At 38.6% G+C, this 72089-nt stretch overlaps 2 protein-coding genes and 1 long non-coding RNA gene across 4 annotated transcripts; all 3 read left to right on the top strand.

The window, feature by feature from the left end:
• Nucleotides 1–55105: 55105 nt before the first annotated feature.
• LOC309703913 (uncharacterized protein) lies at nucleotides 55106–56370 on the top strand. The gene is made up of 4 exons (XM_082528826.1): nucleotides 55106–55170; nucleotides 55276–55411; nucleotides 55540–55593; nucleotides 55764–56370. The coding sequence occupies exons 2-4, from the start codon at nucleotides 55283–55285 to the stop codon at nucleotides 56037–56039; spliced, it is 459 nt and encodes a 152-aa protein (XP_082384952.1). The 5' UTR covers nucleotides 55106–55170; nucleotides 55276–55282; the 3' UTR covers nucleotides 56040–56370.
• A 1219-nt stretch (nucleotides 56371–57589) lies between these two features.
• Nucleotides 57590–58641, top strand: LOC309704060. The gene is made up of 3 exons (XR_014276136.1): nucleotides 57590–57649; nucleotides 57787–57935; nucleotides 58041–58641. It is a non-coding gene; the product is annotated as an uncharacterized lncRNA (long non-coding RNA).
• A 2904-nt stretch (nucleotides 58642–61545) lies between these two features.
• Nucleotides 61546–64463, top strand: LOC309703905 (uncharacterized protein). Of its 2 annotated transcripts, none has more exons than XM_082528815.1 (6): nucleotides 61546–61584; nucleotides 61848–61995; nucleotides 63269–63319; nucleotides 63493–63570; nucleotides 63719–63772; nucleotides 63957–64463. In XM_082528815.1, the coding sequence occupies exons 1-6, from the start codon at nucleotides 61550–61552 to the stop codon at nucleotides 64140–64142; spliced, it is 552 nt and encodes a 183-aa protein (XP_082384941.1). In that variant the 5' UTR covers nucleotides 61546–61549; the 3' UTR covers nucleotides 64143–64463. The 2 variants fall into 2 exon arrangements, with proteins under 2 accessions (XP_082384941.1, XP_082384940.1); XM_082528814.1 differs by having other exon boundaries at nucleotides 61548–61584; nucleotides 61803–61995.
• Nucleotides 64464–72089: the final 7626 nt, after the last annotated feature.

Genomic DNA, 72089 nt, shown 5'->3' with positions numbered 1-72089 from the left:
GGTCTGGAAAATCCAACAGTTCATCTAAATGTATAAAAGGCACTTAGACTAAAACTGACACAGCTACGTTTATCCTACCGTAAAACAATAAAAGAAGGTACGACCTTTCCCATGCTCCTAGGATGTGGGGGTGAATGCCAGAACACCCTGGAATGTTACAGACCTCCTAGGATGAGACATTCTTTCAATATACCACCAACTATATACTTCTAAACACAAATGATTACATGCAGTATCCTACCACAAGTAAACTTATATTATTAAAAGATTATACTGACTACTAAGTACAATTTTCTATTGACAGTATACTTGCACATAAACCACTACATTGGACACTGATGTGTCACTCCATACCCTGCCACCCACTGGTCAGCCAGTGTTGTCCACCTAAGTGGACATGTAAAAAACTCTTTGAAAAGTACATGTTAAAAAAAAGTTCAAAAATCTTGTTTTCATGCCTAAAGATGAATAAAAATACTTAAGAAAAAAAATTTGATTGAGGTTGTCATAATTCATATGTGAAAGGGTTAAAGGAAGACAAGTGTTTGTCCTCTGTTGTTCCTAAGGTACAGTGAATGATATTAAGGGGAAGAGGTCAACACTGGGGGGAGGGGGGGGGGGGGACACAAGAAGCAGAAGTGCTTTCAAGAAGCAGCCACAGTGAGGACACAGCCACCTTACACTGAGGTCAGAGCTCAGAATTTTAAAAAGCATCTGAAACAGCTCAGGTTGGAAAGAAGCCTTTTATTCTAGCTGTTGTTAGGGCTCAAACCCTGGTGCAACCCTGAATTGGATAAGAGGAAGAGGATGGATGAATGGTATTCCAATTATGTAATCTGATAATTTACAAACTGAAATTATCTAATCAGAATGTAAGTAAGGATTATACAAATGAGAAAGCAGACAGAGGTGTGACATAAATATAAATGTATTATCTGACATACGAGGACAGCTACAAGTAGTCTGAAAAACAGTTTGCAGGTCTGTCAGCATGAGACATTCTCACATAGAAGACATTGTTAGTCTCTAATTCATTTGACCATAATTGGGTCATAATTAGACCAGCATTTCTCAGATATTATGCTGTACTGTACAATCTTACTGACACAGGATTGAAGCTGCATGATGCAAATAAAATGACTAAATCCTCCTTTTTATGGTTTATCGGTTTCAAACCAGCAGAAAAAGAATTCAGAAGAAGTCGCAGAAGAAATATATGAGGCCGTGTAGTGAAATGTTTTTTTTTCTTGTTATCATAAGACATTTGGAGTGATGGCTTCTACAACTTTGGTTGTGCATAAACTAAAGCTTACAGTCTAAGAAGTCAGAGTGTTGATATTAATGAGAGACATAAGGAAAAGATTAAAACAGCAACTGCATTTGTAGTGACTCTCAAAATTTCTGAAGGTTAAGAAAAAAAAATCACTTTACCAGTTGGTTCTCATCTATGTTGAATGTACCAGTTGGTCCTTGTCTACCAGGGCACTTGAAAGACAAACCAGACACAGCAGGGTGAACATGAGGAACAGGCCTTTGGTGGTGCTGGAAACAGTCACTGCTGCCATCGCTGTTCTGTCTCTAAGAAGAAAATGTACATTGTAAAGCATGAAGAGTTGAATGGGAAATGTACAAACTCCAGCTGAACATCTTTAAATTCCAGCGGAGTTATTTCAAAAAAAAAAAAAGAAAAAAGAAAAAAGAGTATAAAATCAATGCATTACATTGCATCACAAAGGAAATAATTAAAATAGAACTGAATCTAAAATGTCACATCACAATGTCCTTTTACACACATACTTATTTTTCCACCTCCCCTTTTGCTCAGCTTAACGCTGCTGTGTGTTTGTTTCCTGGTTTCCTGGTGTGCAGAAACAGTCACACTTACCTGAGCTTATTGTTGTAACTCAGCTTTCACTTTTGTTTCACAGATATTTCCCTGATCCTGCCAATATTGAAACTAAATGATTTGTGTCATATGCTTACCTTGATATATATATAGCTGGTTATCTTCTGTGTAGCGATGAAAATGTATGCAGTGTTTTCTTACAGTACTGCCTAAGGGAAACAAGTTTAATGTGAACAGAATTGTTCCCAGCACAGAATTCTTTGAAACTCAATGACTAACTTTTGTACATGAAGCAGACTCCCAACTTACATTTACAAACTGAAATTTGTCAGATAGATATGATTCAAACCAGTGCAGTGCATTTCCTTAAACTGGGAACAGTGTCTTCCAGTGTCTGTGGTAAAATAGTGCTCAGATCTTTTGTGTGTGTTTTTGGGTGGGTTGTTTGCAGGTGTGTTGCACTGTGTTTGTATGTGTGTAGATGCAGTAAAACTTTCATCTTAGCTTAACTTTGAAGCTCAGGCTTTCATATTTGTTTTACAAATAACATCATTTGCCTGTTTGTCTTTACAGGAACATGCACAGTGTCGCTGTGAGACAGATGCAAATGCCTTAATGACAACATGAGGAGAAAAAAAGTGAAGCACTGCAGAGTGCACTAAATTCTAAATGCAATCTTTAAATGTATTTTAAAACTGAACAAGTTTGTTTATCTTTACATCATTTGTAAATGGTTCAGGTAAATTTTAGTTAATCCACTTTTGTGGCTGACTGCTGGGGATATGGCAAAAAAAGTTGTATATTTTGAGATAGATATTCTGACAACAAACAGTAGCAGTAGCAGGTTAATGTTTTTATTATGTGTCAGGTCATACAAACATTTTTTCCACCGCAGAAATTAAGTAATGGTTGAAAAAAAAATCGAAATTCTGTAAATGTATTCCCTGAACATTATCTTTAACACATAAAATCCTCTGGGCAATGATAGCTAACAGTAAAATCCTAGTTTATGTAAAATTGTAAAGAAGGGGGACACTTCAAAAAAGTTAAACCAAACTTAAACAAGTACTATATGATAAGGGAACTAAACAGATGCAACATTAGAGAAAAAGGAAATCACTGAGACGGATGTTACAGTTCAGCTTGCAGTTCCTCAAGGAATTCAATAAATTCATTCTGTTTTTGTAGTTTCTTTACATTTTCTTCTATTTCTCCTCCCAACTGCTCTTTCACCCTATCATTGTAAGCCTCAATTTTCTTCAACATCTCTGTATTGAAGTCCGTTAGTTGTTTGATCTCAGTCACTTGTTGTTTGAACTCAGTCTGATGGGAGAACATTTAATTAATTTCATAACATTCCACAAATTCAGTTTACTCTTGCCACATTATATTTTGTCATACATGTACTCGAGTCACTTATTACAGCTCCTAATGCACCAGTATTCTTAGACAATGTTTGACAGGTATGTGAGAAACATGTACCGACCTTCAGTTTTTCTAGCTGCTCGTGTGATTTCTGATAGTTTTCTTTGAATTTTTCCTGAAATTCCAAAGTAAACATTGTTTATGTTTTTTCTTTGTTTGTTTGTTTTGGTAACGGTATGAACAGTGAAAGGTGGTGGATTGGCCAGATACTGGCCAAAATGCTGGGTGAAAAACCCAGGCAATGACAAACAAGGTTTTGTAAGGAAGAGCTTTTATGGCCGTGGCAACACTCAGTCTTTTGTTTCCCTCCTCTTTTACTTCAGACCTGTCTCTTTCTTCCCAATTCTACTGTCCGTTGAGAATGTGTGTGTGAATCACAGTGGTCACAGTATTTTTTAGGTCTTCTGAGTGCGTGACATTCCAACTCAATCAACCAGTTACTGACAGGTCAGGGCTCTAGACTAACTTTTTGCCATGGGCGTACCGGTACGCCTAACTTTAAAAAGTTAGGCGTACCGGCACAAATGTTAGGCGCACACAAATTTTATAATAATTTATATAATATAATGTGTTTTTCTGGATACACTGTGGATTTTCAGCATTCAAAGATTGATGACACCGTGTCAGAGCACTGGCTATGAATTTCAGAAGGATCAGGCCTTAACTTAACAGAAAAGTTAGCAATAGTTCTTTTCCTATTACAGCTACATCCACTTCTGTCGTGCCCAGGCTGCTCACTAGGGCTGGGTATCATCACTGATTTCTATAATCCATTCGATTTCCGGTTTTCAAAGTCCCGATTCGATTCAACTTAGCCTCAGACAGTCAGAAATATTATAATTCTGATCATTTATCAGTACTGACTTCATCAGAATTGTGAACATCACAGCAGATGCCTTTGTGTGAAAGTAACTGAGAATAAAACACAGAAAAACATGAAGGAGATTTTCCTGGTCTGGCTTTTTATAGCAGATAACCTTAAAGATATTCTACAATGTTCTGCATATAAAGTTTAAATTTCTTCAGTATTGAACAACAGAAAAAAATAGGCTTTCTTGTCCGAGGTCATTTAAGTGAAAAAAAGAAAAGAAAAAGACAGCAGCCGACAGCGCTGTAAACAACGGTAGACTGGTGGGTAATAAGCGAATGAATAATACAGAAAACAGAGATTGGGAAACTGTTCTTGAAGTACAGAGAGAGAGAGAGAGAGCTAGCTGTGCATGAAGTGTGATTTTAATAGTCGTGGAAGCAAAACGGCAAAATTCAGCTCGGTGAATTTTGGTTGGAGAGAGACAAAACCTGCAGCTCAGAATCAGCGCAAAAAGACGTAAACACAGCGCGGACCGGACGCATCAGATTCGCTAAGCTCCGACAGCGTGTCCGTCTGCGGGCCGTCGGGTGAGAAAGCCGAGAAAGACAAAGTTAATTCTGATGCGTCGGGTCCGCTCTGTGTTTACGTCTTTGTGTGGAGTCCGTGTACCTGCTCTCATTTGCTGTTTGGTTGTTGTTGAACTGGTTTTGTGAGCTTTAATCTGAGAATCTGGCGTTTCTGGCAAAACACAGTTATGTTTAAAAGTCGATTCAGGATTTAATGAATTGATATCGCTTTATTCAAGCTACTCACCTCCCACTTCCACCTGCACTTTCAACTGGACCACGGGCAATCAGAGAGGTCCCGCCCCTTACTATCTCTGATTGGTTTAGTCCACGATATGGGCAAAATGTGTGTCTGTTGTTGACCACAGGGAAGGTTGCAGATTTTTTTTTTTTGCTACCCGAACATTTGGTCGCACAGGTGCAACCAAATATTTTTTTTAGTCGCACCACTGAAAAATTTGGTCGCATTTGCGACCAAATTGGTCGCACTCTAGAACCCTGCAGGTGCAGGTTTCTGGCATCTCTGCTTGATTACACAACTCTCTTTTTTTGTGGGTTTGCGTGCATGCGTTATTTTCATAGTTTTCTGTGAAGTGAAAGTATTTTATTTATCAGTGAGTGTCACCGTGACATTATGAGGGGCAAAGAACTGCATAAAGTTATGCAGAAGAAAAACATTGTAGGTCATGAATAATATTTAGGACATTGCCAAAAGAGAAAAAAATGCCTTTTATACTGCAGTTGATGCAGGGAGTTTTAAAATTTCTTATTCTGTATATTAAATAAAACTGCATGTATGTGTGTGTGTGTGTGTGTGTGTGAGTGATGTGTTGCAAAGTTAATTATTTGGTGAAACCCTGATATGTTCATCTGGTTCCCTTGTCGGGGCTTACTAAGACACTTAATGGAAATAAGTCATCAGCAACATGTAGATACATGGCACCTTAAGAAAAATTACCCCACTGCTTCACTCACATGTTCAGCTCAAAATATGAAACAGATTCCCTGACCAATTATCAGTTTGCTATTCATTCTTTCACTTTGGATATTCCCTCAGGCTAACAGGGAATGCAGTAACTCATTTGGTTTTGTTACAGTTTTTTCTGAATGCTTAAACCCTAACTGTGATTCTTATAGCACAATTTCTAAAACTATTAATACTTATAGCAAAACCATTCTGTTAGGGGTGAACAGTTATCAAACACTCAGGTGAAGAAATGACACTCAGACAGTTCAACAGTTAACGTGCACGGGTGAGAGCTCAGAGAGAGTCACAACCCTACACTTGTCTTGCATCTTTATTTATACACTTCAGTAAAGTGATGTCACATGGCAAAGGAAAGATAAAACAGGAACTTAGCTACACGCTCTTCACTCGTGGGGAGAGAACATGTAGTTGCTGGAACTTACAGTTTTTTCTGAATGCTTAAACCCTAACTGTGATTCCTGTAGCACAATCTCTAAAACTATTCAGACTTATAGCAAAACCACTCACTGAGTTTGCAAAACTAAAAGCACAAAAACTGCTTTGCACTCAGTTTGCAATTTTGTAACACACACTTTGCAAAACTGTAGGCACAATTCACTGCACAACACTCAATTACCAAATTTCCAACACACTCCTAGCAAAAGTATACACATGTATGGCTATCATTAACACTAATTTGCCAACTGTCTGGCACACTTTCACATGTGAAAACTTCTTTAGATAATTAGTTCACTTTGCAATCAGCCTAAGCACTATAATACAGGTGTTACAGGAAAAATGTTTCTATGTTTCTTTACCTTCTTTTAAATGTGCAAGCATGCCCTTTTGTCTATGGTTAGATTAGTTTAGAATTATCTTTTTAGACTTTCTCAGCAAAGACATACTGTTTTGGGACATATTGTTTTAGATTGTTTTATCTCTCACAGCCTTCTCCCAGCTCTCTGCTGACGAGACTAGCGCCACATATGGAGTTGTTTATTTTATTTGTTTTGTATTTTCTTATCCTGTTCTCACTGTCTTTCCTATAAAAATTACCAAGCCACTGTGCATGGTGTGAGTTGTCCTTAGCAGCTCACCCGTGTACACGTTTGATAAAGAAAGTAACTTTGTCTCATTGTGTCTTTATTTCTCCTGGGTTTTTTACAGAGTTTTCCCCCAACAACAGGTAAGCTGTGTGTGCGGAGTACAATGGAGGGAGCAGAAAGAGTGAGAAGTAGAGGAGGCCGAGGAAGAGGACGTGGAGGTGAAGAAGTAGGATGAAGAGGACGACAAGGACAAGGAGGAGCAAGAGGAAGACGAGGAGGGGGGAGAGGAAGATGAGGAGGGGGGAGAGGAAGGGTAGGAAGAGTAAGAAATAGAATTGCTGATGACATCAGAGCTACAATAGTGGACCATGTAATCAACCGTCCAATGACCCTGAGGGTAGCTGGCCAACGGGTCCAGCCTAACTCGAGCCGCTACACTGTAGCAAGTACCATAAGGACATCTTGAAATGAGAATCGGTTAGTACAGTCACTTCGCACAAAGATTTGTAGCACTGCCATATGCCAATGAGAAACACACCAATACCATTGATGTAAAAATACTGAAATTGTTACTTTACAGAATTGCTAGATGACCAGATGCTGGGGCAGAGGAAGCATGTTCACTGCAGACCAAGTAACCCATATAGTCATTATGGCGGTTGCAAATAATCCTATACTTGGAAATAAACACTTGTGTTTGTTTTGATGTGTTTGAATAAACACCAGTACTTGAAGTTTGGATCCCTCTATGCTTATGGATCTATGACAGAAGTATGAGCTCAAACTGACATAGCCTACCTTGTGCACAGAGAAAGCAAAAGCCAGATGTGTTTTGTATTCATACCATCAGTGTGCAGTTGGCGCATTGTGTGCTTAGTAGATGATGGCTTGTGTGTACTGTTTGATACGGAAACACCATTTTTACGAAGGTGTGAAGAGTTAATCTAGCTGTGTTTGCTTTTGCAAGAGAACTACAATGTTTTGATTATTGGGTGACAGGTTTTCTTATTTGTGTGAAGAGTTTTGCAAAATTAGCCAATAGTTACAAAAAATGTGCTTAAGCAATCAGAAAAAACTGTAAAAAGACAGCAAAATGCAACAGCAATATTTTATTGAAACATATTTCCAATCTAAAAATGCAGTTTAACCAGCCACAGCTTATTCTCATTGTAGATGAACATCTACACAGGTGTTACTCCTTCAATTTTTCAACTCCTTCAATTCTGGCATGCCAGAAGATTCTTTCCTAGGTGTATTGCCCTAGATGACATAAGATGTGATGTGGATGAGAACCTGTGGCCAAATGGAGAAGACCGAGTAGATTAGCATTACTATTGTATGTGTATCAGTGGATGGTGTGTATACAAATTCTTGTACTTTGGGATTACTTAGTGCAAAAAAATAAAAATACATAAACAAATATTAACGAATTCTGCATGATGTCTGATTCATTCCAGTAACATATATTGAAATTATAAACAGAGATGTGTCCTTGTTTTACACAAGAAAACACTGTGTAATGCTACACGTTGTTAGTGTTTTTTAGGTCATTGTTTTGTGGGTGACAAAGTGTGTTTGTCGGCTGTCAACCTTTGCTAGTGTTCTGGAAGAATGAGTTTATTTGAGACCTGAATGAAGTGTTTTGGTAGTTGTAGTGCATTTTGAATGTGAAATGAACTGCTTTGCCAAGCTAACGGTCAGTTAGGAGGATTGTGTGAAGTGTTTTGCAAAAGTGACCTAAGTATTGGGAAATGTGTCCTAGCGTCTGTAAAAAACTGTAACGTGACTGCACAGAAATGCGCCTTACCAGACTGGACTGAAGAGGTTCCAAGTCTTTCTGCCACTTTGCTCCGGGACTGGCATACTGATGATCAATCTGGCATTCAGGAGTCCCACATGAGTGGTCCAGGAGAAACTTCCTCTCAGTTGGTGGATCTGATAATATGCAAATATGTGGCATGACATACAAACTTTAATCCATTTTTAACATTAAATCAAAATGTAATTGCGACTACTTATTGCATGTCATACTCTTACTTTTTGATCTGTGGTAGTTCCTAAGCCTGGACACGTTTACCTTCTGGCAAGTTGCTCCCTTCACAATAGTGGCCACCCCCTTTGGCATGATGCTGGCCACAGTGTACGGTCCTTGGTGTTGGCTCAATAATGCATCTCCAGTGCGTCCTCTCTTTGGATCACCTGACAAAAGAACATCATCACCTGCTTGAACAACACACTGTCTTACCTGCTTCCTTTTCCGTGTTCCAAAGGTCTTCTTCTGGGTGTCCTGTGCCCTCTCAATGTTGCGAAGAACCTACAAAAAAATTACACAAAAATCAGAGTGAAAAAAAATAAATTATTATTCACCAAGTGGAAGAGCAGGAAATAGGGACTGTGGCGGGTGGAGTGCTGATCCCACAAAATCTCTCCATTATTTCACTTTCCCTTGCACTTTTTTTTTTTAAATTTAAGTTTAAAAACACATTCTTAAAACGATGCAACACTGTAAAGTATCTTAAAAGGAATACAATATGTCAAAACAGGAATACCTGCTTTGCAGTGTTGATGCCATACACCACAGCAGCAAGGTGTACGTCCCAGTCAGCATGGTTCTGGTTAACGTACTTTCTGAGAGCACGCTTAATGTTCTGGTTGGTCCTCTCATCCTTTGAGTTTTATTGTAGAATAGATAAATCAGCATGACTGATTTCACATGAGTGACTCAAGGTTAGTTATCCAAATGCTTACCTGCCCGTTGCTCTGGGGGTGATACGCACTGGAGAAAGCATGTTTAATATTCAGCGTGCTGAAAATGCTGTTGTTAAGCTGCAGTGACATGAGCAAACTTGGCCTAAATACATCATATCATATCATATCATATCAAGGCATGAATAACACTTTCACAAGTTTTACCTGGTTCACAAACTGCTTTCCTTGGTCAGTGATGATTTTCCTGACCATGCCAAACGTGTATAACTTAGAGGTCATGATTGCAGAGACCTTAGCTGCAGTCTTGGACTTAAGAGGTTCTGCAATCACCCAATTAGTAAACAGATCGGTCATTGTCAGGACATGTCGGTTCCCTAGACGTGTTTCCGGGAGTGGTCCATGTAATCCATGCCCAGCACCTTCCAAGGTTCTTTTACCTGCAGGTCACAGAACTTATCAAATTAAAATTTAAAGCTACCCTGCAGCACAAAAGCTTATTAGCATGAAAATGAAATTGGTGAACAGGCCTTAAGATGTACCTTGATGGGATGTAATGCTGGTGCCACAGTCTTGATTGGGTCATTCATCGGGCAGCGATGACATCATCTGACCTGAAAGATGTATCCCAAAAAATATTTCAAGGATACTGTAAAACCAGTTGATGTAAATTGATAACAATTAAAAACACACACACACACACACACACACACACACACACACACACACACACACACACACACACACACACACACAGAAACTAATGCTGAAATGTAAGTGTGCAAGTAAAGACAAGGTTCTTTATTTTGTTAACTGAAATAAGGCCATACCCATTCACCGATGTCCTGGTTCAATGTTGGCCAGTAATAGCCAGCAACAACCCTGTTTCAGGTACCTCTAACACCATTGTGGTTCCCGGTACCAGGGTTATTGTGGCAATCCATCAGAACTGACTTCTTCTCCTCCTCTGACATGACTACCAAGCGGATGCACTGCATACTGGGGCCAGTGTAGAAGAGTCTGTTGTCTGTTACAAGATGAAAATGTAAAAAGCTGAAAGAGTTGCTGACTAAAGTAAAATAAAATGTCTGAAAGATATTAATAAAGTTTGGGATAATGCACCAGTATGGTACATTTACCTTCAATTGAAATTAACTTTTAAAACTATATATAGGGTATATATGACAGACTTGTATCTTTTTGTTTTATTTATATATATAGCTAGATAGAGAGAGAAAGAGAGAGAGAGAGAGAGAGAGAGAGAGAGAGAGAGAGAGAGAGAGAGAGAGAGAGAGAGAGAGAGAGAGAGAGAGAGAGAGAGAGAGAGAGAGAGAGAGAGAGAGTTTTAAAAAATAAAAAATAAAAGTAAAAAAATAAATAAATAAAAATAAATAAATAAAGGATCAACATTAATTTTCATAGTTACCCTTCAGTTTGTAATTACGTGCCATTCTTCATATTTTACGGCGCAGTTCTTCAGTCGGGGGAAGCTCTCCATTGAGGATAAAGGTATGAATTTGCTTGTATACATCTATTGTTTAAATGTCCCGGGCAGTCGAAAAGGAGGCAGAGCTGTCGACAAATGCTAGAAGCTAACTGAGTGCTAACCGTATCATTCAAATATATTAAGGTCGTGTCCAAATTCATGGGCTGCATCCTCCTGAGGCCGCATTTGTAGATCGATTACATCACAGTAACGTGACGAAGGCTGTCCAAATTCGTAGACTCCTCCGAATGCAGCCGACAAATGCGTCCTCCTTTTCCCCGAATTTGAAGGATGGGTCGGGTGTGTCCTTCGTGGCCTACCATATCCCAGAATTCCCAGCCAAACTCCAGTTTCCAACAATGGCAGCCGCTACTGTTTTTAAATTACTCTTACTAATCTTTCTGGGTCACAAAATAAACTTTTAACATATTTTCAGGCGAGAAAGTAGCTGTGTAAACATCAAATATCTGCTCGGTTTATCAAGATATCGCATATTTGCAAAAGTGCTTCGACGTTTTCGGAGATGTCTGCTACCCACCAGCTCGATAGCAAGCCGAGAGCTCGAGGGTCACTGAAGCCGCCGAGAACGGCACAACTTCCAGCACATCATTTTCGGGTTTGGTGATGATTTATGGCATTGGCAACTCCCATTGTGTGAGTGCTTGTTTCTTTTACTCTCCTCCACTCTTTGCTATCTAATGTGAGTGTGGCTGTAAATACAGATTATTTCCACAGCTAGTAGCAAATCAAGGTCTTCACTCCAGTGAAATGATTCCTGCACTTGTTCCTCTCTTGTCCTCTGTCTTAGAAAACCCTCGGTGCTCCAGCTGTTACCTCCTTGCTGTCTCCTCTTGATTCATACCTTGGAAAGGAAAATTCTACCTCAGATTCCCTCACCTGTTCAGCTTGAACCTGAAATGAATTCTCCCGACAAATCACCACTTCACTGATTAATCCTCTACCTTTGCACACAGGGACACATTTGATCAACTGACTCATTTAGTTTTGTTAATAAAAACTGTAAATCTGTTCTTAGCCTGTGTGCTTTTGGGACTCCAGTTCTAGTATAACTATGAGAAAATGGCCTGACTATATATGTGTACTCTGTAAGTCAGCAGCAAAACTGAGTTGGTCTGTCCATGCCTTACAATGTTGTAACACAGCATGGAAGCCTACAGGCATTCATGGACCAAGACTACTAGAGTAAAAACTGCACCTCTAACTGAGCACTTGTATTGAAGTAGTCAGATAAACAAAGATCACAGAATACTGACTGAGATCACAAGAGGGCGCCAAACCATAAGAAACTAACAAACACTGGACACATTTGACCTACACACAATGATGTTTGAAGTTTGTCATATATCCAAAAGTCAAGGGTTTTATAATTATTAACTTTCTTAATACAGGATGCAGGACAGCGAAAATTTTACATTAATGCTGCCAGTGCCTCTGGGTGTGAGGAACAATGTAAACTTTACTAAACTAAAGCATTATTTATTTTTAGTAGTTGTAGTTATCAGTACTACAGGGAGTGCAGAATTATTAGGCAAATGAGTATTTTGTCCACATCATCCTCTTCATGCATGTTGTCTTACTCCAAGCTGTATAGGCTTGAAAGCCTACTACCAATTAAGCATATTAGGTGATGTGCATCTCTGTAATGAGAAGGGGTGTGGTCTAATGACATCAACACCCTATATCAGGTGGTGCATAATTATTAGGCAACGTCCTTTCCTTTGGCAAAATGGGTCAAAAGAAGGACTTGACAGGCTCAGAAAAGTAAAAAATAGTGAGATATCTTGCAGAGGGATGCAGCAGTCTCAAAATTGCAAAGCTTCTGAAGCGTGATCATCGAACAATCAAGCGTTTCATTCAAAACAGTCAACAGGGTCGCAAGAAGCGTGTGGAAAAACCAAGGCGCCAAATAACTGCCCATGAACTGAGAAAAGTCAAGCGTGCAGCTACCAAGATGCCACTTGCCACCAGTTTGACCATATTTCAGAGCTGCAACATCACTGGAGTGCCCAAAAGCACAAGGTGTGCAATACTCAGAGACATGGCCAAGGTAAGAAAGGCTGAAAGACGACCACCACTGAACAAGACACACAAGCTGAAACGTCAAGACTGGGCCAAGAAATATCTCAAGACTGGTTTTTCTAAGGTTTTATGGACTGATGAAATGAGAGTGAGTCTTGATGGGCCAGATGGATGGGCCCATGGCTGGATTGGTAAAGGGCAGAGAGCTCCAGTCCGACTCAGACGCCAGCAAGGTGGAGGTGGAGTACTGGTTTGGGCTGGTATCATCAAAGATGAGCTTGTGGGGCCTTTTCGGGTTGAGGATGGAGTCAAGCTCAACTCCCAGTCCTACTGCCAGTTTCTGGAAGACACCTTCTTCAAGCAGTGGTACAGGAAGAAGTCTGCATCCTTCAAGAAAAACATGATTTTCATGCAGGACAATGCTCCATCACACGCGTCCAAGTACTCCACAGCGTGGCTGGCAAGAAAGGGTATAAAAGAAGAAAAACTAATGACATGGCCACCTTGTTCACCTGATCTGAACCCCATTGAGAACCTGTGGTCCATCATCAAATGTGAGATTTACAAGGAGGGAAAACAGTACACCTCTCTGAACAGTGTCTGGGAGGCTGTGGTTGCTGCTGCACGCAATGTTGATGGTGAACAGATCCAAACACTGACAGAATCCATGGATGGCAGGCTTTTCAGTGTCCTTGCAAAGAAAGGTGGCTATATTGGCCGCTGATTTGTTTTTGTTTTGTTTTTGAATCTCAGAAATGTATATTTGTGAATGTGAAGATGTTATATTGGTTTCACTGGTAAAAATAAAAAAAATTGAAATGGGTTTATATTTGTTTTTTGTTAAGTTGCTTAATAATTATGCACAGTAATCGTCAGGTGACACACAGATATCCCCCTAAAATAGCTAAAACTAAAAACAAACTAAAAACTACTTCCAAAAACATTCAGCTTTGATATTAATGAGTTTTTTGGGTTCATTGAGAACATGGTTGTTGTTCAATAATAAAATTATTCCTCAAAAATACAACTTGCCTAATAATTCTGCACTCCCTGTATACTAGTTTAATAATTATTAACCACAGCTTGGACAACATTAAAGTATCGTGAAGTTGAGTAGACTCAACAATAAAATTCAATACTGTATCTCCTACTTCTAAATGAACATAAGAGATAACTTAACTTAAAATAAGATGGTTTATTAACATAAATTGTGAAAAGGAATGGACCTACATGTGTAACCCTCATCAGCTCTGAGACCCTTTTTACAGACAGTATTCCTACCATATTTACAGGCTGCATATGCAGAAATTGTAAAAATGTGTACATATCAAAACATGATAAAAATCTTCTGATTGTGTAAGGGTTTAAAATGAGGTAAATGAAACTCCTCATACCAACTGTCAAGCACAATGGTGGAGGGGTGATGATGATTGATAGAGTTGACCAATGTTCTGCATAACTCAGTTACTTTTTTGAAGAAGTAACTATATAATTAATTGCCCAACATTGGTCATTATGTACTGTATTTTACAGACAGAGAGTTACAGGACCACAGACTCATAATACAAGTCAGAGCTTTATTTAAAAAAAAAAAATAGAAAGTTGTGTTTTCAAAATTGGAGTTCAAGTTATTTTTACTTCCAATAGTGTTAACATACAACACAGGTCATGAACAATATATATATATATATTTTTTTTTATTGTAAGTGGGCTAAAGCAGTTAATTAAAAGTAGTCTAACATAAATATAAATGCTGGAATTTGATTATTTTAATAAACCATGTAACTTGGATGGATTCGATGCTGCTGTGACCACAGTTCACACGTCTGCTGTTGCTCACAGTGGTCCAAGGGATCGCTCAGGGAGTTTGTGTGTTCGCTCAGACACGTGAAAAATTAGAGGGAACATTGGGCCTATGACATTCAGTACCCAGTTATTAAAATGTTAAGTGTAAATCATCCCCAGCCCACAATAGCAGCTGAATTTACTACGATTTCAGATCTTTTTACACGTCAATAAGAAACCACCGATGTGTAAAACAGGCTGACAACAGAATGACGTAAACCACACTGCTGCAACTGTGCAGCTCTCAGGTTTGATCTATTGTTTCTCTCTGTTTTTATGACATTTTTCACTGTGGATTACAACAACATCAACATTAGAAAATACATTTATAGTAGGTGATCATTAATCACTATTATTGGCACTATTAAAGGGCTCCAAAAATCAAACTTTGCTTAGGGCACCACGGAGGGCCAACCCTTTTTACACTTCAACAATTGTACACAAAATACAATCATCCATCCTTCTATCTATTTATTTTCTTCCGCTTATATGATTCAGCATCACAGGGAAGCTGGATCCCAGTTGTTTTTCACAGAGGGCCAAGCAGTGGAGGGAGCTGCCGACCTCCCAGCAATACATGTAAAAGCTTTATTTTACACTGACTCTGGTCATCTTTATCTATCATAAAAATGTTCTTCACGATCTGAAACATGTAAGTGTGTCAAATATGCAAATAGCTAAGAAATCAGGATGGGCTAAATCGTTTCTTACTGCACTTCTGTTAGGCGACTGAATAAAAACACAAAGTCAGCAGTCTGGCTATGAATGTCTTTAATGTTTCCCAGATCAGAATCGCAGCATACAGTGTATAATAACTTCTAAAGTAAACAGAAATATCATCACCTCATTTATTTATATAATTTTACTTTACTTTTTTTAATAATCATCTTTTTTTTATTCCATTATTTAACATTTTTCTTCATCTCAAGTCTCGAGTTTCTGAGTTCAACAAAGAAAGTAGAAACAAGACAACAGGTGCAGATTTGCAATGGACACCAAGCTGAGGGTTTCTCTGTGGGTGTCACTGTCTCTGTGCACGTTTGACACTGTGGACGTGACACAGGATCATCCAATCATGAAGTTTTGCTTTGCTGACAGTTTTTGAGTGTTGGAATAAAATAAATCCAGCAGTTATACCACAGAAAGGACAAAGTGTGGCTCTAACAGCTGTTGAACACACACAGACTGTGATGTTCTCCACACGTCACCCATCGCTCTGCACTTTTCCAGCATCCAACTGTTTTTCTGCTACATAACATCACTGCAGGAGAAAAACAACGGACAGACAGACAGACAGCACAGTGTGACACGAGCAGGTCAGACCACCTGTGTGATCTCATGAGTCTGTGAGGATATGAGGCATCTTATGGTATCAAAGCCCTGGAGTCTGTCAAACATGGCTACATGTAAACACTGCTACATGTTAGGTGAGCTAACATTTAACTGACTGCACTTTTTTCAGTCTCATTTTAGGTCATTTATGTCCTTACTGCGAATCACTGAAAGGCAAAGCTGGCTTTTATCGCTCTGATGTTACGCACATCATGCAGCACAGATTCATCTCTGATCACAAGACTCATATTTCAAAATAAAAGCGAGCTAAGGCTTGAAAAGAGGACGACGATTTTATGACAATCACAGAGAAAAGAGCAACGAAAGGATTTAAAACTTGATGAAAATGTTTTTTCTCACTGAAAACTAGCAAATCCTAATAAACAGCATGACTGGCCCTCTGCTGTGAGGGGGCTTCAGTGGAGATGACTTCTGCTACAGCGACCTTCCTGCTACAGGATGGTCACATGATAACGATCAACGTTATGACAAAAATAAAATAAATGTTGAAAAAACAAAGACAAAACTGATCGGTGGTAAGGATGAACTCATTTGAAACCTCAAGCTAACGGCCATTTTTTTCTTCTCATTACAAACTGCACCTGTTGTCTTTTGTCATCACAAAATAAGCATATCATTCATTCACTCCAAAAAACCCCAAAAAAACAAAACATAAAATAAACAAGAAACTTAATATTTACAAATATTTTGTCTGTTTTTTTTCTTACACTTAAAAATGTACAGTTCTGATCTTCCAGATGTTTCGTCTCCATCCGTCTCCCAGTTTGGTATTTTCTTCTCTGTCCAGTGACCTCAGAGTGAGCGCTGAATGTGCCACAATGGCGCCCTCTAGTGTTAGCTTATAAAACAGACAAGGAGAAAGAACAGAGCCGAATGAAAGGACTCGTTTGTGTTCTCTCCTCTGCTGTAGCTGTGTGGTGCTGAGGTTAACTACACAACCCCTCGCCGCCTCCTTATACACAGGAGTGAGTACAAAAGGGTTCGTACGGACGCATCAGCCGGCCGTCCTTCTGCTCGACACTGTTAGCTGAAAGATGATCGGATCATCCTCTGTCCTGTATTTAAGGCTGAGAGTCTTTGTCCAGTCTCTTTTCCACAGCTACTGTCCACAGCACTGATCCACCTGCAGCACAGCCCCAGTCAGTTGTTTTATGATTTACATTGTGCACGTTTCCCTTCCAGTGAGCTTACAAAACCTCTGACAGGAGAAGTCAGGCATGTGTTTCCCCCACCTCCCCTTTTAGGCAGTAATAAAATAGAAAACATCAATCAAACAGGCTAAAGCTAGAGCACAAGCAAAGACAGCACCGGTGACTAAGTTCTCCCATACTGGACGTACGCTACCACGTGGGCTCAAACAGCAGCACATCAGCTCAGTTTACATACTGTTGACATCTTCATCAGAGGATCAGCAGGGAGCGCTGCTGAGCTGCAGTCGTCTCCACCAGAGTGACGGAGCAGGAATCACAAACAGCACAAACCCACCGTGTTGTTTCTACCCTGTTCAGGAGATCTGAGCCCCCATCCCTTTTTGTCATGTTGCAGCTCTGCACTGCAGGCCCTGAACGCCTCCCGGTTACCCTCAGTGTGCTTAGAGTTTAATTTACAACCGACGAGCTCACAGATCATCTGCAGGCAGGTGAACGAACCCTTAATGTGAGGATAATAGCAGAGCTGACCTGAGGTCAGAAATGGTCAGGAACGGTGTCGACACAGTGAAGTCAGGTGTTTGGGAATTTGTCTGATTATCAGTTTTGGGGGGGGGGGGGGGTCGGTGTTAAATAACAAAGGTGGTGTAGGATGGAGAGAGGAGGAGGGAGGGAGCAGTGATGATATGGAGGAAGGTGATTGGTTAAGCAGCAGGAAGGAGCTCATGCTGGAGTCTGAGTTTTTACTGTTGGCCTTTTTCTGCTTTTTGTTTATTGTTGTCTGACGCGGGCCCGCCTACGCTTGAGTGATGCAGATGTGATATCACACTCACACAGCGACAGCAGCACACACACACACACACACACACACACACACACACACACACACACACACACACACACACACACAGGGGTCAGACAGGAGCAGCATCAGTCTCTGCTCTGTTTTGTTAATAACGTAGAAAAATAATTTTGTACAGTCAAGCTACATCGACGGACGCTTTACCTCACGTACCCTAAAATGAAAAAGTAGTGACAGTAAGATGGAGGCTGCACATGACACCATGACTGAGTTCACAGCTGTTGCTTTGATTCTAACGTTTAAGACTTTTGGCATCGACTCCGTTTTAATAAATGAGTGCTGGGAGGCGTCGTTTGACTTCAGGAGCTCCTGCGATGCTCTTACTCTGCGGGAGAAAACCAAAAACCAAAAGTAGCAAACATGGAGCGATATGACTCGTTTAGATTTTGGGAAACGTGCATCGACAGGTACAGTGTCCTTTTCCCCGCGTCTTTAAAGCTGCCAACTCTGCCTCAGCTTTCATACGAACAGATGAAGTTGAAGATCTTGAAGAAGTTTTGTGGCTTTCAACATTTGAAACTGCAAGAAACTCCATTCCGGGTTTCTCTGAGGCGTGGACTTTCATCATCAGAGTTCATCCTTTAACCTATAACAATTAAAATATTCTCAAGTATGATCAACGGTTAATTACAGCACCGGCCGGAGTACCGGGAGCAGTTTGGAAGAACAAAAAGACGCGGAGACTGTTCTAAATTGTCATCCCAAACTAACTCAAAGTTTATTCTTTGTGCAGCAGTTTTTATAGGCAGACAACAAGTTTCAGTTCAGACCCTGCCCACTGGGTGGGGTGGTGTCCTTCGACAGTTGGAATCCTTTGTTCAGCAAGGGCAATAAAGATGCACTCACAAGGCCTATAAATCTTATACAGAGGTCTCCTACATCCGTGAGTTCTGACTCAACCCAGATGGTCTTCACATAAACATCTTCTGCAAGGGAGTGATAAGTAAAAGAGTGATTTGTTGGTGTTTTCCCTCCAACCTTAGTATCTACTTTCACACCATAAAATCTTCAGTTGACACAGCAAGAGGAGATGAGGTTAAAACAAAGGGCATTGCAGAAACAGGGTCCTTTGTATAATATCATCAAAAACAATACTCAGTAAATGCTACCATGGTATCAAAATATCACAACAGAAACACTATCACTTGGCTTGATATCATCCTCCACTTCTGTCTCAGTATTTGATGCAACATTGTTTTCCAATAAATTGATTTGCTTTGGACAAACAGCAGGATTTTGTTCTCTTTGATTTATCCAGTTCTGAATTTCATTTAAAAACACATTTGTGTATTTCAAGATACTTGAAAAGCATTCCTCTTGTTTTATTACTTCCTCTGGCACCAAATGTCATGGTCCTGGGCCATGTGGGCCCAGTATTCTTAGTTTTCATGTATTTTTGTATTTTGTTCTTTATTTAGGCCATGCTTCCTGGGTTGATCTGTTACGTTGTTCCTTATGTGTTTTCCCTTCGTGACTCTTACCCCCTGTGTGCCCCTCTGTGTATTTATGAGCCCTCGTTTCTCTTTGTGCTTTATTCTATGTTTTCCCCAGCCCGTTATGTCTGCGTTCTCCCCGTGCTCTCTCTCCTCCTGTCTGAACCTCTGTGCCTGTACCCGTCAGCGTTATGTTCACCCCGCCCTGTCTCGTTATGGTTATCTGTGTCACCTGTGTTCCCCGTGTGTTCCCACTTTCCTCGTTAACCCTCTGTGTATTTCTGTCTGCGTCTTCCTCTGTTCGGCGTCGCGTTCTCCCTCATGTTGTGTGGATCTCCCTGTGTCTCTCTGCGTATGTTAGTTTACTTTTCCCAGTTTAGTTTTGTATTTCCTATGTTCTGCCATTCCAGCATTAAAGCTGTGATTTTGAGTTCATCCCCGTGTCTGTGAGTTTTGCTATTGGGTCCTTCTCCTGCCTGCCACACAACGTATCATGACACCAAAGACAACACCTCAACATGTGAACTTGAAGCCTTTTCGCACAGTGCCTTTAAATCCACCAAATACTGCTTAATTTGAGAAAGATTTTCATTGTGTTGCATGAGCGCTTTCATTTTTTGTATTAGTCCTTTCATTTTATTAACATATATTTTGCATTCATTTTGTGATTTTTCGATTTTATTCAACAATGCCTTTCCAGTCATTTTTCTTTCTCTCTTTCCCCCCCAAATCATTAGAGGAACAATCATCATCACCTGTTTGACTCATGATTTTCCCGTTTGTTTGTTCGATTTTTTATTTATTTATTTATTTTAATCTTCAGTGATCATCCATTAAAACATATATCCACTGGAAGCCACAATAGACTTTGACCATAAAATCCTTTCAACGTAACGGCACTTTAATTGTCCATTTGAACATCATCCAAGCAGCATAATTAATAAGACGCAGCGCAGTCATCAATCCAAGAGCGCAGCCAAAAACATTGCACATTTAACCAACATTCATTCCATTCAGTGTCTCCTCTTAAAACATCTCAGCGCTAATGCAATGTCGCTTCCTTTTCCACAACCAGACATGCACAGGTATTCTTACCTGCGCTCCTCAGAATTGCGTCAGGTGTGTCGGTGCTGCTGGGCTCACTCATTCAGATGCGCTGCACTTACTTGGCGTCTTTCAGGTTCCTTGATCTGATTTCTTTGATCCTGCTTGTGGCTGGCTTCTCCAGAATGCCGTTTTTTGTTGACTAAAGATGTAGCGACTTCCACAGTCGCTAGAGGCCGGGGATGGAGCCTGCCTATTTGCCTGACGCGCTGTCAACTTTACGCAATAATGCGAGAGGTGGAACTGTTTGCTTGTTTATTAAAGTGCTTTGAGAGTTTACAGAGTAATGTCATCGGCTCCTGATTCAGACTCTTAATGGGGACATTTCATTTTCCAGCAGGAAGCTTTTTGTTATAGCCTTTAGATCAGGGGTCGGCAACCTGCGGCTCCGGAGCCTCATGCGGCTCTTTAGTCCTTATAGTGCGGCTCTGCGTGGTTTGGGAAAATAAATTAGTATTTAGCTGAAGTGTATTTTATTTATGCCAGTTCTTTTTTTTTACTTGTAGTTCTAAATTGGAAGCTTATTGTGATTTTGCAATATACAAATAAAATTATATTTTGTTATTTTTTCATCGCTCAAAATAAGCATCACACTCGCGGAAGCCGGTGTACCCGGCGAAACACCGTGCATTTATCGAGCCTTTCAACCCCAGATAGGCCAATTATGGCTCTTTGGGTCTTAAAGGTTGCTGACCCCTGCTTTAGATGAACAGAGTTTTTTAATTAAATACATACTCTTTAATAAATGTTCTCTTTTATAAAAAGTAGGATAATTTAAAAAACTTTTATTATACCTCTATTAGAAAAAAAACTGTCTTGTTTTCTGTTGTCTGTTATGTAATATTAGGGATGTTTGTGACAATTAATTTCTTCATCGGCTGGACTAACCAATAGTCCACAACTAGGAAACACTGAAATTTTAAGTTAAGTTTGAAAACAGTTTAAAAAAAAATACCCCATTCCAAAACGTCTTGTGACAATCTCATTGGAGTGATGATGTCATAGAACGTCATAAGTCCTTTGATGTTTTTCCATAAATAGGGGTGAGAAACAGCAAGTTTTAGTTCGTTTCAGCAGCATCTGTGTTTGCAGCATACAAAACGTTCACCACAGAAACATTTGGAAAGCTCTTCAAAGTCATCGTATAGAAACTCCAACATGTTTCCAAGAAAAAAACAACCAATTCAAAAAGATTACGCCGCCTCTCCTTCCTGGCGTGGCCAGCCAATTTCCCCAAATGGCATCTCATCCTTCCAAAGGGCATTAGAGGAGAGTAGGAAGGAAAACTACCTTCTCCAGAAAAAAATGCAACAAATTGAAGAAGAAAAACATCAACTGGAGGACAAGTGTAGACGAATGGAAGCCCAAAATAAAGAGCTGGAAGAAAGACAACAGCGCCAGCCGGACATAAACATTATTAATGAGGGCTGGGGAATCAAGTTTGCTCAGGCCCGAGAGCAGATTGTGCACCTCAATAAAGAAAACAGGCAAAAGCGCGCAGAACTAAAAGAAATGACCAACCAGCTCCAAGACAAGAAAACGATGACTGATAAGATACAACGGGATCTCCAACACATGGACCGAAAAAATCTGCTCCTCCAAAGACAGCTCCATGAAGCTGTGGAAGAAAAGAATAAATTCCTCCAACAGAAGGAAGAGCAGGACAAAAAGCAACAAGACATGCAGCACAAACTGAAGAGCATGCAGGAAAAATACCGCATGCTGAAAGAAAGCCTGGATGAAACACTGCGCCAAAATAAAGACCTTCTTCAACAGAAAGAGCAACAACAAAAAAGACTGAAAGAAGGAAAACGCATCGTCCAGGACTTTGAGTCTAAAAATCTAAAACTGCAAGAGTTTTGTAATCAGCTGAAGGACAAAGCAACTAAAGTGGAAGAAGAAAGGGACAAACTGGAGAAACGGTGCTCACAGATGCAGAAAAGGATCGATCAGATAGCGAGAAACAACTCCGAGCTCGTTAAGGGGCGTTTGGTGGAATTCAATAACTTGAAGAGTGAACACACTCAAATGCAGTCACAAAAACAACAAGAAGACAAAATACATGAAGACAAAAATCAAGAAATCAAGAAAAGAAAGAAGCAGTTAAAAGACAAGCACAAAGAGGTCCAACAGAGAAATGCAGACATGCACAAGGACAAGCTGATACAGGAGGAAACATCCAAACAACTCAAAGACAAGCTTGAAGAACAACAAGCAGCATTGGAAGAGGTGGAACAAAGATGTGAGAAACTTGAAGAAAAACCACTTGCAGAAACCATCGACGAGCTGAGAAATCTCATCCTGCAGAAAAAAGCGCTCGTGGAAAAGTGCATGAAAAAAAAGAAAAAAATGGTTCCACTTGTTCCAGAGGAGAGACGCTACTGCTTCCTCACCTGATGTAGCCTCGTCTTGCTCCACCTCTGTTAACCCCCCCCCCCCCCAGCCAGTCCCGGCAGTTGACTGTCCCCTCCTGAGCCTGGTTCTGCCGGAGGTTTCTGCCCGTTTAAAGGCAGTTTTTCCTCCCCACTGTCGCCAAGTGCTTGCTCAGAGGGGATTGTTGGGGTTTTCTCTCCTCTGCCTTTTTTCTTCTTTTACTTGTTTAACTTCTTTCATTATTACTTCATTTTACCTTGTTTCTTCATTTACTTGTTCAACTTCTTTCATTATTACTTCATTTTACCTTGTTTCTTCATTTACTTGTTTAACTTCTTTCATTATTACTTCATTTTACCTTGTTTCTTCATTTACTTGTTTAACTTCTTTCATTATTACTTCATTTTACCTTGTTTCTTCATTTACTTGTTTAACTTCTTTCATTATTACTTCATTTTACCTTGTTTCTTCATTTACTTGTTCAACTTCTTTCATTATTACTTCATTTTACCTTGTTTCTTCATTTACTTGTTCAACTTCTTTCATTATTACTTCATTTTACCTTGTTTCTTCATTTACTTGTTCAACTTCTTTCATTATTACTTCATTTTACCTTGTTTCTTCATTTACTTGTTTAACTTCTTTCATTATTACTTCATTTTACCTTGTTTCTTCATTTACTTGTTTAACTTTTTCATTATTACTTCATTTTACCTTGTTTCTTCATTTACTTGTTCAACTTCTTTCATTATTACTTCATTTTACCTTGTTTCTTCTTTTACTTGTTTAACTTTTTCATTATTACTTCATTTTACCTTGTTTCTTCATTTACTTGTTTAACTTTTTCATTATTACTTCATTTTACCTTGTTTCTTCATTTACTTGTTTAACTTCTTTCATTATTACTTCATTTTACCTTGTTTCTTCCTTTACTTGCTTGTTATTCTTATCTAAATAATAAACCAATTAAATTTATCCTTTGAGTATTTTTCATCTCATCTTTACAGAATCTTTCCAAAACATTTTCAAACATTCAGATCTGTCTTTTATTTTCTTCTTGAAACCTCATAAATGGTGAACTAAAAACCCGGATTACGGTTTGAAACATAGTTTCAGCAGAAACTGGCATAACATGCTGTGTGTGTGTGTGTGTGTGTGTGTGTGTGTGTGTGTGTGTGTGTGTGTGTGTGTGTGTGTGTGTGTGTGTGTGTGTGGAGAGAGAGAGCTCACAAAATTAGGTGGTGTTCTTCATTGTAATAGGAAAGGTAACATGGGTCCCCACCGTTTCTCAAAGACTTGTTTCTGTAGTCTGAGTATGTAATTTGTTCCATCAGACAGACATGGATCCATAGATTATATCTGGTTTTAACCATCTGATAGTTATGCATTTTAGGGCTGCAGTGAGTCATATATTTAGCAGGTAACTTTTGGCTTTGCAGTCAATATGTTCTGCAATCCTTCCCAACACTGCTGCTGTAGGACTTAGTGGAATATTTACCTTGGAAAATGTCTTTGAGAGCATCAAATATCTGCCTCCAGAATACACAGAGTTTAGGGCAGAGCCACAATATATGAGTGTGGTTGGCAGAGTGTGTCCCACAGTTCCTCCAGCATGAACTCAGATGTGTTGGACCCATCTTAGCAGTTATTTCTGGTGTTCTGTAGAATCTGGCACATTAATGCCCCCTTTATTTTGGGCACTGCAGGGTTTTGAGTCTAATTCTAGGCCGCTGTTTAGCCTACATGAAGTTAGAAATTCTTCAATACAGCTTGGACTCTCCACCATTTGACCCTTAGAACTGAAGAAGCTTCTCGGATGAGAGGTGAAACGTCTTCAAGTAACTCAAAGAAGTCCAGACGCTTTTCTTTCCAAGCTCCTTAGACTACAATGACCTGGATGACTGAGAACCTTCACAGACTTCTCCACACTTTAAATGCGCTCTAATGATGGGAACGTGTGGTAACATTTAGTCTTAACTGAAATAACATATTGCATCTATAAATGGGATTAAAATGTTTACCAAAGACTAACGTTTTTCATTCAGAACAAACAGCAGATTTCAGGTTAGGGCTGCACAACTAGTTTGTCCAATATTAAAATGACAGTTGTTTGTCACAATTATTCACAGATTGTTGTGGCAAAATGTGTTTTGATTGCACTGTCATGTCAGAATACTGCTTTCACCTTTACTTTGTGCTACACTCATGTTAATTAATCTTCATAAATTAATGTTTGCAAACACAAAGTATAAAGTTTTCCACTCTGCTATTTGTACCTGCACAATAGATGTGAATAAAACTCAAACCTATACGAGCTCCTTCTCCGTTTCCCTGCAACATTTTGTATAGATCTAACTTTTTGCCACATAAAGAACCTTCTGATGTGTTTACAGTAAATGTATTTGATAGTAGCTTATTTTGTAACTTTTAGTGGGCCTATGCAATGTTCCCTCTAAGCTGCGCACGTGCGCAATTGCGCACTGCTGGCACAGTCTCTGCGCACAGAAATTCTGCTTTGTGCACAAAAAAAGATCTAACCTGAATTGAAATTAAAATTAATACTTTAACAATTCTGTTTTGCAGTGTTGGTCAGTAAGTGACTGGTTGCTCCCATATGGGAACGATGCCACCTTATCCCATAGTCCAGCCAATAATGCGTATATGCGCAGCTAATCAACGTGGTTGACAGGCTATGACAGCGTCCTTATGTGACGCTTTTTTGTTTTTACATTTTCATGGATGGGCTAAAGCAGTTAATTAAAAGTAGTCTAACATAAATGTAAATGCTGTAATTTGATTCTTTTAATAAACCATGAAACTTGGATGGATTCGATGCCGGCGTGACCACAGTGCACACGTCTGATGTCGCTCAGTGGTCCAAGGGATCGCTCAGGGAGTTTGTGTGTTCGCTCAGACACATGAAAAATTAGAGGGAACACTGGAGTTGACCATGAATTCCTCTATGTGAAGCCATCTATCTGATAGCTGAAGCTTGGCTCAAATTGGGTCATGCAACAGGGCACTTATCCTAAGCACACCAGCAAGTCTACAAAAGTATGGAAAAAGAAAATCAATCAAGGTTTTTCCATTGCCCAGGGAAAGTCCAGATTTTGACCTGATTTAGATGCTGTGGTGGGACTTCAAGAAAAGTGTATATAAATGAATGTCCCAAAAACCCAGCAAATTGGGGCATTGTTGTAAAAATTATGCCAAATTATGGCAAATATTCTGTTGAGCTTAAATACAGAGTTTCCTGTGTCATGAAAGTTGCTCACTTTTTACCTGGTTCGAATTCAAAGTACACATCAAGTCAAGTTGGCTCAAAATGCTCTTGCTCCGCTTCTGTCAAGAGTGCATCAGTAGTCAGTTCTGTGTACTTGGTTTAGCCAAGTATTCTAAAATGCATTTTGTCTGAAACGAAATAGGACATTACTTATTTGCAAAAGCCCTCCAATGTTTTTGGACGTCTCCATTCCCGCTGGTTTAACAGAGAGCTCTCCCTATCAGTTGTCAGCTGACCAAGAGGCTGAGGCTCACCGGAGAGAACACCTGACTCGCACATCACTTTCAAAATCCCTGCTGACTTTTGCCACTTAGTGAAGCACAAATCTTCAAAAATGACACTTCTGTGAAAACAGAAAGGATTAGTGGATATGGATTAAAGGATACGTATATACACTCACACACATACCTCAGGGGCTACACAATAATGAGGCACATTTCCAGCAACAGCATTACGTTTTAAAATAGTAAATATACAGAGTGTAACTTTCTAAAGGTTTATATCCATTGAAATGTCATCTGTAATTAAGAGTATCCATAAACAGTAACAATTTCCAGAGCACTTTCTAAAAAAATTACATCTATTATTTTTATCTGTAGTAATGCCATTTTATTGCAAATACCTATTAAAACAAAACCGATATTAGAGTTGATGCAATCAAAAGTGACCTATTTTTTTTTATTCTTCTGTGTTGTTTTTCAGAAAAATAACTTTATTTACTATAACTACGTTGGACCGGAAACAAATATGACAGTAAATTAAACAGAAAGAACATGTGCTGTAAGGTCGCTGTAGCAGAAGTCATCTCCACTGAAGCCCCCTCACAGCAGAGGGCCAGTCATGCTGTTTATTAGAATTTGCTAGTTTTCAGTGAGAAAAAACATTTTCATCAAGTTTTAAATCCTTTCGTTGCTCTTTTCGCTGCGATTGTCATAAATTCGTCGTCCTCTTTTCAAGCCTTAGCTCGCTTTTATTTTGAAATATGAGTCTTGTGATCAGAGATGAATCTGTGCTGCATGATGTGCGTAACATCAGAGCGATAAAAGCCAGCTTTGCCTTTCAGTGATTCGCAGTAAGGACATAAATGACCTAAACTGAGACAGAAAAAAGTGCAGTCAGTTAAATGTTAGCTCACCTAACATGTAGCAGTGTTTACATGTAGCCATGTTTGACAGACTCCAGGGCTTTGATACCATAAGATGCCTCATATCCTCACAGACTCATGAGATCACACAGGTGGTCTGACCTGCTCATGTCACACTGTGCTGTCTGTCTGTCCGTTGTTTTTCTCCTGCAGTGATGTTATGTAGCAGAAAAACAGTTGGATGCTGGAAAAGTGCAGAGCGATGGGTGACGTGTGGAGAACATCACAGTCTGTGTGTGTTCAACAGCTGTTAGAGCCACACTTTGTCCTTTCTGTGGTATAACTGCTGGATTTATTTTATTCCAACACTTAGAAACTGTCAGCAAAGCAAAACTTCATGATTGGATGATCCTGTGTCACGTTCACAGTGTCAAACGTGCACAGAGACAGTGACACCCACAGAGAAACCCTCAGCTTGGTGTCCATTGCAAATCTGCACCTGTTGTCTTGTTTCTACTTTCTTTGTTGAACTCAGAAACTCGAGACTTGAGATGAAGAAAAATGTTAAATAATGGAATAAAAAAAAGATGATTATTAAAAAAAGTAAAGTAAAATTATATAAATAAATGAGGTGATGATATTTCTGTTTACTTTAGAAGTTATTATACACTGTATGCTGTGATTCTGATCTGGGAAACATTAAAGACATTCATAGCCAGACTGCTGACTTTGTGTTTTTATTCAGTCGCCTAACAGAAGTGCAGTAAGAAACGATTTAGCCCATCCTGATTTCTTAGCTGTTTGCATATTTGACACACTTACGTGTTTCAGATCGTGAAGCAAATTTTTATGATAGATAAAGATGACCAGAGTCAGTGTAAAATAAAGCTTTTACATGTATTGCTGGGAGGTCGGCAGCTCCCTCCACTGCTTGGCCCTCTGTGAAAAACAACTGGGATCCAGCTTCCCTGTGATGCTGAATTATATAAGCGGAAGAAAATAAATAGATAGAAGGATGGATGATTGTATTTTGTGTACAATCGTTGAAGTGTAAAAAGGGTTGGCCCTCCGTGGTGCCCTAAGCAAAGTTTGATTTTTGGGGCCCTTTAATAGTGCCAATAATACTGATTAATGATCACCTACTATAAATGTATTTCATTTTCTAATGTTGATGTTGTTGTGAAAAATGTCATAAAAACAGATAACAAATTTGCAACTTTCATGAAAAATGTTTTCATTAATATTTTAAAAAACCAGCAAAACACCTCCCCCTGCTGGCCACACAGAGAAACAATAGATAAAACCTGAGAGCTGCACAGTTGCAGCAGTGTGGTTTACGTCATTGTGTTGTCAGCCTGTTTTACACATCGGTGGTTTCTTATTGACGTGTAAAAAGATCTGAAATCGTAGTAAATTCAGCTGCTATTGTGGGCTGGGGATGATTTACACTTAACATTTTAATAACTGGGTACTGAATGTCATAGGCCCAATGTTCCCTCTAATTTTTCACGTGTCTGAGCGAACACACAAACTCCCTGAGCGATCCCTTGGACCACTGAGCGACATCAGACGTGTGCACTGTGGTCACGCCGGCATCGAATCCATCCAAGTTACATGGTTTATTAAAATAATCAAATTACAGCGTTTACATTTATGTTAGACTACTTTTAATTAACTGCTTTAGCCCATTTACCATGAAAATGTAAAAACAAAAAAGCGTCACATAAGGACGCTGTCATAGCCTGTCAACCACGTTGATTAGCTGCGCATATACGCATTATTGGCTGGACTATGGGATAAGGTGGCATCGTTCCCATATGGGAGCAACCAGTCACTTACTGACCAACACTGCAAAACAGAATTGTTAAAGTATTAATTTTAATTTCAATTCAGGTTAGATCTTTTTTTGTGCACAAAGCAGAATTTCTGTGCGCAGAGACTGTGCCAGCAGTGCGCAATTGCGCACGTGCGCAGCTTAGAGGGAACATTGCATAGGCCCACTAAAAGTTACAAAATAAGCTACTATCAAATACATTTACTGTAAACACATCAGAAGGTTCTTTATGTGGCAAAAAGTTAGATCTATACAAAATGTTGCAGGGAAACAGAGAAGGAGCTCGTATAGGTTTGAGTTTTATTCACATCTATTGTGCAGGTACAAATAGCAGAGTGGAAAACTTTATACTTTGTGTTTGCAAACATTAATTTATGAAGATTAATTAACATGAGTGTAGCACAAAGTAAAGGTGAAAGCAGTATTCTGACATGACAGTGCAATCAAAACACATTTTGCCACAACAATCTGTGAATAATTGTAACAAACAACTGTCACTTTAATATTGGACAAACTAGTTGTGCAGCCCTAACCTGAAATCTGCTGTTTGTTCTGAATGAAAAACGTTAGTCTTTGGTAAACATTTTAATCCCATTTATAGATGCAATATGTTATTTCAGTTAAGACTAAATGTTACCACACGTTCCCATCATTAGAGCGCATTTAAAGTGTGGAGAAGTCTGTGAAGGTTCTCAGTCATCCAGGTCATCGTAGTCTAAGGAGCTTGGAAAGAAAAGCGTCTGGACTTCTTTGAGTTACTTGAAGACGTTTCACCTCTCATCCGAGAAGCTTCTTCAGTTCTAAGGGTCAAATGGTGGAGAGTCCAAGCTGTATTGAAGAATTTCTAACTTCATGTAGGCTAAACAGCGGCCTAGAATTAGACTCAAAACCCTGCAGTGCCCAAAATAAAGGGGGCATTAATGTACCAGATTCTACAGAACACCAGAAATAACTGCTAAGATGGGTCCAACACATCTGAGTTCATGCTGGAGGAACTGTGGGACACACTCTGCCAACCACACTCATATATTGTGGCTCTGCCCTAAACTCTGTGTATTCTGGAGGCAGATATTTGATGCTCTCAAAGACATTTTCCAAGGTAAATATTCCACTAAGTCCTACAGCAGCAGTGTTGGGAAGGATTGCAGAACATATTGACTGCAAAGCCAAAAGTTACCTGCTAAATATACGACTCACTGCAGCCCTAAAATGCATAACTATCAGATGGTTAAAACCAGATATAATCTATGGATCCAGTGAGTGTCTGTCTGATGGAACAAATTACATACTCAGACTACAGAAACAAGTCTTTGAGAAACGGTGGGGACCCATGTTACCTTTCCTATTACAATGAAGAACACCACCTAATTTTGTGAGCTCTCTCTCTCTCTCCACACACACACACACACACACACACACACACACACACACACACACACACACACACACACACACACACACAGCATGTTATGCCAGTTTCAGCTGAAACTATGTTTCAAACCATATTCCGGGTTTTTAGTTCACCATTTATGAGGTTTCAAGAAGAAAATAAAAGACAGATCTGAATGTTTGAAAATGTTTTGGAAAGATTCTGTAAAGATGAGATGAAAAATACTCAAAGGATAAATTTAATTGGTTTATTATTTAGATAAGAATAACCAGCAAGTAAAGGAAGAAACAAGGTAAAATGAAGTAATAATGAAAGAAGTTAAACAAGTAAAAGAAGAAACAAGGTAAAATGAAGTAATAATGAAAGAAGTTAAACAAGTAAATGAAGAAACAAGGTAAAATGAAGTAATAATGAAAGGAGTTAAACAAGTAAATGAAGAAACAAGGTAAAATGAAGTAATAATGAAAGAAGTTAAACAAGTAAAAGAAGAAACAAGGTAAAATGAAGTAATAATGAAAGAAGTTAAACAAGTAAATGAAGAAACAAGGTAAAATGAAGTAATAATGAAAGAAGTTAAACAAGTAAATGAAGAAACAAGGTAAAATGAAGTAATAATGAAAGAAGTTGAACAAGTAAATGAAGAAACCAGGTAAAATGAAGTAATAATGAAAAAGTTGAACAAGTAAATGAAGAAACAAGGTAAAATGAAGTAATAATGAAAGAAGTTAAACAAGTAAATGAAGAAACCAGGTAAAATGAAGTAATAATGAAAAAGTTAAACAAGTAAATGAAGAAACAAGGTAAAATGAAGTAATAATGAAAGGAGTTAAACAAGTAAATGAAGAAACAAGGTAAAATGAAGTAATAATGAAAAAGTTAAACAAGTAAATGAAGAAACAAGGTAAAATGAAGTAATAATGAAAGGAGTTAAACAAGTAAATGAAGAAACAAGGTAAAATGAAGTAATAATGAAAGAAGTTAAACAAGTAAATGAAGAAACAAGGTAAAATGAAGTAATAATGAAAGAAGTTGAACAAGTAAATGAAGAAACAAGTTAAAATGAAGTAATAATGAAAGAAGTTAAACAAGTAAATGAAGAAACCAGGTAAAATGAAGTAATAATGAAAAAGTTAAACAAGTAAATGAAGAAACAAGGTAAAATGAAGTAATAATGAAAGAAGTTAAACAAGTAAATGAAGAAACAAGGTAAAATGAAGTAATAATGAAAGAAGTTAAACAAGTAAATGAAGAAACAAGGTAAAATGAAGTAATAATGAAAGAAGTTGAACAAGTAAATGAAGAAACAAGGTAAAATGAAGTAATAATGAAAGAAGTTAAACAAGTAAATGAAGAAATAAGGAAAGAAGTTAGGAGAGAAAACCCCAACATTCCCCTCTGAGCAAGCACTTGGCGACAGTGGGGAGGAAAAACTGCCTTTAAACGGGCAGAAACCTCCGGCAGAACCAGGCTCAGGAGGGGACAGTCAACTGCCGGGACTGGCTGGGGGGGGGGGGGGGGGGGGGGGTTAACAGAGGTGGAGCAAGACGAGGCTACATCAGGTGAGGAAGCAGTAGCGTCTCTCCTCTGGAACAAGTGGAACCATTTTTTCTTTTTTTTCATGCACTTTTCCACGAGCGCTTTTTTCTGCAGGATGAGATTTCTCAGCTCGTCGATGGTTTCTGCGTTTTTTTTCTTCAAGTTTCTCACATCTTTGTTCCACCTCTTCCAATGCTGCTTGTTGTTCTTCAAGCTTGTCTTTGAGTTGTTTGGATGTTGCCTCCTGTATCAGCTTGTCCTTGTGCATGTCTGCATTTCTCTGTTGGACCTCTTTGTGCTTGTCTTTTAACTGCTTCTTTCTTTTCTTGATTTCTTGATTTTTGTCTTCATGTATTTTGTCTTCTTGTTGTTTTTGTGACTGCATTTGAGTGTGTTCACTCTTCAAGTTATTGAATTCCACCAAACGCCCCTTAACGAGCTCGGAGTTGTTTCTCGCTATCTGATCGATCCTTTTCTGCATCTGTGAGCACCGTTTCTCCAGTTTGTCCCTTTCTTCTTCCACTTTAGTTGCTTTGTCCTTCAGCTGATTACAAAACTCTTGCAGTTTTAGATTTTTAGACTGAAAGTCCTGGACGATGCGTTTTCCTTCTTTCAGTCTTTCCTGCTGTTGCTCTTTCTGTTGAAGAAGGTCTTTATTTTGGCGCAGTGTTTCATCCAGGCTTTCTTTCAGCATGCGGTATTTTTCCTGCATGCTCTTCAGTTTGTGCTGCATGTCTTGTTGCTTTTTGTCCTGCTCTTCCTTCTGTTGGAGGAATTTATTCTTTTCTTCCACAGCTTCATGGAGCTGTCTTTGGAGGAGCAGATTTTTTCGGTCCATGTATTGGAGATCCCGCTGTATCTTATCAGTCATCGTTTTCTTGTCTTGGAGCTGGTTGGTCATTTCTTTTAGTTCTGCGCGCTTTTGCCTGTTTTCTTTATTGAGGTGCACAATCTGCTCTCGGGCCTGAGCAAACTTGATTCCCCAGCCCTCATTAATAATGTTTATGTCCGGCTGGCGCTGTTGTCTTTCTTCCAGCTCTTTATTTTGGGCTTCCATTCGTCTACACTTGTTCTCCAGTTGAAGTTTTTCTTCTTCAATTTGTTGCATTTTTTTCTGGAGAAGGTAGTTTTCCTTCCTACTCTCCTCTAATGCCCTTTGGAAGGATGAGATGCCATTTGGGGAAATTGGCTGGCCACTCCAGGAAGGAGAGGCGGCGTAATCTTTTTGAATTGGTTGTTTTTTTCTTGGAAACATGTTGGAGTTTCTATACGATGACTTTGAAGAGCTTTCCAAATGTTTCTGTGGTGAACGTTTTGTATGCTGCAAACACAGATGCTGCTGAAACGAACTAAATCTTGCTGTTTCTCACCCCTATTTAAGGAAAAACATCAAAGGACTTATGACGTTCTATGACATCATCACTCCAATGAGATTGTCACAAGACGTTTTGGAATGGGGTGTTTTTTTTTAAACTGTTTTCAAACTTAACTTAAAATTTCAGTGTTTCCTAGTTGTGGACTATTGGTTAGTCCAGCCGATAAAGAAATTAATTGTCACAAACATCCCTAATATTACATAACAGACAACAGAAAACAAGACAGTTTTTTTCTAATAGAGGTATAATAAAAGTTTTTTTTAATTATCCTACTTTTTATAAAAGAGAACATTTATTAAAGAGTATGTATTTAATTAAAAAACTCTGTTCATCTAAAGCAGGGGTCAACAACCTTTAAGACCCAAAGAGCCATAATTGGCCTATCTGGGGTTGAAAGGCTCGATAAATGCACGGTGTTTCGCCGGGTACACCGGCTTCCGCGAGTGTGATGCTTATTTTGAGCGATGAAAAAATAACAAAATATAATTTTATTTGTATAATGCAAAATCACAATAAGCTTCCAATTTAGAACTACAAGTAAAAAAAAAATCGAGAAGAAAAACGAAAGAAAAATAAAGTATCGCTATTTACCGTCAACTAACAGAGTTCTGTCATGTTCTCGTGACAAAGTGCCAAACTGGCCTCAGTCGTGTTTTTCTTTCTTTCATCTTCTCTTCTTTTGTTGTTTTGTTTGAAGCATTTGTTTAATTGTTGTTTTTTATTGTGTGGAAAGAATTTTTCTGAAAATATAGATATAGAGAAATGATATTATATATAGTTCTATATAAAATGTGTACAAAGGAGAAAGTATATCAGAATCAGAATCAGAATCAGAATGGGTTTATTGCCAGATGTTGAGGTTTACAACATTAGGAAATTGCTGCGGTGCTTCAGTGCAGACAATAAGAATTAAAGTGCTATGTAGAAAGAAAGATATGTGCATGAGATATACATGAGAATAAGAATTATGAGTGCTACGTAGAAAGATATATACATGAGTGCAGGTGGTATAAAAAGGGTTTATATAAAAGGGTTTTCTCAGTGGGGGATCTATGCATGAATTATTTTTAAAGACGCGGGGAAAAGGACACTGTACCTGTCGATGCACGTTTCCCAAGACTAAACGAGTCATATCGCTCCATGTTTGCTACTTTTGGTTTTCTCCCGCAGAGTAAGAGCATCGCAGGAGCTCCTGAATTCAAACGACGCCTCCCAGCACTCATTTATTAAAACGGAGTCGATGCCAAAAGTCTTAAACGTTAGAATCAAAGCAACAGCTGTGAACTCAGTCATGGTGTCATGTGCAGCCTTCATCTTACTGTCACTACTTTTTCATTTTAGGGTACGTGAGGTAAAGCGTCCGTCGATGTAGCTTGACTGTACAAAATTATTTTTCTACGTTATTAACAAAACAGAGCAGAGACTGATGCTGCTCCTGTCTGGCCCCCTTGTGTATGGCACGTGTGTGTGTGTGTGTGTGTGTGTGTGTGTGTGTGTGTGTGTGTGGCAGTCGCTGTGTGAGTGTGATATCACATCTGCATCACTCAAGCGTAGGCGGGCCCGCGTCAGACAACAATAAACAAAAAGCAGAAAAAGGCCAACAGTAAAAACTCAGACTCCAGCATGAGCTCCTTCCTGCTGCTTAACCAATCACCTTCCTCCATATCATCACTGCTCCCTCCCTCCTCCTCTCTCCATCCTACACCACCTTTGTTATTTAACACCGACCCCCCCAAACTGATAATCAGACAAATTCCCAAACACCTGACTTCACTGTGTCGACACCGTTCCTGACTATTTCTGACCTCAGGTCAGCTCTGCTATTATCCTCACATTAAGGGTTCGTTCACCTGCCTGCAGATGGTCGGTTGTAAATTAAACTCTAAGCACACTGAGGGTAACCGGGAGGCGTTCAGGGCCTGCAGTGCAGAGCTGCAACATGACAAAAAGGGATGGGGGCTCAGATCTCCTGAACAGGGTGGAAACAACACGGTGGGTTTGTGCTGTTTGTGATTCCTGCTCCGTCACTCTGGTGGAGACGACTGCAGCTCAGCAGCGCTCCCTGCTGATCCTCTGATGAAGATGTCAACAGTATGTAAACTGAGCTGATGTGCTGCTGTTTGAGCCCACGTGGTAGCGTACGTCCAGTATGGGAGAACTTAGTCACCGGTGCTGTCTTTGCTTGTGCTCTAGCTTTAGCCTGTTTGATTGTTTGTTTTCTATTTTATTACTGCCTAAAAGGGGAGGTGGGGGAAACACATGCCTGACTTCTCCTGTCAGAGGTTTTGTAAGCTCACTGGAAGGGAAACGTGCACAATGTAAATCATAAAACAACTGACTGGGGCTGTGCTGCAGGTGGATCAGTGCTGTGGACAGTAGCTGTGGAAAAGAGACTGGACAAAGACTCTCAGCCTTAAATACAGGACAGAGGATGATCCGATCATCTTTCAGCTAACAGTGTCGAGCAGAAGGACGGCCGGCTGATGCGTCCGTACGAACCCTTTTGTACTCACTCCTGTGTATAAGGAGGCGGCGAGGGGTTGTGTAGTTAACCTCAGCACCACACAGCTACAGCAGAGGAGAGAACACAAACGAGTCCTTTCATTCGGCTCTGTTCTTTCTCCTTGTCTGTTTTATAAGCTAACACTAGAGGGCGCCATTGTGGCACATTCAGCGCTCACTCTGAGGTCACTGGACAGAGAAGAAAATACCAAACTGGGAGACGGATGGAGACGAAACATCTGGAAGATCAGAACTGTACATTTTTAAGTGTAAGAAAAAAAACAGACAAAATATTTGTAAATATTAAGTTTCTTGTTTATTTTATGTTTTGTTTTTTTGGGGTTTTTTGGAGTGAATGAATGATATGCTTATTTTGTGATGACAAAAGACAACAGGTGCAGTTTGTAATGAGAAGAAAAAAATGGCCGTTAGCTTGAGGTTTCAAATGAGTTCATCCTTACCACCGATCAGTTTTGTCTTTGTTTTTTCAACATTTATTTTATTTTTGTCATAACGTTGATCGTTATCATGTGACCATCCTGTAGCAGGAAGGTCGCTGTAGCAGAAGTCATCTCCACTGAAGCCCCCTCACAGCAGAGGGCCAGTCATGCTGTTTATTAGCATTTGCTAGTTTTCAGTGAGAAAAAACATTTTCATCAAGTTTTAAATCCTTTCGTTGCTCTTTTCTCTGCGATTGTCATAAAATCGTCGTCCTCTTTTCAAGCCTTAGCTCGCTTTTATTTTGAAATATGAGTCTTGTGATCAGAGATGAATCTGTGCTGCATGATGTGCGTAACATCAGAGCGATAAAAGCCAGCTTTGCCTTTCAGTGATTCGCAGTAAGGACATAAATGACCTAAACTGAGACAGAAAAAAGTGCAGTCAGTTAAATGTTAGCTCACCTAACATGTAGCAGTGTTTACATGTAGCCATGTTTGACAGACTCCAGGGCTTTGATACCATAAGATGCCTCATATCCTCACAGACTCATGAGATCACACAGGTGGTCTGACCTGCTCGTGTCACACTGTGCTGTCTGTCTGTCTGTCCGTTGTTTTTCTCCTGCAGTGATGTTATGTAGCAGAAAAACAGTTGGATGCTGGAAAAGTGCAGAGCGATGGGTGACGTGTGGAGAACATCACAGTCTGTGTGTGTTCAACAGCTGTTAGAGCCACACTTTGTCCTTTCTGTGGTATAACTGCTGGATTTATTTTATTCCAACACTCAAAAACTGTCAGCAAAGCAAAACTTCATGATTGGATGATCCTGTGTCACGTCCACAGTGTCAAACGTGCACAGAGACAGTGACACCCACAGAGAAACCCTCAGCTTGGTGTCCATTGCAAATCTGCACCTGTTGTCTTGTTTCTACTTTCTTTGTTGAACTCAGAAACTCGAGACTTGAGATGAAGAAAAATGTTAAATAATGGAATAAAAAAAAGATGATTATTAAAAAAAGTAAAGTAAAATTATATAAATAAATGAGGTGATGATATTTCTGTTTACTTTAGAAGTTATTATACACTGTATGCTGTGATTCTGATCTGGGAAACATTAAAGACATTCATAGCCAGACTGCTGACTTTGTGTTTTTATTCAGTCGCCTAACAGAAGTGCAGTAAGAAACGATTTAGCCCATCCTGATTTCTTAGCTGTTTGCATATTTGCCACACTTACGTGTTTCAGATCATGAAGAACATTTTTATGATAGATAAAGATGACCAGAGTCAGTGTAAAATAAAGCTTTTACATGTATTGCTGGGAGGTCGGCAGCTCCCTCCACTGCTTGGCCCTCTGTGAAAAACAACTGGGATCCAGCTTCCCTGTGATGCTGAATTATATAAGCGGAAGAAAATAAATAGATAGAAGGATGGATGATTGTATTTTGTGTACAATCGTTGAAGTGTAAAAAGGGTTGGCCCTCCGTGGTGCCCTAAGCAAAGTTTGATTTTTGGGGCCCTTTAATAGTGCCAATAATACTGATTAATGATCACCTACTATAAATGTATTTCATTTTCTAATGTTGATGTTGTTGTGAAAAATGTCATAAAAACAGATAACAAATTTGCAACTTTCATGAAAAATGTTTTCATTAATATTTTAAAAAACCAGCAAAACACCTCCCCCTGGTGGCCACACAGAGAAACAATAGATAAAACCTGAGAGCTGCACAGTTGCAGCAGTGTGGTTTACGTCATTGTGTTGTCAGCCTGTTTTACACATCGGTGGTTTCTTATTGACGTGTAAAAAGATCTGAAATCGTAGTAAATTCAGCTGCTATTGTGGGCTGGGGATGATTTACACTTAACATTTTAATAACTGGGTACTGAATGTCATAGGCCCAATGTTCCCTCTAATTTTTCACGTGTCTGAGCGAACACACAAACTCCCTGAGCGATCCCTTGGACCACTGAGCGACATCAGACGTGTGCACTGTGGTCACGCCGACATCGAATCCATCCAAGTTTCATGGTTTATTAAAAGAATCAAATTACAGCATTTACATTTATGTTAGACTACTTTTAATTAACTGCTTTAGCCCATTTACCATGAAAATGTAAAAACAAAAAAGCGTCACATAAGGACGCTGTCATAGCCTGTCAACCATGTTGATTAGCTGCGCATATACGCATTATTGGCTGGACTATGGGATAAGGTGGCATCGTTCCCATATGGGAGCAACCAGTCACTTACTGACCAACACTGCAAAACAGAATTGTTAAAGTATTAATTTTAATTTCAATTCAGGTTAGATCTTTTTTTGTGCACAAAGCAGAATTTCTGTGCGCAGAGACTGTGCCAGCAGTGCGCAATTGCGCACGTGCGCAGCTTAGAGGGAACATTGCATAGGCCCACTAAAAGTTACAAAATAAGCTACTATCAAATACATTTACTGTAAACACATCAGAAGGTTCTTTATGTGGCAAAAAGTTAGATCTATACAAAATGTTGCAGGGAAACAGAGAAGGAGCTCGTATAGGTTTGAGTTTTATTCACATCTATTGTGCAGGTACAAATAGCAGAGTGGAAAACTTTATACTTTGTGTTTGCAAACATTAATTTATGAAGATTAATTAACATGAGTGTAGCACAAAGTAAAGGTGAAAGCAGTATTCTGACATGACAGTGCAATCAAAACACATTTTGCCACAACAATCTGTGAATAATTGTGACAAACAACTGTCACTTTAATATTGGACAAACTAGTTGTGCAGCCCTAACCTGAAATCTGCTGTTTGTTCTGAATGAAAAACGTTAGTCTTTGGTAAACATTTTAATCCCATTTATAGATGCAATATGTTATTTCAGTTAAGACTAAATGTTACCACACGTTCCCATCATTAGAGCGCATTTAAAGTGTGGAGAAGTCTGTGAAGGTTCTCAGTCATCCAGGTCATCGTAGTCTAAGGAGCTTGGAAAGAAAAGCGTCTGGACTTCTTTGAGTTACTTGAAGACGTTTCACCTCTCATCCGAGAAGCTTCTTCAGTTCTAAGGGTCAAATGGTGGAGAGTCCAAGCTGTATTGAAGAATTTCTAACTTCATGTAGGCTAAACAGCGGCCTAGAATTAGACTCAAAACCCTGCAGTGCCCAAAATAAAGGGGGCATTAATGTGCCAGATTCTACAGAACACCAGAAATAACTGCTAAGATGGGTCCAACACATCTGAGTTCATGCTGGAGGAACTGTGGGACACACTCTGCCAACCACACTCATATATTCTGGCTCTGCCCTAAACTCTGTGTATTCTGGAGGCAGATATTTGATGCTCTCAAAGACATTTTCCAAGGTAAATATTCCACTAAGTCCTACAGCAGCAGTGTTGGGAAGGATTGCAGAACATATTGACTGCAAAGCCAAAAGTTACCTGCTAAATATATGACTCACTGCAGCCCTAAAATGCATAACTATCAGATGGTTAAAACCAGATATAATCTATGGATCCAGTGAGTGTCTGTCTGATGGAACAAATTACATACTCAGACTACAGAAACAAGTCTTTGAGAAACGGTGGGGACCCATGTTACCTTTACTATTACAATGAAGAACACCACCTAATTTTGTGAGCTCTCTCTCTCTCTACACACACACACACACACACACACACACACACACACACACACACACACACACACACACACACACACACAGCATGTTATGGCAGTTTCAGCTGAAACTATGTTTCAAACCATATTCCGGGTTTTTAATTCACCATTTATGAGGTTTCAAGAAGAAAATAAAAGACAGATCTGAATGTTTGAAAATGTTTTGGAAAGATTCTGTAAAGATGAGATGAAAAATACTCAAAGGATAAATTTAATTGGTTTATTATTTAGATAAGAATAACAAGCAAGTAAAGGAAGAAACAAGGTAAAATGAAGTAATAATGAAAGAAGTTAAACAAGTAAATGAAGAAACAAGGTAAAATGAAGTAATAATGAAAGAAGTTAAACAAGTAAATGAAGAAACAAGGTAAAATGAAGTAATAATGAAAGAAGTTAAACAAGTAAATGAAGAAACAAGGTAAAATGAAGTAATAATGAAAGAAGTTAAACAAGTAAATGAAGAAACAAGGTAAAATGAAGTAATAATGAAAGAAGTTAAACAAGTAAATGAAGAAACAAGGTAAAATGAAGTAATAATGAAAGAAGTTGAACAAGTAAATGAAGAAACAAGGTAAAATGAAGTAATAATGAAAGAAGTTAAACAAGTAAATGAAGAAACAAGGTAAAATGAAGTAATAATGAAAGAAGTTAAACAAGTAAATGAAGAAAAAAGGTAAAATGAAGTAATAATGAAAGAAGTTAAACAAGTAAATGAAGAAACAAGGTAAAATGAAGTAATAATGAAAGAAGTTGAACAAATAAATGAAGAAACAAGGTAAAATGAAGTAATAATGAAAGAAGTTAAACAAGTAAATGAAGAAACAAGGTAAAATGAAGTAATAATGAAAGAAGTTAAACAAGTAAATGAAGAAACCAGGTAAAATGAAGTAATAATGAAAGAAGTTAAACAAGTAAATGAAGAAACAAGGTAAAATGAAGTAATAATGAAAGAAGTTGAACAAATAAATGAAGAAACAAGGTAAAATGAAGTAATAATGAAAGAAGTTAAACAAATAAATGAAGAAACAAGGTAAAATGAAGTAATAATGAAAGAAGTTAAACAAGTAAATGAAGAAACAAGGTAAAATGAAGTAATAATGAAAGAAGTTGAACAAATAAATGAAGAAACAAGGTAAAATGAAGTAATAATGAAAAAGTTAAACAAGTAAATGAAGAAACAAGGTAAAATGAAGTAATAATGAAAGAAGTTAAACAAGTAAATGAAGAAACCAGGTAAAATGAAGTAATAATGAAAGAAGTTAAACAAGTAAATGAAGAAACAAGGTAAAATGAAGTAATAATGAAAAAGTTAAACAAGTAAATGAAGAAACCAGGTAAAATGAAGTAATAATGAAAAAGTTAAACAAGTAAATGAAGAAACAAGGTAAAATGAAGTAATAATGAAAGAAGTTAAACAAGTAAATGAAGAAACAAGGTAAAATGAAGTAATAATGAAAGAAGTTAAACAAGTAAATGAAGAAACAAGGTAAAATGAAGTAATAATGAAAGAAGTTGAACAAGTAAATGAAGAAACAAGGTAAAATGAAGTAATAATGAAAGAAGTTAAACAAGTAAATGAAGAAACAAGGTAAAATGAAGTAATAATGAAAAAGTTAAACAAGTAAATGAAGAAACAAGGTAAAATGAAGTAATAATGAAAGAAGTTGAACAAGTAAATGAAGAAACAAGGTAAAATGAAGTAATAATGAAAGAAGTTAAACAAGTAAATGAAGAAACAAGGTAAAATGAAGTAATAATGAAAGAAGTTAAACAAGTAAATGAAGAAACCAGGTAAAATGAAGTAATAATGAAAAAGTTAAACAAGTAAATGAAGAAACAAGGTAAAATGAAGTAATAATGAAAGAAGTTGAACAAGTAAATGAAGAAACAAGGTAAAATGAAGTAATAATGAAAGAAGTTAAACAAGTAAATGAAGAAACAAGGTAAAATGAAGTAATAATGAAAGAAGTTAAACAAGTAAATGAAGAAACAAGGTAAAATGAAGTAATAATGAAAGAAGTTGAACAAGTAAATGAAGAAACAAGGTAAAATGAAGTAATAATGAAAGAAGTTGAACAAGTAAATGAAGAAACAAGGTAAAATGAAGTAATAATGAAAGAAGTTGAACAAGTAAATGAAGAAACAAGGTAAAATGAAGTAATAATGAAAGAAGTTAAACAAGTAAATGAAGAAATAAGGAAAGAAGTTAGGAGAGAAAACCCCAACATTCCCCTCTGAGCAAGCACTTGGCGACAGTGGGGAGGAAAAACTGCCTTTAAACGGGCAGAAACCTCCGGCAGAACCAGGCTCAGGAGGGGACAGTCAACTGCCGGGACTGGCTGGGGGGGGGGGGGGGGGGGGGGGGTTAACAGAGGTGGAGCAAGACGAGGCTACATCAGGTGAGGAAGCAGTAGCGTCTCTCCTCTGGAACAAGTGGAACCATTTTTTCTTTTTTTTCATGCACTTTTCCACGAGCGCTTTTTTCTGCAGGATGAGATTTCTCAGCTCGTCGATGGTTTCTGCGTTTTTTTTCTTCAAGTTTCTCACATCTTTGTTCCACCTCTTCCAATGCTGCTTGTTGTTCTTCAAGCTTGTCTTTGAGTTGTTTGGATGTTTCCTCCTGTATCAGCTTGTCCTTGTGCATGTCTGCATTTCTCTGTTGGACCTCTTTGTGCTTGTCTTTTAACTGCTTCTTTCTTTTCTTGATTTCTTGATTTTTGTCTTCATGTATTTTGTCTTCTTGTTGTTTTTGTGACTGCATTTGAGTGTGTTCACTCTTCAAGTTATTGAATTCCACCAAACTCCCCTTAACGAGCTCGGAGTTGTTTCTCGCTATCTGATCGATCCTTTTCTGCATCTGTGAGCACCGTTTCTCCAGTTTGTCCCTTTCTTCTTCCACTTTAGTTGCTTTGTCCTTCAGCTGATTACAAAACTCTTGCAGTTTTAGATTTTTAGACTGAAAGTCCTGGACGATGCGTTTTCCTTCTTTCAGTCTTTTTTGTTGTTGCTCTTTCTGTTGAAGAAGGTCTTTATTTTGGCGCAGTGTTTCATCCAGGCTTTCTTTCAGCATGCGGTATTTTTCCTGCATGCTCTTCAGTTTGTGCTGCATGTCTTGTTGCTTTTTGTCCTGCTCTTCCTTCTGTTGGAGGAATTTATTCTTTTCTTCCACAGCTTCATGGAGCTGTCTTTGGAGGAGCAGATTTTTTCGGTCCATGTGTTGGAGATCCCGTTGTATCTTATCAGTCATCGTTTTCTTGTCTTGGAGCTGGTTGGTCATTTCTTTTAGTTCTGCGCGCTTTTGCCTGTTTTCTTTATTGAGGTGCACAATCTGCTCTCGGGCCTGAGCAAACTTGATTCCCCAGCCCTCATTAATAATGTTTATGTCCGGCTGGCGCTGTTGTCTTTCTTCCAGCTCTTTATTTTGGGCTTCCATTCGTCTACACTTGTTCTCCAGTTGAAGTTTTTCTTCTTCAATTTGTTGCATTTTTTTCTGGAGAAGGTAGTTTTCCTTCCTACTCTCCTCTAATGCCCTTTGGAAGGATGAGATGCCATTTGGGGAAATTGGCTGGCCACTCCAGGAAGGAGAGGCGGCGTAATCTTTTTGAATTGGTTGTTTTTTTCTTGGAAACATGTTGGAGTTTCTATACAATGACTTTGAAGAGCTTTCCAAATGTTTCTGTGGTGAACGTTTTGTATGCTGCAAACACAGATGCTGCTGAAACGAACTAAATCTTGCTGTTTCTCACCCCTATTTAAGGAAAAACATCAAAGGACTTATGACGTTCTATGACATCATCACTCCAATGAGATTGTCACAAGACGTTTTGGAATGGGGTGTTTTTTTTTAAACTGTTTTCAAACTTAACTTAAAATTTCAGTGTTTCCTAGTTGTGGACTATTGGTTAGTCCAGCCGATAAAGAAATTAATTGTCACAAACATCCCTAATATTACATAACAGACAACAGAAAACAAGACAGTTTTTTTTCTAATAGAGGTATAATAAAAGTTTTTTTAATTATCCTACTTTTTATAAAAGAGAACATTTATTAAAGAGTATGTATTTAATTAAAAAACTCTGTTCATCTAAAGCAGGGGTCAACAACCTTTAAGACCCAAAGAGCCATAATTGGCCTATCTGGGGTTGAAAGGCTCGATAAATGCACGGTGTTTCGCCGGGTACACCGGCTTCCACGAGTGTGATGCTTATTTTGAGCGATGAAAAAATAACAAAATATAATTTTATTTGTATAATGCAAAATCACAATAATCTTCCAATTTAGAACTACAAGTAAAAAAAAAATCGAGAAGAAAAACGAAAGAAAAATAAAGTATCGCTATTTACCGTCAACTAACAGAGTTCTGTCATGTTCTCGTGACAAAGTGCCAAACTGGCCTCAGTCGTGTTTTTCTTTCTTTCATCTTCTCTTCTTTTGTTGTTTTGTTTGAAGCATTTGTTTAATTGTTGTTTTTTATTGTGTGGAAAGAATTTTTCTGAAAATATAGATATAGAGAAATGATATTATATATAGTTCTATATAAAATGTGTACAAAGGAGAAAGTATATAAAAGGGTTTTCTCAGTGGGGGATCTATGCATGAATTATTTTTAAAGACGCGGGGAAAAGGACACTGTACCTGTCGATGCACGTTTCCCAAGACTAAACGAGTCATATCGCTCCATGTTTGCTACTTTTGGTTTTTGGTTTTCTCCCGCAGAGTAAGAGCATCGCAGGAGCTCCTGAAGTCAAACGACGCCTCCCAGCACTCATTTATTAAAACGGAGTCGATGCCAAAAGTCTTAAACGTTAGAATCAAAGCAACAGCTGTGAACTCAGTCATGGTGTCATGTGCAGCCTCCATCTTACTGTCACTACTTTTTCATTTTAGGGTACGTGAGGTAAAGCGTCCGTCGATGTAGCTTGATTGTACAAAATAATTTTTCTACGTTATTAACAAAACAGAGCAGAGACTGATGCTGCTCCTGTCTGACCCCCTTGTGTATGGCACGTGTGTGTGTGTGTGTGTGTGTGTGTGTGTGTGTGTGTGTGTGTGGCAGTCGCTGTGTGAGTGTGATATCACATCTGCATCACTCAAGCGTAGGCGGGCCCGCGTCAGACAACAATAAACAAAAAGCAGAAAAAGGCCAACAGTAAAAACTCAGACTCCAGCATGAGCTCCTTCCTGCTGCTTAACCAATCACCTTCCTCCATATCATCACTGCTCCCTCCCTCCTCCACTCTCCATCCTACACCACCTTTGTTATTTAACACCGACCCCCCCAATCTGATAATCAGACAAATTCCCAAACACCTGACTTCACTGTGTCGACACCGTTCCTGACTATTTCTGACCTCAGGTCAGCTCTGCTATTATCCTCACATTAAGGGTTCGTTCACCTGCCTGCAGATGATCTGTGAGCTCGTCGGTTGTAAATTAAACTCTAAGCACACTGAGGGTAACCGGGAGGCGTTCAGGGCCTGCAGTGCAGAGCTGCAACATGACAAAAAGGGATGGGGGCTCAGATCTCCTGAACAGGGTAGAAACAACACGGTGGGTTTGTGCTGTTTGTGATTCCTGCTCCGTCACTCTGGTGGAGACGACTGCAGCTCAGCAGCGCTCCCTGCTGATCCTCTGATGAAGATGTCAACAGTATGTAAACTGAGCTGATGTGCTGCTGTTTGAGCCCACGTGGTAGCGTACGTCCAGTATGGGAGAACTTAGTCACCGGTGCTGTCTTTGCTTGTGCTCTAGCTTTAGCCTGTTTGATTGTTTGTTTTCTATTTTATTACTGCCTAAAAGGGGAGGTGGGGGAAACACATGCCTGACTTCTCCTGTCAGAGGTTTTGTAAGCTCACTGGAAGGGAAACGTGCACAATGTAAATCATAAAACAACTGACTGGGGCTGTGCTGCAGGTGGATCAGTGCTGTGGACAGTAGCTGTGGAAAAGAGACTGGACAAAGACTCTCAGCCTTAAATACAGGACAGAGGATGATCCGATCATCTTTCAGCTAACAGTGTCGAGCAGAAGGACGGCCGGCTGATGCGTCCGTACGAACCCTTTTGTACTCACTCCTGTGTATAAGGAGGCGGCGAGGGGTTGTGTAGTTAACCTCAGCACCACACAGCTACAGCAGAGGAGAGAACACAAACGAGTCCTTTCATTCGGCTCTGTTCTTTCTTCTTGTCGGTTTTATAAGCTAACACTAGAGGGCGCCATTGTGGCACATTCAGCGCTCACTCTGAGGTCACTGGACAGAGAAGAAAATACCAAACTGGGAGACGGATGGAGACGAAACATCTGGAAGATCAGAACTGTACATTTTTAAGTGTAAGAAAAAAAACAGACAAAATATTTGTAAATATTAAGTTTCTTGTTTATTTATACATCCGGCCCTGTATGCTTCAGGAAAAACTGAACAGGATGGAGGTGGACCCCTGCCTGGTGGCTTGGATCTCCGACTACCTCACCGACAGACCACAGTACGTCAGGCTGAAGGACATCACGTCTGACACAGTGGTCAGCAGCACAGGAGCACCACAGGGAACTGTGCTGTCCCCTCTTCTCTTCACCCTGTACACCTCTGACTTCTCTACAACTCTGAATTATGCCATATTCAGAAGTTTGCAGATGACACAGCCATCATGGGGTGTATCTGGGATGATCAGGAAGAGGAGTACAGAAGTCTGGTGAGGAACTTTGTCGCATGGAGTCACACAAACCACCTGCAACTCAACACCTCAAAGACTAAGGAACTGGTTGTGGACTTCGGGAGGTCCAGAGAAGGTCCACTGCCAGTTCAGATAGAGGGGGAGGAGGTGGAGGTGGTCAATAAGTACAAGTACCTCGGGCTGTGGGTGGACAATAAACTGGACTGCTCATGCAACACAGAGCACCTGTATAAAAAAGCCCAAAGCCGACTGTACTTCCTCAGGAGGCTGAGGTCTTTTAACATCTGCAGGAAGCTCCTGAGGATGTTTTACCAGTCGGTGGTTGCTGGAGTACTTTTCTATGCTGTGGTGTGCTGGGGGAGCAGCACAGCAAAGAAGGACTCATCCAGGCTGGAGAAACTGATCAGGAAGGCGAGCTCTGTGGTCGGCATGAAGCTGGACACTCTGGTGACAGTGGCAGAGAAAAGGACATTAAAGAAACTGCTGGACATTATGAACAATGCTGGGCATCCTCTGCACACGGCCATTAACAACCAGAAGAGTCTGTTCAGTGACAGGTTGCTTCTCTCAAAGACAAGAACCAACAGACTTAAAAACTCCTTTGTCCCACACGCCATCAGACTGTTTAACTCCTCTCTGGAGGGGAGAGGGAGGGGAAACAGGAGGACAAAGGAGGGGGGAACAACTAAGCTGTAGTGCCTCTTCAGCTCACTGTACAATACCTTTGTGCAATACTTTTGTAAATAGTCAATGGTGCAATAGACCTCAATACTTGAAATGTGCAATTCACTTGTATTTTTATTTTTATTCCTATTTATTCTATTTATCCCCTTCGTATATTTTATTTATATTTGTCTCTGTATTTATGTGTGTGTGTGTGTGTGTGTGTGTGTGTGTGTGTGTACATATATATATATATATATATATATATATATAACATTCTGTAACTGTAACTTCTGTCGGTGCTGTGCTTTTTTGGAAACCGAATTTCCCAGAGGAACCCACCCGAGGGATTAATAAAGTTCTATCTTATCTTATCTTACTTTATGTTTTGTTTGTTTGTTTTTTGGAGTGAATGAATGATATGCTTATTTTGTGATGACAAAAGACAACAGGTGCAGTTTGTAATGAGAAGAAAAAAATGGCCGTTAGCTTGAGGTTTCAAATGAGTTCATCCTTACCACCGATCAGTTTTGTCTTTGTTTTTTCAACATTTATTTTATTTTTGTCATAACGTTGATCGTTATCATGTGACCATCCTGTAGCAGGAAGGTCGCTGTAGCAGAAGTCATCTCCACTGAAGCCCCCTCACAGCAGAGGGCCAGTCATGCTGTTTATTAGCATTTGCTAGTTTTCAGTGAGAAAAAACATTTTCATCAAGTTTTAAATCCTTTCGTTGCTCTTTTCTCTGCGATTGTCATAAAATCGTCGTCCTCTTTTCAAGCCTTAGCTCGCTTTTATTTTGAAATATGAGTCTTGTGATCAGAGATGAATCTGTGCTGCATGATGTGCGTAACATCAGAGCGATAAAAGCCAGCTTTGCCTTTCAGTGATTCGCAGTAAGGACATAAATGACCTAAACTGAGACAGAAAAAAGTGCAGTCAGTTAAATGTTAGCTCACCTAACATGTAGCAGTGTTTACATGTAGCCATGTTTGACAGACTCCAGGGCTTTGATACCATAAGATGCCTCATATCCTCACAGACTCATGAGATCACACAGGTGGTCTGACCTGCTCGTGTCACACTGTGCTGTCTGTCTGTCTGTCCGTTGTTTTTCTCCTGCAGTGATGTTATGTAGCAGAAAAACAGTTGGATGCTGGAAAAGTGCAGAGCGATGGGTGACGTGTGGAGAACATCACAGTCTGTGTGTGTTCAACAGCTGTTAGAGCCACACTTTGTCCTTTCTGTGGTATAACTGCTGGATTTATTTTATTCCAACACTTAGAAACTGTCAGCAAAGCAAAACTTCATGATTGGATGATCCTGTGTCACGTCCACAGTGTCAAACGTGCACAGAGACAGTGACACCCACAGAGAAACCCTCAGCTTGGTGTCCATTGCAAATCTGCACCTGTTGTCTTCTTTCTACTTTCTTTGTTGAACTCAGAAACTCGAGACTTGAGATGAAGAAAAATGTTAAATAATGGAATAAAAAAAAGATGATTATTAAAAAAAGTAAAGTAAAATTATATAAATAAATGAGGTGATGATATTTCTGTTTACTTTAGAAGTTATTATACACTGTATGCTGTGATTCTGATCTGGGAAACATTAAAGACATTCATAGCCAGACTGCTGACTTTGTGTTTTTATTCAGTCGCCTAACAGAAGTGCAGTAAGAAACGATTTAGCCCATCCTGATTTCTTAGCTATTTGCATATTTGACACACTTACGTGTTTCAGATCGTGAAGCAAATTTTTATGATAGATAAAGACTGTAGGTTATAAGCGTAATAAGGCATCCAACACCACAGACAAAAGTGTGCCATATGCAGTTTATTTCCCCAAATCATTAAAACACTACTGTTACCATAATTTGCCCAAACCATGGATCATCCCATGTGTTTAATTAAAACTACTGTAACCACTAATCTTAAGTAATGTCACTCACTTGTTTTCACACTTTGAGCTCAACACCTTAAAATGAATAACGATATGATAATGAGCCCCACACTAAGATGTTCTGTAATCACTGCACAACCGTCTTCATTTCACTCATGTCTGCCTGAGTGATGCCAGAACCCTTAGAGAGGGAAAAAAAACATTAGCCAGCAGTTTGTCCTGGCAGGTCGGGCCTGGATCAACAGATTCCAGAGGTGTTGCTGTAAATCATGTGGTCAACCCTCCTTGTCTGTGAAAGGAGTGATACTGATTTTAACACAGTATGTGTTTCACATTGAATACACATTTTCCTCCTGCAGCATTTAACATTTGCCAACAATACAGTGTGTTACTGTAACCAACAAGCAGCCAGGAAAACACAGTTTTCTCCACACAAAATCAGTAACACAGAAAAGTGCTATCTAAAGGGTTAGGTCTGCAAGGCCCGCCCACACTCATGTGGACCTCCAGTCTCCCCCTCCTCTGGTCTCTGTCATCCTCCTGCTCCTGCAAAAACAAGCAAACAAAAACACACACATCCACCCTTTTTTCACTGTTTAGGGTTTATTAGGCATTAGCATTGATTAATCCTAAAATAGTTACCGTCATCTCAATTTCAAGTCAGTCACACTTAGTCCACATCATCAGTCCAGTCCCAGTCCATTCATATGTATTTATACCAATCACATGCATTTATCCAGTCACATGCAATCGTACCAATCATTGCTGATAGTGGAAAACCGCGCATGAATTTAAATATCCACTGACAGCAATATTACATCATTCCAAAAATAAAAACAATTCTTGTTGCTTTTGAAATGGATTGAATCCTTTTAAAAACAGGACTTACCATTTAATATGGTCAGCGTCCTAGGTAGGTGAATTTCCTCAGAAGCCCGTTGTAATCTAGAGAAGCTCACCTTATATTTGCTCTCAATTAAAGTATTTTATAGCGCTTTTATTTCCAATCTTGCAGGCCTGCTTTTAAATCATCAACACACAAAATCTGCATCAATTTCAATAGAATCAATAATTTTATTTTTCTTCTATAATCCCAAACTTCAGGTACTGGAATGAAATAACTCAAATCTATGTAAACTATTTACATACCATTTTAAAGGTGAAAGCTGTCAGCGTGATTTGTTGTGACAATATTTTTTTGTGTTGCAACTCACTTTTCTCCTGTGTTTAAGATGAGCAGGGTTAAGAGTTCTGTCTACTTGTGGGGTCTCTGGTTTCTACCTTCGCTGTCAAACCTGCATATAATCAAACTCATCACTGACTGGACCTGAGGACCATCAGAAACCTCTAATATCTCTAAAATTTAGAGTCATTCTCCTCACATACAAGGTCTTGAATAAACAGGTCTCATCTTATATTAAAGACCTCATAACACATTACCACCATAAAAAAACCCACCTGTGCATTGAATCATTAGTTGCTATTATTGAACTCTGGCTCTTTCCCATAGGGTCTTTTATCCTCTGCTCTTTTCTTTTTCTCCTCACCCCTAACATCTTGCAGGAGATTGCTGCCTGTCCCTGAGCAAGACTCTGCTGGAGGGTTCTTCCTGTTAAAAGGGAAAACACTGCCACTGAGTTTTTTTCTTTAATATTTTAGGGTCAATATAAATTACACATTATGGAGAAATACAAAACTAGATAAAAGATCTCTTCATCTGGTTTAAAGAATAACGAAGTAATGTAATCTATTTATCTGTATCTAACAAAGCTCTTATTTTCTCCAGATCTTTCACTGGCCTGCTAAACATGCAACTAGAGCTATTTCTTAGCTTTAACCAATGACTTTATAGTAAATAGTGTGGCTCAACATGCTACAGTACTGAAAATTCTACAACAGCTTGTGCATCTTGCTCCGTGCAGACAGATGCAATGAAGTAAAAAATCATCTCACCCTGAGCAGGGACTTCTCATTATCAGCGCTGCGGTGCGTTCACGGTACATTGGTAAACTCAACACTCAACACACAGTAACATTTAAAATAAAATAAAAATAAAATACCATTGCCAATAAAATAACCCTGGGTTACACTCAGGAAAGCAAGCCTGAGCTCTGCGTGATCCGCTAATGATGCTACTACTGAGAGTAAAGTCTGGCTACACAAATACGTGAAATGTATAAAAGCCATTAATACAGGAAACCAGTAAAGGTACACAGCAAAATCTCCAGTGTTAAATTAACACTAGAGAGTGTCTATATGGGTCCACACCTCTGAGTGTTAAATACAACACTGTTGAGTGTTAAATTAACACTTTTGACAGTGTTATATGTTTAAAAGTAACCCAGTCAGTTTTGAAGATTAACAATGGCTAACACTAAGCAGTGCTGGTTTTCTAACACTGGAATATTTCTAACATTTTGAGTTATTTTCCAGTGGACCCATATAGACACTCTCTAGTGTTAATTTAACACTGGAGATTTTGCTGTGTATAAATATAGATGGAACATGATGCTTATGAATGTACATCATGGACAAATAACGCCAGTATTATGGCTTTCATAATAAAGATGTCTGTGCTATTGACACGCAGATGTGGTTAGCCCAATTCAATGCAAAAATATGAATGCTGCAAATTACCATAAAAAATAAATGAATAAATAAATGATGAAAACATTCACAACAACAAGAATAATAATAATAATAATAATATCATTTATATGATAAACATCAGCATAAACTTTCTGGTGAGGGCATACTTGCATTTCACAAGAATGTGAGCAGGTTATTAGTCTGTCATCTTATTGCTGAAGAATAGAAACAATAACAGTAGTAGGTAAATGTCTTTATTGTGTGGCAGTTTGCAGTTTACATAAACATTGTTTCCACTTCTATATTTAAGTAATGGCAGAAAAATAAGTAACTTCTGGAAATGTATTCTTAAAAGTTGTCATCAGCACATATGAGTCTGCGCACAATGGTAGCTGATAGTGAAATGTTTTTTCTTTTTTTTTTATATCAGACAGTAAAGAAGAATGACAGCTCTAAAAAAAGTTAAACTGAAGTTAAGAGAAGCTGTACTATATGAAATAGAAACTAACCACAGATACAAAAGATGCATTATTAGAGAAAAATTAAATGACTGACATGAAATTTACAATTCAGCTTGCTTTTCCTCGAGCACTTCAATAATTCTTTTCAGTTGTCCCAGTTTCTTTTCACTTTCCTCTATTTTCTCACCCAACTCCTCATTCTCCCTGTCAATGTTAGCCTTACTTTCCTTGACGAAATTCTTAATGTTCTCCATAAATGTATCAACTTGAGGAAAACCATCAGGTAAAACTTTTGCAGATTTCTTCACCAGTGCGATCAACTGGTCCATAAGGCTCAAGTATTCACTCGACAGTTCAGAACCGAAGTTCACTCCTTCCTCACGCTCAGCCTGATGGGATAAAATGTAACAGTTTCATATTACATGAATGCAGTTTACTATGTTGTAACGTTATATTTTGGTCATATATGTCCGCAGTTCTTGACGCAGGATTTATGGCCTTGGCAACTCTCATTGTGTGAGTGCTTGTTTCTTTTGCTCTCCTCCACTCGTTGCCATCTGGTGTGAGTGTGGCTGTGAATGACAGGTGTAGCAGCCCTTGGCATCAAGAACAACAGAAGAGTCTCTAACGGGTGCAGCCATTTATTTCCTCACCAAACACGGCTCATTCTCTGGACATCGTTGAGCACCGTGAAAACTATAAAATAAGAAAAAATTGATACCTGTACAGTCCCCTTGAACCTTAACAATAAGCAATATCAACAAATGCGCTTAAACTAAATCAGGTAAATTTAAAGAAAAAAATTAAGTAATTCTGAGATTTACAGTCACTGCTTAAATAAAGCAAAAAAAAAAAAGGCTGCTTAATCGGCATCAAGGTGTTTCACAGTTAAGTAAACGTATAACATCAGATCACATTGCATCACATACCTCAGTCCACTTGCCAAGGGTGCAAACTCCCGTGAACATATAAACATTCGTCCTGTTTCTCATGGGGCGCTGCTAGCTTGAGCGACACACGTCTAAGTTATAAAGGGTTCAGAAAGTGTGCTTCTTAAACTAAAAAGGAAAAAATATTCCCATGTACCTAGGGAACCTGTTCTGCCGTCATCCATTGGGGGCACACTGCACAGTTTGCCTGCCACCCGGGGGTAAGCAGAGCTATTTCTCTACTTAGATGCTATTTTTGGTGGGACAATCTGGAGAAAGATGTGAGGAACTATCTCACGGCCTGTTCCATCTGCGCCCGGAGAAAGAGCAGCACATCTCGAGCTGCCACGTTGCTGAAACCGTCTACCCACATTCAAGTAAGACGGTCATCCTCTTGGTTATAGACAGATCCCCGAAGGCTGCCCGCTTCATTGCTCTCAATAAACTTCCCACTGCTTCTGAAACTGCTAAAATCTTAGTAAACCATGTTTTCAGACTCCGCAGAATCCGTACAGAAATAGTTTCTGACAGGGGGCCTCAATTTGTCCTCCAAGCCTGGAAGGTTTTTTCCTGCTCTTCCTTAGGAGCCAAAGTCTGCCTGAGCTGTGGATTCAACTTCCAAACCAATGGGCACACAGAGAGGCTTAGACAAGAGCTTGAGGCCGCCCTGCAGCCCCAACCTATAACCCTTCCACTTGGCCTACTCGGTTGCCCTGGATTGGTTGCTGACAACTTTTTAACCTCTTTGGCTACAGGTCAGTCTCCGTTAAAAGCTTCTGTGGATTATGAACCATCTTTGTTCTCTTCTACAGAGTTAGATCTCACAGTGCGTTCTGTACAACTCCAATGTCAGCAGGTTTGTACATCCTCGCACCGCTTATGATAGAATATAAATTGCACTAAATGTGGACGTACATGGTGACGAAGGCCAACTGACATTAAATTTGCCAGTGCACCCACATGCAGGCATTGCTGCACAACTAGAGCATATTTAAGAATTATATCTTTTTAAAGTAATCACATTTTATATTAAATATAACAGAACACTGACCTTTGGTATTGAATCTAAAGAATACAGTTCTCCTGAAAATTAAGGTAGGACAGAAATCACTGGTGATATGATTTAAACAAATAAAAATGAAATCACATTTGTTAGAGCGAGCTACTATAAGTTCACAAAAACAAAAGCGAGGAAAACAGGGCTATTTACACACACACACACACACACACACACACACACACACACACACACACACACACACACACACACACACACACACACAGATAGGAAGAGGGGAAATGGATATAAATGCAGACAATCACAAGGGGAAGACAAAAGTCAACCGAAGACACAAAAGATGACCATCAAAATAAAGACAGGGGAAAATCCAATGTATAACTACTAACCATGAACACAAGAAACTCACACTGAACAGGAAAACATGACTTTGGCTAGTGTTAAAATTAAAACCTTGACAAACCCACTGTGCATATAAAAGAAAATAACAAAAGACAGATTTAAGGAATGTGAAGCATTTTATTAAGAATTCAAGGTAAATAACGGCATTGCATGCGCTAAACTTTGTGGAAATGAAGTTCGCGTTTTCCTGTAAAACAAAAGTGAATATTACCACTTCTAGAGAACATAGGCACACAGACACACCCACAGACAAGCCAAGTCACGCACAGGTAAGCTGTGTCATGGGGAAGGGGGGAGGGGACACTAGAAGCATATAAAGCATTTTGTGGTGTGAGCCCTTCGTATTATCATTCATCAGTTCCCCTGTAGCAGGTGGAAAAACCCCAGCAACACTGTACTATAAGAGGATATTGCAGGTAGATTTTTATACAACATTTCCACTCAAATTAAAACATTTCACTTTAAAGATTTAAGAAGGAAATTTATAAATGTACTTTATGCTTTGTTTGTTTTTTTCCCAGAACAGTGATGGCAGCTGTGAACTTATCCAGAAGCAAAGGAGTGAGTGGTGTCACAACCATCAGGGGTTTATTCATCATTTTCACCCTGTTGGTTCTGGTCAACCTTTCAAGTTCACTGATAAAGAAGGACCAACTGGTAAAATGATTGTGATATATTTATATCTATATTTTTTGATCTGCCAGTTGTAGTTTTATTTTGTTACACTGTTTGCCTTCACATGTTTCACATGGCTGCTTGTGGACATTCTCTATCTGGATTTGCAGGAAGAACTGAAAGAAAACATTCAGAAGTTACAACAAGCAGCAGTGACAAGGAAGGTGAGTCTGTCTCTGTCCATGTTGTGCTCATGAATGAGTAATGTGGAATGTCTATAACTGCTAATATAAATATTTATAAATCTATTAAACAACCAAAGCCCCCCCCCCCCCCTCCAAAAGAATATAAAAGTAGTTTTTACACATTTGTCTCGTTTCATTTTCTCCTCCAGGATAATCTCAAGTTAGACAGATTCTATATTCCACTATTCTATGATGATTTTATGCACTTAATGGACATTTTGTCTGAAACTCTAAATACAACAATGGGAGATTTTCCACCAGTGTTGGATTTAATGAATGACCTGAAAACATTCCTGAAAGCCACCAAGAAGTACATAGACAAATACCTTGAGACGACAGCTGGAGAAATCAAGGACTATGAAGAGAAACTAAATGTTGTGATGGAGCGGCTAACACGCCTAGAGAAACATAAAGATGAATTGTAACACATTAGTCTACATCCGTCTCTTATATTGTGTGTATTCTGTTTGTAAATCTTCTCCTTTATACCGTGCAGTTTCAGTTTCAGTTTTTGCCTTGAGAGTGGCCTTGATATTTTAAATTGCTGAATAAAGCTAACTGTAAACTTGTGTTTGACCTGAAAAAATAACTTGTCAAGTTTTTTTTTTATCATTATCTTCATTATAAAAAAATTGTAATGCAAGTACAAACCAATGATGATGGGGATTTTGTGTGTGAAGTAGTTGATAGTTATTATTGATTTATATAAAATACTTTAATGTGAATAAAAATTGTTAATAAAACTGTTATCCTTTGCTTTTAGTTTTGCCTTTTTTCCCAGAAGGAAGTACGGCATCTGTGGCTGATTGGTGTCCATTGTTTACTGACTCACCAAATTTAAATTCTATAACCCACAAAGGAGAGAATATCAATCAGCTGTTTAGCTGCTTTTGACTAACTTGTTAATATACTCTATGTTTTATATATCCTTTCCTTCATTGCCATTCTGAAATAAAAGGGCCAGTCTATGTTTTCTAGTTATACCTCAATGAGGTGATGAGGATAATGAACTATCTGGTCAAGTTCCCTTTAATGCTACCGGACTAAAAGCACAGGAATATTGTAGACTAAATCTATGATTTTTATGAAAACATCAACCACCAAAGATGTACATTTCTTTGTCAAGTACAATTAGTAAAATGAACTATTTTAAAGGATATCTGAAGAATCATTGTCTGTGAATAAAGACATTAAAGTTGTAATAAATACCTATTTTTACAAACTGTGAAATTCACAAGAAAAGACGACAGCTGTGGCTGACTGCTGAAATTGGCAGTGTGCAAACCTACAACACATGCAATCATTATCAAATGATAACATGTGAGAAACACAGAAACAAATAGATGCAAAAACTTCTACTTCTTATACTTTTGTTTTCAGTGTTTGCATCACATTATGAACACTAGTATCTCCATAGATAGTTACCAGGTTATAAATATATTACTTCATGCTAATGTTGCAATATATGTAGTGTCTATTTTAGTGTTAAGATATACTATTGATCATATGATAAAGATTATTTGAATATTAAATGAATAACTGAAAACTGGAATTATTGGAAAAGTGGAATATGAACTGGTCTCATTTTTAACAAAAGTGATGCTGGCTCTAACACTGGATTACATTTGCTTTCTGTTCATTTGTATAGTCTTTTACAATGTGTAAAAAAACATTTCTTTGTCTTTATAAGCAGTCCATGTGTTAAACAAACCCAGTCTCAGGGCAGTTTGTAAAATAATCCCAGGAAAACCATCTAGATTTTCCTGTTCATGTACACAAACGTTACAGTGAGTAACATGCCTAAACTCCTCCCTTTTCTGCCACATGCTTCTGTCGTGGCTGCTGTTAATATATGGAATATTCTTCAATTGTTTAACAGTCTGATGGGACTTAATTTCCATAAAGTGGATCATATTACATCTGTGAAATGAAAGAGAAAGCACAGCTCACTTAAAGTATTTGTAGTGTTTGAATCCCTTGTGTTTTCAGTCTACACCTGTACCGTGCAGCCGCTCTTTCTCCTTTCAGCAGGCAGGTAAGATCAGCAAAACTGCATCATAAGATGGTTTATAGTTAATACGTTTTATACAATATATTAATAACATAAAACAGGAAACATAGATTTAATTCTTCATTCATCATTTCATTTATTTACTGTCATTTTCTCTCCAGAAGTTTTTATTTCACCAGTGATGGCAGCAGCAGGCGTCTCCAAAAGCAGAAGACTGACTGGTGTCAGAAACACCAAAGCTGTAATCATCTTCTTGCTGCTGTCCCTGGTTTATGAGGCAAATTCACAGACAACTGAGGAATATTTGAATGTAAAATTAAAGTCACTATAAGTTACTATACCTTTTTTCCTTCACTTACAGTTGTTAACATGTAGTTCTTAGGCAACTGATGCATCCTGTTTTTTCAAATTTCAGAAAATCAAGGCCGGCTTAGGAGAAGCTGATGAAAAACTACAGTTTCTTCAGTCTATCCAGGAACTAATAAAGACATCATCATTTTCAGAGGATTTTCCCCCACTGATGGATTTCACAAATAACTTGATTCACTTCATTGAGAAATCCAAGATGCTGTTAGAAAGAAAGGAAAAAGAATTTGAAAGAAATGAAGGACAACCTAAAACTCAACGGAATGAACTTTAAACGTTTCTGTCTAACTTCTTTAAAATAAATACATTTTAAGCAGAGCATTTAGCTATGCTTTAGACTTTAGCATCATTGTTTTTTGTTGTTGGATGGGACATGTATTTGTTTTGCTTTTACCATTACTGAATTGTGATTTGTTTTCTTTGCTGAAACTCTGCAACATCATGTTTTGTCAACTTACGTTGTTTTTTAAACACAGAGGTGCCGTCTGCAATACTGGCATGACATGTTGACAGTAAAAGACAAATATCATTCCCATGTTTTGCAAACAGATTTTGCATTTTTGTCTTTGTATTGGATTCTAGTGATGTCTTCTTATGTGTATTAGTTATACAAGTGTCTGTATTGGTAATGTACCATCCATGAACCAATAAATTCCTGCATACAAAGATGTTTGCTTCAAGTGGTGATATAATTTGATAAAGGTCTTCAATTTACATCAAACCACAATATTAACCTGTTTGGACCAGATATCATTTGACCAGGGAACAGAACAAATTATTAGTATAGACATCTATATTAGACAAATATGACTGATATTTGTTCATCATTGTTTTATTTTGCGAGCTGAAGATGCTGCTCCAGCGAGCCAGAAAACCCCTGCCCCTCTCCTCCCTGTGTGGCAAGCAGCAGGCGCACTTCGCAAACAGAGGGCGCCTTTACTCCCCGCACATGGGCAATAGAAAACCGATCAATGACCATGCAATCCCCCAAATGCGCTGGCATGATTCAATTCAATTCAATTCAATTTTATTTATATAGCGCCAAATTACAACAAAAGTCAGCTCAAGGCGCTTCATAGATACAGAGAAAAACTCAACAATCATATGACCCCCTATGAGCAAGCACTTTGGCGACAGTGGGAAGGAAAAACTCCCTTTTAACAGGAAGAAACTTCTGGCAGAACCAGGCTCAGGGAGGGGCGGGACCATCTGCTGTGACTGCTTGGGATGAGAGAAGGAAGACAGGATAAAAGACATGCTGTGGAAGAGAGACATGCTGTGGAAGAGAGACAGAGGTTAATAACAGATATGATTCAATGCAGAGAGGTCTATTAACACATAGTGAGTGAGAAAGGTGACTGGAAAGGAAAAACTCAATGCATCATGGGAATCCCCGGCAGCATAACTAAGGGAGGATTCAGGGTCACCTGGTCCAGCCCTAACTATATGCTTTAGCAAAAAGGAAAGTTTTAAGCCTAATCTTGAAAGTAGAGATAGTGTCTGTCTCCTGAATCCAAACTGGAAGCTGGTTCCACAGAAGAGGGGCCTGAAAACTGAAGGCTCTCCCTCCCATTCTACTTTTAAATACTCTAGGAACAACAAGTAGGCCTGCAGAGCGAGAGCAAAGTGCTCTAATAGGGTGATATGGTACTACAAGGTCATTAAGATAAGATGGGGCCTGATTATTTAAGACCTTGTATGTGAGGAACAGGATTTTGAATTCAATTCTGGATTTAACAGGAAGCCAATGAAGGGAAGCCAAAACAGGAGAAATATGCTCTCTCTTTCTAGTCCCTGTCAGGACTCTTGCTGCAGCATTTTGGATTAGCTGAAGGCTTTTCAGTGAGTTTTTTGGACATCCTGATAATAATGAATTACAGTAGTCCAGCCTGGAAGTAATAAATGCATGAACTAGTTTTTCAGCGTCACTCTGAGACAGGATATTTCTAATTTTAGAGATGTTGCGCAAATGGAAGAAAGCAGTCTTACATATTTGTTTAATATGTGCGTTGAAGGACATGTCCTGGTCAAAAATGACTCCAAGGTTCCTCACAGTGTTACTGGAGGCCAAGGTAATGCCATCCAGAGTAAGAATCTGGTTAGATACCATATTTCTAAGCTTTTCAGGGCCGAGTACAATAACCTCAGTTTTATCTGAATTAAGAAGCAGAAAGTTAGCGGCCATCCAGGTCTTTATGTCTTTAAGACATTCCTGCAGTTTAACTAATTGGTGTGTGTTATCTGGCTTCATGGACAGATAGAGCTGGGTGTCATCTGGATAGCAGTGAAAATGTATGCTGTCTTGTGATGATACTGCCTAAGGGAAGCATGTATAACGTAAACAGAATTGGTCCTAGCACTGAACCCTGTGGAACTCCATAATTAACCTCAGTGTGTGAAGAGGACTCTCCATTTACATGCACAAATTGGAGTCTATTAGATAGATATGATACAAACCACTGCAGTGCAGTACTTGTAATACCTACAGCATGTTCTAATCGCTCTAATAGGATATTATGGTCGACAGTATCGAATGCTGCGCTAAGGTCTAGCAGGACAAGCACAGAGATGAGTCCACTGTCAGAGGCCATAAGAAGATCATTTGTAACCTTCACTAAAGCTGTTTCTGTGCTGTGATGAGCTCTGAAACCTGACTGAAACTCTTCAAATAAACCATTCCTCTGCAGATGATCAGTTAGCTGTTTGACAACTACTCTTTCAAGGATTTTTGATATGAAAGGAAGGTTGGAGATTGGCCTATATTTAGCTAAGACTGCTGGGTCTAGAGATGCTTTTTGAGTAAAGGTTTAACTACAGCTAGCTTGAAGGCCTGTGGTACATAGCCAATTATTAGAGATAGGTTGATCATATTTAAGATCGAAGAATTAATTAATGGCAGGATTTCTTTGAGCAGTTTTGTAGGAATGGGGTCTAAAAGACACGTTGATGGTTTGGAGGAAGTAATTATTGAAGTTAACTCGGAAAGATCAATTGGAGAAAAAGAGTCTAACTTAACATCAATGGTACTAAGAGTAGCTGTAGATAATATTACATCTGCGGGATGATTATTGGTAATTTTTTCTCTAATGATAAAAATTTTATTTGTGAAGAAGTTCATGAAGTCATTACTAGTTAACGTTAAAGGGATGGTTGGCTCAAAAGAGCTCTGACTTTTTGTCAGCCTGGCTACAGTGCTGAAGAGAAACCTGGGGTTGTTCTTATGATGTCAGGGCAGCATGGGTGGCAGCAACTTTTTTTTGACGATGCCATGATGCCGCCCCCACCACGATGCCGCCCTGGGCAACCGCCCATGTCGCGATGTCAACCTAAAAGCTCACTGGTAGAGTATCAAGTAGAAAAACGTGTCTTTACAATATGTTATTTCATAACAATAACTGATGGGCTTCTATTCCTATAAACAGGACTAGACAAACACTACTTTCATGAAAACAAAAGTGAAAGGGCTGCTCACATTCATAAGATGCAAATGAGTTAAGAGGCACTGTATATAAAGCATCTGTGGCATGTTATCTCATTATAGTTTCATTCTCCACCTGTATGGTACAGCAGCTCTTCTTACGTTCGCACAGCAGGTAAGAGGAGTCATCATGCACAAAAATATGATTTATTTTGATTAATATTTACAGGATAAGTTTAAATCAACGTGGAAAAGCATGTTGACTCTCTCTCTCTCTCTCTCTCTCTCTCTCTCTCTCTCTCTCTCTCTATATATATATATATATATATATATATATATATATATATATATATATATATATATATATATATATATATATATATATATATTCAGTTACTTATTAACTCCAAATGTCTATGACATCTCAACTTTTTTAAGCAGGGAGTTTGTTCCAGTTCTAAGAGCGATGGCAGCAGCAGCCTTTTCCAATACCAGGGGACCAGCTTTAGCCAACAAAGGCTTATTACTCATCTTCTCTCTGCTGTGTCTTGTTTCAGTCGCAAGTTCCCTCTATACCCAAGACCAGGTGATGAATTAATTTTTGCTGAATTCCCATTTATGATTCAACAATTACACACTTATTTGTATATATACAGTCTAAGTCAGGGGTCAGCAACCTTTAACACCCAAAGATCCATTTCCACGCAAAAGAAAACAGTGGGAGCCGCAAATACTTTTTGACATCTAAAATGAAGATAACACTGTATATATTGTTTTTTACCTTTATGCTTTGTGTGAACAACTAAGGCGTGTTGCTTATGAAATCCACGAAGTGCTACAGAGAAAATGACATTTTATTTACGTAATTAACACATTTTGAACTCTTAAAGAAATATAACAAAAGGAAAGACACCCAGCTGAACTAAAATGATCCATGTAGCAAACAAAAACTGTTGTGAGCCGCCACCCTTATATCGCCTTTGGGCTTTTGGAGCCTTGACCTGACTTTTAAAAAATAATTGGAAAAAAAAAACACTATGCTGCTAAAAAATGGAAAATAGATATTTGCAAAATTATGCCTAAATATGTATTTTACCTGGTTAATGTGTGTGGCGGGGCGTGGTCTGCAGCGCCGCTGCAGGGGAGGCGGACGCACCTGAGCGGCACCCGCAATCACGGCTTGCCACCTTAAAAGTCTGTGCTCTCTTTGCTCTTGTGTTGTCGGGCTGTGAGCTGAAAAGCTACAGCTGGCTGTATGCGTACAGCAATCGTGTGTGAAAAGTGGTCAATAAAGAGATGCTGAAAAGCAGCAGGTTTGTCGTGATATGTTTACAATGGAATTTCTGCTCCTCAACCTCCGCACACAGCGTCTGCAAATCAGGGCTGTACGAGGTCACTTTCATCTTTACGGAGGACTGTAAGCTGTCATCTGTGAGGTGTGGGCGGTGTTTGTTTTTAACATAGTTCACGGTGAAGAATAGTTGCTGACATAATGTGGATCCGAAGATCCATAATTGGCCTTCCTGGGGTTGAAAGTCTCGATAAATGCACGACGTTTCGGCGGGTACACCGGCTTCCGCGAGTGTGACGCTTATTTTGAGCGATGAAAAATAATAAAATCTAATTTTATTTTTATATTTTAATATCACAATAATCTTCCAATTTAGAACTACAAGTTAAAAAAAAGAACTAAATACAATTAACATACACTTCAGCTAAATACTTCTAATTTATTTTCCCAAACCACCCGGAGCCGCAGTATAAGGACAAAAGAGCCGCAGGTTGCCGACCCCTGGTCTAAGTCATCACAAGCTCATTAGCTGCTGAATTTTTTTCTTTATTTGCAATGGGTCACACAGATGATGCTTGAGCAGGTGAAGAAAGCAATAAAAGAAGCAGAGAGATGGAAGGTGGGTCAGTCAGTCTCTAAGTTTTAAAATCTGCTGTGTGTAGGCAGAAATGAAGAGTTTAAAAAATACCTTAACAAATCCATTTTACTTTACACCATCTACAGTGATTGATTGCATTACATACAATCTAGAATAATATGGTAAATTTAAATGTTCTTATTTTTTTCTGTTAGGCAGAAGACAAATATAGAAAGGAAACAATCACAAAACTATTTGATCTTTCAAGTTCACTGACCCACAAGGATCAAATGGTAAATTAATATTTAATAACCTTTGTTCATTAGTTTGACATAAATAATCTCTTCCTGTAAGAATGCTCTTCTTTTGCTGTCGTTTTCATTGTGTTCTTCAGCAGCCGTCACACTCACCATGCTCTGTTTTTTTCTGGATAATATTCAGGAACTATTCCAGGAAACCCTAAGCAGCGCTGTAAAACAAGAGGAAACGCTGAAGGTGGGTCTGTCAGTCTCAAAGTTACTCACATGTTAACTGAGAAAGTCTTTAATTCATAAAACTAATAACTCGAAGCCTACAGTAACATCAGCATACCTTCAGGCATCTGATACACTGCAAATGGACAACAAATGGAATGAAATGTTATATCATTTGTGCTAAAATGTTTATTTTTCTCATTCAGGGAGGGGACGAGTTCAAAATGGCAGCAACAGTATTGGATGATATTTTTGAGAAATACATTCATCAGTCAGAACTGAATATGTTAGCTCATTATCCACCAGTGAAGGAAGTAATTAAGGTTGGTTTGCACTTTATGAAGAACTTCCGAACTTACATGGACAAGAAGATGACTTTGCTACAAGAATAGAGAACAGGAAAGAAACTGGGTGTGATGGGGAGCTTCATAAAACTGTAGAAGAAACAACAAATTGAACTGCTTACATTTCTGTCTCTATGTCTGTTCTAGTTTGCGCATATTTAGTTTTTATGAAAACCATTTTTTGTTGTTTCTAAATCATAAAAACATACATTACATTCAAGTTATACATATGTGACTTCTTTATATTAATTTGGCACAAAGTTGTAGTAAACTGGGGAGTTCTTTTGTTTTACTGATCTTGGCCAGTGATTCTTTTATTTAGACATTATACGTTTCTATGCATTCTAAATAAATGTGCTATGTAAAGAATTTTTCTTGTGCTTCCTTTGTCAAACCCTAAAGTAAAAACGAAAAAAAATCAGAGATGATATATGTAGAAACTGTATCATAATCCCCTATTTACTTATAACAAAGATGATGACAGGGTTTTTTGCTTCCTATGTTTTGATCATAAGTCCTTCAGGTCAAGCATAAATGATGGAATCATTAATCCATTTTTAGATATTTGTTTATATGTCCAAAGTATTTAGATAATCAAATATTTCTTCATTTTATTTTTATCTATATATTTACTCACTTTCCTGCTATTTTACCTCTGTCCAGCCCAACAGTGGGTAATGGGTGTTATTAGTGGAAATCAGCCAATAGATATCGGCCTGTAGTGGCCTTTTACTACTGCTAGTTTGTTCTGAAGGTTGTTATGACTCATTCAGATTGAGGATCACTAAGAAGAGCATGGAAAGACTCCAGAATCTACTCTCACTGGTTTCCCCAGCAGAATTTGCTTTCCCTGCGGTGGGTTCATGCACTGGGCAGGGAGAGCAGATCCAGTTGACTCCATTACAATCGACAAGAGTCTGGTCACCAGTCTGTTGCAGGGCTAACACATGTACACAGACAACTGTTCGCACTCTCTCCCTGCAACAAAACATTACCTGTCCTTTTATTAACTGCAAATATTAGCTTCTTCATGACTAATTCATTTGCTAGTTAATTAAGTTACGAGTAAAATGATTATTCGCAGATTCACAGTAAATATCCTGATTAGCTTCAATGCATCTATAATAAATATGTAATTTAAGTTTGTTGTTGTTTAACACAGATTTCAGAGGAGCATTGTTGCTTCATCCTTAATAGTTTAAAGAAGAACTGAATTAGAAATCAAAGGTCCTTAAAAGTTTTTTCTGCTCCCAGACCCTCGAAGACAAATTTCACCCATGAGAGCTGACAGGATACGATTTTTAAAAAAAGTGACATTATTAGAAACAAAGGTGAGCAACAATACTTAATATGTGCTTTTAACATAACTGTCATTTACATAGTGGTCTTGTATTTGTTAAACATTTTCCAGGATGGTATCTGGCAGTTTCTTCCACAGAAGAATCCAGAGAAGTTTCATTCATCACTGTGGGACTGGTTTCACCTAAAAAGCTCATTTCATTCATTCCCCATACGTTCGTTTATGGAAATGTTTCAGAGAGACTGATTTCTCTACCAGAGGGTGAACCAGTGTGTTTCCATAGATTACCTCTTTATGAATGTACTTCTTAACCCTTTCACACATAGCAGTCACTACAGTAGACAGCTATTCAAAGGCTGTTTTCTTGTATTTGTGTCAGTGTTGATGGTATATGTCAAGAGATGTATTCTTAAACACTTTTTCAGTTGAGAATCAGAGAGGAGAAACACAGTTTTACTTGTATACAAGGGCAGCACAGAGCACTCGCACTGAGAGTGAGGGCTCTGAGACTCGCAGCTCTGTGACTGACTCTGTGACTGCCCTGGTCTTTATTTATACATCAGTGGGTGTTTGTTCCTTACATTGGAATGTGGATGTGTATATGTATTTGTGTGTGTGTGTGTGTGTGTGTGTGTGCCAAAGTGTGACCCCATAAACGACTTCCCTAAACCTGCTGGTCTGGAAAATCCAACAGTTCATCTAAATGTATAAAAGGCACTTAGACTAAAACTGACACAGCTACGTTTATCCTACCGTAAAACAATAAAAGAAGGTACGACCTTTCCCATGCTCCTAGGATGTGGGGGTGAATGCCAGAACACCCTGGAATGTTACAGACCTCCTAGGATGAGACATTCTTTCAATATACCACCAACTATATACTTCTAAACACAAATGATTACATGCAGTATCCTACCACAAGTAAACTTATATTATTAAAAGATTATACTGACTACTAAGTACAATTTTCTATTGACAGTATACTTGCACATAAACCACTACATTGGACACTGATGTGTCACTCCATACCCTGCCACCCACTGGTCAGCCAGTGTTGTCCACCTAAGTGGACATGTAAAAAACTCTTTGAAAAGTACATGTTAAAAAAAAGTTCAAAAATCTTGTTTTCATGCCTAAAGATGAATAAAAATACTTAAGAAAAAAAATTTGATTGAGGTTGTCATAATTCATATGTGAAAGGGTTAAAGGAAGACAAGTGTTTGTCCTCTGTTGTTCCTAAGGTACAGTGAATGATATTAAGGGGAAGAGGTCAACACTGGGGGGAGGGGGGGGGGGGGACACAAGAAGCAGAAGTGCTTTCAAGAAGCAGCCACAGTGAGGACACAGCCACCTTACACTGAGGTCAGAGCTCAGAATTTTAAAAAGCATCTGAAACAGCTCAGGTTGGAAAGAAGCCTTTTATTCTAGCTGTTGTTAGGGCTCAAACCCTGGTGCAACCCTGAATTGGATAAGAGGAAGAGGATGGATGAATGGTATTCCAATTATGTAATCTGATAATTTACAAACTGAAATTATCTAATCAGAATGTAAGTAAGGATTATACAAATGAGAAAGCAGACAGAGGTGTGACATAAATATAAATGTATTATCTGACATACGAGGACAGCTACAAGTAGTCTGAAAAACAGTTTGCAGGTCTGTCAGCATGAGACATTCTCACATAGAAGACATTGTTAGTCTCTAATTCATTTGACCATAATTGGGTCATAATTAGACCAGCATTTCTCAGATATTATGCTGTACTGTACAATCTTACTGACACAGGATTGAAGCTGCATGATGCAAATAAAATGACTAAATCCTCCTTTTTATGGTTTATCGGTTTCAAACCAGCAGAAAAAGAATTCAGAAGAAGTCGCAGAAGAAATATATGAGGCCGTGTAGTGAAATGTTTTTTTTTCTTGTTATCATAAGACATTTGGAGTGATGGCTTCTACAACTTTGGTTGTGCATAAACTAAAGCTTACAGTCTAAGAAGTCAGAGTGTTGATATTAATGAGAGACATAAGGAAAAGATTAAAACAGCAACTGCATTTGTAGTGACTCTCAAAATTTCTGAAGGTTAAGAAAAAAAAATCACTTTACCAGTTGGTTCTCATCTATGTTGAATGTACCAGTTGGTCCTTGTCTACCAGGGCACTTGAAAGACAAACCAGACACAGCAGGGTGAACATGAGGAACAGGCCTTTGGTGGTGCTGGAAACAGTCACTGCTGCCATCGCTGTTCTGTCTCTAAGAAGAAAATGTACATTGTAAAGCATGAAGAGTTGAATGGGAAATGTACAAACTCCAGCTGAACATCTTTAAATTCCAGCGGAGTTATTTCAAAAAAAAAAAAAGAAAAAAGAAAAAAGAGTATAAAATCAATGCATTACATTGCATCACAAAGGAAATAATTAAAATAGAACTGAATCTAAAATGTCACATCACAATGTCCTTTTACACACATACTTATTTTTCCACCTCCCCTTTTGCTCAGCTTAACGCTGCTGTGTGTTTGTTTCCTGGTTTCCTGGTGTGCAGAAACAGTCACACTTACCTGAGCTTATTGTTGTAACTCAGCTTTCACTTTTGTTTCACAGATATTTCCCTGATCCTGCCAATATTGAAACTAAATGATTTGTGTCATATGCTTACCTTGATATATATATAGCTGGTTATCTTCTGTGTAGCGATGAAAATGTATGCAGTGTTTTCTTACAGTACTGCCTAAGGGAAACAAGTTTAATGTGAACAGAATTGTTCCCAGCACAGAATTCTTTGAAACTCAATGACTAACTTTTGTACATGAAGCAGACTCCCAACTTACATTTACAAACTGAAATTTGTCAGATAGATATGATTCAAACCAGTGCAGTGCATTTCCTTAAACTGGGAACAGTGTCTTCCAGTGTCTGTGGTAAAATAGTGCTCAGATCTTTTGTGTGTGTTTTTGGGTGGGTTGTTTGCAGGTGTGTTGCACTGTGTTTGTATGTGTGTAGATGCAGTAAAACTTTCATCTTAGCTTAACTTTGAAGCTCAGGCTTTCATATTTGTTTTACAAATAACATCATTTGCCTGTTTGTCTTTACAGGAACATGCACAGTGTCGCTGTGAGACAGATGCAAATGCCTTAATGACAACATGAGGAGAAAAAAAGTGAAGCACTGCAGAGTGCACTAAATTCTAAATGCAATCTTTAAATGTATTTTAAAACTGAACAAGTTTGTTTATCTTTACATCATTTGTAAATGGTTCAGGTAAATTTTAGTTAATCCACTTTTGTGGCTGACTGCTGGGGATATGGCAAAAAAAGTTGTATATTTTGAGATAGATATTCTGACAACAAACAGTAGCAGTAGCAGGTTAATGTTTTTATTATGTGTCAGGTCATACAAACATTTTTTCCACCGCAGAAATTAAGTAATGGTTGAAAAAAAAATCGAAATTCTGTAAATGTATTCCCTGAACATTATCTTTAACACATAAAATCCTCTGGGCAATGATAGCTAACAGTAAAATCCTAGTTTATGTAAAATTGTAAAGAAGGGGGACACTTCAAAAAAGTTAAACCAAACTTAAACAAGTACTATATGATAAGGGAACTAAACAGATGCAACATTAGAGAAAAAGGAAATCACTGAGACGGATGTTACAGTTCAGCTTGCAGTTCCTCAAGGAATTCAATAAATTCATTCTGTTTTTGTAGTTTCTTTACATTTTCTTCTATTTCTCCTCCCAACTGCTCTTTCACCCTATCATTGTAAGCCTCAATTTTCTTCAACATCTCTGTATTGAAGTCCGTTAGTTGTTTGATCTCAGTCACTTGTTGTTTGAACTCAGTCTGATGGGAGAACATTTAATTAATTTCATAACATTCCACAAATTCAGTTTACTCTTGCCACATTATATTTTGTCATACATGTACTCGAGTCACTTATTACAGCTCCTAATGCACCAGTATTCTTAGACAATGTTTGACAGGTATGTGAGAAACATGTACCGACCTTCAGTTTTTCTAGCTGCTCGTGTGATTTCTGATAGTTTTCTTTGAATTTTTCCTGAAATTCCAAAGTAAACATTGTTTATGTTTTTTCTTTGTTTGTTTGTTTTGGTAACGGTATGAACAGTGAAAGGTGGTGGATTGGCCAGATACTGGCCAAAATGCTGGGTGAAAAACCCAGGCAATGACAAACAAGGTTTTGTAAGGAAGAGCTTTTATGGCCGTGGCAACACTCAGTCTTTTGTTTCCCTCCTCTTTTACTTCAGACCTGTCTCTTTCTTCCCAATTCTACTGTCCGTTGAGAATGTGTGTGTGAATCACAGTGGTCACAGTATTTTTTAGGTCTTCTGAGTGCGTGACATTCCAACTCAATCAACCAGTTACTGACAGGTCAGGGCTCTAGACTAACTTTTTGCCATGGGCGTACCGGTACGCCTAACTTTAAAAAGTTAGGCGTACCGGCACAAATGTTAGGCGCACACAAATTTTATAATAATTTATATAATATAATGTGTTTTTCTGGATACACTGTGGATTTTCAGCATTCAAAGATTGATGACACCGTGTCAGAGCACTGGCTATGAATTTCAGAAGGATCAGGCCTTAACTTAACAGAAAAGTTAGCAATAGTTCTTTTCCTATTACAGCTACATCCACTTCTGTCGTGCCCAGGCTGCTCACTAGGGCTGGGTATCATCACTGATTTCTATAATCCATTCGATTTCCGGTTTTCAAAGTCCCGATTCGATTCAACTTAGCCTCAGACAGTCAGAAATATTATAATTCTGATCATTTATCAGTACTGACTTCATCAGAATTGTGAACATCACAGCAGATGCCTTTGTGTGAAAGTAACTGAGAATAAAACACAGAAAAACATGAAGGAGATTTTCCTGGTCTGGCTTTTTATAGCAGATAACCTTAAAGATATTCTACAATGTTCTGCATATAAAGTTTAAATTTCTTCAGTATTGAACAACAGAAAAAAATAGGCTTTCTTGTCCGAGGTCATTTAAGTGAAAAAAAGAAAAGAAAAAGACAGCAGCCGACAGCGCTGTAAACAACGGTAGACTGGTGGGTAATAAGCGAATGAATAATACAGAAAACAGAGATTGGGAAACTGTTCTTGAAGTACAGAGAGAGAGAGAGAGAGCTAGCTGTGCATGAAGTGTGATTTTAATAGTCGTGGAAGCAAAACGGCAAAATTCAGCTCGGTGAATTTTGGTTGGAGAGAGACAAAACCTGCAGCTCAGAATCAGCGCAAAAAGACGTAAACACAGCGCGGACCGGACGCATCAGATTCGCTAAGCTCCGACAGCGTGTCCGTCTGCGGGCCGTCGGGTGAGAAAGCCGAGAAAGACAAAGTTAATTCTGATGCGTCGGGTCCGCTCTGTGTTTACGTCTTTGTGTGGAGTCCGTGTACCTGCTCTCATTTGCTGTTTGGTTGTTGTTGAACTGGTTTTGTGAGCTTTAATCTGAGAATCTGGCGTTTCTGGCAAAACACAGTTATGTTTAAAAGTCGATTCAGGATTTAATGAATTGATATCGCTTTATTCAAGCTACTCACCTCCCACTTCCACCTGCACTTTCAACTGGACCACGGGCAATCAGAGAGGTCCCGCCCCTTACTATCTCTGATTGGTTTAGTCCACGATATGGGCAAAATGTGTGTCTGTTGTTGACCACAGGGAAGGTTGCAGATTTTTTTTTTTTGCTACCCGAACATTTGGTCGCACAGGTGCAACCAAATATTTTTTTTAGTCGCACCACTGAAAAATTTGGTCGCATTTGCGACCAAATTGGTCGCACTCTAGAACCCTGCAGGTGCAGGTTTCTGGCATCTCTGCTTGATTACACAACTCTCTTTTTTTGTGGGTTTGCGTGCATGCGTTATTTTCATAGTTTTCTGTGAAGTGAAAGTATTTTATTTATCAGTGAGTGTCACCGTGACATTATGAGGGGCAAAGAACTGCATAAAGTTATGCAGAAGAAAAACATTGTAGGTCATGAATAATATTTAGGACATTGCCAAAAGAGAAAAAAATGCCTTTTATACTGCAGTTGATGCAGGGAGTTTTAAAATTTCTTATTCTGTATATTAAATAAAACTGCATGTATGTGTGTGTGTGTGTGTGTGTGTGAGTGATGTGTTGCAAAGTTAATTATTTGGTGAAACCCTGATATGTTCATCTGGTTCCCTTGTCGGGGCTTACTAAGACACTTAATGGAAATAAGTCATCAGCAACATGTAGATACATGGCACCTTAAGAAAAATTACCCCACTGCTTCACTCACATGTTCAGCTCAAAATATGAAACAGATTCCCTGACCAATTATCAGTTTGCTATTCATTCTTTCACTTTGGATATTCCCTCAGGCTAACAGGGAATGCAGTAACTCATTTGGTTTTGTTACAGTTTTTTCTGAATGCTTAAACCCTAACTGTGATTCTTATAGCACAATTTCTAAAACTATTAATACTTATAGCAAAACCATTCTGTTAGGGGTGAACAGTTATCAAACACTCAGGTGAAGAAATGACACTCAGACAGTTCAACAGTTAACGTGCACGGGTGAGAGCTCAGAGAGAGTCACAACCCTACACTTGTCTTGCATCTTTATTTATACACTTCAGTAAAGTGATGTCACATGGCAAAGGAAAGATAAAACAGGAACTTAGCTACACGCTCTT

Source organism: Aulonocara stuartgranti (assembly GCF_965226115.1).
Source record: "Aulonocara stuartgranti genome assembly, chromosome: 3".
Lineage (NCBI taxonomy): Eukaryota > Metazoa > Chordata > Actinopteri > Cichliformes > Cichlidae > Aulonocara > Aulonocara stuartgranti.
The sequence above is the reverse complement of the archived record's forward strand: the minus strand, read 5'-3'. Positions and strand labels throughout refer to the sequence as shown.

Bases quoted from the DNA above. Each gene is read 5' to 3' on its own strand.
- LOC309703913 (XM_082528826.1), top strand. From the start codon at position 55,283: ATGGCAGCTGTGAACTTATCCAGAAGCAAAGGAGTGAGTGGTGTCACA. The intron at 55,412-55,539 runs GTAAAATGATTG...CTGGATTTGCAG, and splicing joins TGATAAAGAAGGACCAACTG to GAAGAACTGAAAGAAAACAT. The intron at 55,594-55,763 runs GTGAGTCTGTCT...TTTCTCCTCCAG, and splicing joins AAGCAGCAGTGACAAGGAAG to GATAATCTCAAGTTAGACAG.
- LOC309703905 (XM_082528814.1), top strand. From the start codon at position 61,550: ATGGTACAGCAGCTCTTCTTACGTTCGCACAGCAG. The intron at 63,320-63,492 runs GTGGGTCAGTCA...TTTTTCTGTTAG, and splicing joins AAGAAGCAGAGAGATGGAAG to GCAGAAGACAAATATAGAAA. The intron at 63,571-63,718 runs GTAAATTAATAT...GATAATATTCAG, and splicing joins TGACCCACAAGGATCAAATG to GAACTATTCCAGGAAACCCT.